Source organism: Cyprinodon tularosa, unplaced genomic scaffold (genome assembly GCF_016077235.1).
Source record: "Cyprinodon tularosa strain WSP-4 unplaced genomic scaffold, ASM1607723v1 ctg806, whole genome shotgun sequence".
NCBI classification, from domain to species: domain Eukaryota; kingdom Metazoa; phylum Chordata; class Actinopteri; order Cyprinodontiformes; family Cyprinodontidae; genus Cyprinodon; species Cyprinodon tularosa.
The window spans coordinates 39,898-100,845 of record NW_024039570.1 but is presented as its reverse complement, the minus strand read 5'-3'; the positions used below and the strand labels follow the sequence as shown (position 1 = coordinate 100,845).

Here is a 60,948-nt window from a genome sequence, read left to right as displayed (position 1 = left end):
CATGCACGATACTCGGGAAGTTAATGCAATCATTGAAATTGTCATTTTAATGAAGAAACAACACTGCATCAGTAAATGTGAGTGGAATTGTAATATTTGAAGGTGCTAGCTCTGCAGGCCTGGCTTTCCTCTTAGTTTAGAGATCAGCCTCTTTAACTTTCCTTTCTGCATCCAAACTGTTGCCAATAAGGGAGAGCAGAGGAACTCCTGACCCCAGTAGGGGGGGGGGGGGGGGGGGGGGGGGGGGCTTTATGTCTCTATGCTAGGGCCCTCTTCAGGAGTTGGTGCATTCTGGAGGATCTTCTGGTAGAACGGAGAGAAAACCAGCTTGTTGTAGTTGACCAGGCGGCTGAAGCGGACCGAGAGCTCTCCAAGTTCCCTGCTGACCGGAGCCAGACCTCCTGGGAGAGGAGGAGGTGTCTTGTGCTGACTGGATTCCAGGGCAGCCAGGAGATAGCTTTGAATCCGAGAGTCTAAAGAGGAAGACGAGGAAGGTTTTTCTTTAGTCGCTGCAACATGAAGGGATGTAAGGAAGGGGAACGAGTCTTACCCATTAGCTTTCGGACTGTGTTGTCTGGATGGATGGTGGCAGAGATCTGCCCCTTCAGAGTGCTCTTACGCTCAGCTGTGAGGGAAGGGAAGCCATGTTGGCTTAAACACTGGCTCAGCTCCACACACAGTTTCTCCCCAATGGTCGCTAAGGCCTCCTGCATGTTGAATGACCTGGGAAAAAAATGGATTTGGGGAAAAAGGATTTTTTTCCTCCTCATTCTTTCAGTAAAACACAGCTTTACATAAAATTATGTTTCATTTTTCCCTTTTGTTTTTAGCACTTAGGCTTCCCATTTGAGGTGTGCATTGAAAATGATTTAGTATTGCCAATGTTATTACCTCTATCTACATGGTTTAGAAACTGCTCTTTCTTTTATGGCCACAGCAGTGTTCATTTTATTGTGTTCACTTTTCATTTTAATGGTTCACTGTTTATTTTAATGGGCAGGACCGAACCAGTTTACAGGTCTTGTGCAGCATTCTTTGTAGATCACCTGCACACCCACTTATTGCACTACTAAACTTAGGGAATCTGACCATTCATGGCTGTGGTATCAGGGTTTGACATGACATATCATATATATGTCATATACTGGTGAAGAGATTACCAATCTCTTATCTGTAATCTGTGAAGATCAGATCCTAGATGTATAAAACTGGTAGGTACATGCAATTGTTAGTTATTTAGGAAATATTCCCTCCATTCCCCACAGTTTTTTCCTGCTCTACTTGCCTTGCAGTCAAGACCACACCCACCAAGACCAATGAGTGCTGAGACCAAGACCTCTAGAGATCAAGACTTTGTACGGTCTTGGTCTCGGCCTCTAAAGTCTTGTCTCAGTCTCTGTACTCCTTTGTCTCGGTCCGAGTGGTCTTGACTACAACACTCTGCTCTACCTCATAAAATATGTAAACTGCGTTGCTCCAAGTTTGCCATAGCATCACAAATGTCGAAAAGGTTTAACGTATTTTCACGACCATAAGGCGCACCGTACTAAAAGGCGCAGTCTCAGTTATGTGTGCCATTTCTGTATTTAACACACACATAAGGCGCACCGGACTATAGGGCGCGTTTTTTATATACAGGTACATGTCCTCTCAGGTGGATTTTCCCACTTAAAAACATATTAAAACTACTTTATTCCCACTGATCACAGCAAACAAAGCTGCAAGGTGTATTTATTACAAAGTATTATTCAAACCTGGGAACCGGCCGTGAGAGACACATCGCTGATGACACAGGGCTGTGATTACTCCTCTGATACAGTTTATTGACGCATAAATTAACTTAAAACATAGGCAGGATAATAATCTGGATGAACTGACTGCAATGATTAAATTTTCAGGTGGACTTTCTCACTTAAAAAGATTTAGATTATTTAGATGAAAAAACACCTGCCAGCTGCCGAGGTGAGCCCGGATGCGCCGCGGCCCAGAGGCTGCTGTCGAATTAAGCTTTCAGGTAGAAAAATAGAGCTGGAGCAAAACTGAGTATGATTGTGCTTTATTCAAGTATTTATTACAGAGTATTAATCAAACCCCTCAAAGTCCTCCTCCTCTGTTTCTGAATTAAACAGCTGCGCTAAATCCGACATGCCAGTTTCCCCTTCTTCTTCGCTGTCAGAGTCACTTTCCGTGCCGGGCGGCTCCTTGGAAATGATGCCGGCTTTTTCGAAAGCTCGAACAACAGTCCCAGCAGAAACGTTAGTCCAAGCATCTACAATCCATCCGCAAACGGTGGCGTAACTTGCCCGGCGCTGCCTTCCACTTTTAGTGAAACTGTGGTCTCCGTCTGTCATCCATCGCTCCCACGCCGCTCGCAGCCTTACTTTGAACGGCCGCTTCACACCGATGTCGAGCGGTTGAAGTTCCTTTGTCAGACCTCCCGGAATAACAGCAAGCACAGCGTTCATTTCTTTGACCTTTTTTTTAACATCGGATGTGAGATGGGCACGCATGGAGTCACAAATTAACAGAGATGGTGATGCGTGGAAAAAACCACCTGGTCTCCTTACATACACCTCCCTCAGCCAAGCTTTCATCATCTCCTCGTCCATCCAGCCTTTTTCATTCGCCTTAATAACAACTCCAGCTGGAAAAGTCTCTTTAGGCAAAGTCTTTCTTTTAAAAATCACCATAGGTTTCTGTCCATTTGCGTGGCAGCCAAGCACAACAGTAAACGACGCCTTTTCATACCCCGTTGTGTGTATCGCTACAGTGCTGGTCCCCTTCTTCTCCACGGTGTGATTCACCGGGATGTCGAAAGTGAGCGGCACCTCGTCCATGTTGGTGATGTGGCTTGGCTGGATGACTTTGTCAGCGATGTGTTTGCTGCAGAAAGAGTGGAAGCTCGCCAGCTTTTCATCATAATCCGCCGGACGTCGCTGAGCAACTGTAGTCCTGGTCCGGATGGAAAAATTGTTCTGTTCTTTTATACACAAGCCACGCCCACACTTCCCCCTTTAAGGTTCTCACATACTCATGGTGGTCTCAACAACGTCCGCAGATAGGGCGCACCGCACCATAGGGCGCACCCCACATTTTGAGGGGAAAAAAAGACGTTTAGGTGCGCCTTATAGTCGTGAAAATACGGTAATACTTTTGAGAGGTACTAGTTTTGTTTTCATTACAAATGTCCATAAAACTATGATGATATTCTGCTAATTCTGAAAAGGGAAATCTTCAGATTAAAGTTGTGGTATTTCCATAAAATAAATTGCAGGTAATAAACAGTATCTATTCATGTGATAATTCTTGAAAACACTTGAAAACAACATGGCAGCAGCAGATGTCAACACATACGATATATCCATATGTCAGCCAAGGCTCAAGAGTGATGACGCTCATTGTTGTATAATAAATGGGAAAAAAATGGTCTTGTCCTTTATCAAAATCTGCCGCACTCTCATCCTCCAACAACTTCCAGTCTTCTTTGTCTTTTTCCAAGGCAGTAGGGGCGCGTTTGAAATCACGTGACTCATATGATGCGAAAAAGTGTTTCCGTTGCAGCTTGTGCAAACTATAAGAATTTCTACTGATTTCTAAGATGAGTTTTTCAAAACTGCAATTTTGTTATTTAGAAAAAATTTGTCTTAGTAATTCAGTAATTTGATGGTAAATGTAAAGGCGGCTACTGTATCAGCTTGATTTTCAGAATAAGTGTCAATTACGTCAGATATCAGTCCCACTGGAATCCATGGCTTCTAATATGTTTGGTTACAGATGAGTTCATGGCTGCATGAAGATCTAATAACTGCTAAAACATTAAAACCAACTGGATACATAACAAATTGAGCATCAGAGTAGCTCAGGACTTATATATTTGTACTCACGGAACGTGCATTTCTGTGAGCATGACACTGACAGTGTTTTTAAGCGACTCCATCAGTCCTGGGAGGCCAGAGATGGCGTCTCCTGTGGTGGTGTAGACAACAAGGAGCACAGAGGAGAGCAGAACTAACCGCTCCACCTCCTGCTGCATCTCTAAGAACCGAACTTGATCCATCAGCACCGTCTGGGAGAAGGGAGAAAAGAATGTTCCGTCTTATGAGCAGGAAATAAATAAACCAAAAAAATGAAGGACGAGGACTGAGTATTTACCTCTGGGAAAGGGTCTGAAGCATGATCCCACCTGAGCAGGCGAAGATAAGCGTGATTATGAACATTTAATGGGAGGAGGGAAGGGGGGTCACTGGAAGCAGCAGCAGAACCGTCTGTTTCTCTCAGAGATTTCACCGTTTCCTCCAGCCACTTCTCTGTGTAGTCTAAGGCATCTGAAAGAAATGGACATGTTTATTCTTCACAGCAGCGGCAGGGAGTAGATCAGGGTAAAGTAGGGTTGTCAAAAGTATCGATACTGAAACGTTGTATCCGGATACAATACTAGTTTTTAAAAGTATCGATACAGAGCCACCACCAGTGGTACCTAAACAGTCATTTATCTAGAGTGCAGAATAGAGGACAATGCACTTTCAGAACACTGTGTGATTGAATAATTCTCCGCACTTTTCAGTTTCAGACTTTTTTTTTTGTAAGAGGTGCAGCTGCTGAGAATTATTTTTGTTTCTTAACCGGTTTGGCTAGTGTCATTGTTATGTGTGCAAAGCATAGCCAAGGAAGGAACACTTTATTTTAATTTTATAAGTTTTTTTTATCAAGCTTGCTTAATATTATGCACAGCATACAACCTTTATTGTATTTTATTTATGAATGAAAATATTTCTGTAGAATTTTGGAGTCTTTGTTTTTATCCTTGTGGTATCGAAAATGGTATCGAGAATCGAATATTTTCCTTAGTATCGGTATCGAGTTGAAAAGTTTAGTATCGTGACAACCCAAAAGACAGAGGAAAAACTCACAAACATGCATATTGTAAAGAATTAAATCCTCAACAGGTTTTATTTATTTTGTTAGTAAATGTCAGTGTTAATTTGCACAATTGGTCGGCTTTAAACAAAAAAGATGACACTGTTCTGGATAGTTCAGTTAATTTGGGCAAGGTTTTAAAAAAATCAGAACCATGGTGCAGAACAGATGATCAAACACTGGAAATGTGGGTCTAACTGAACAGAAAGTGGATTCTAGTGATGATCAACTAAACACAACTATCCAGCAAACACTTCGGTTAAAACTAGAGATGGAAACAAATTATAAATGATATTTAAATGTTTATTAGATTAGTATTTATGCTATCCAAATTATTTAACTGGTCAGGTCTGATTAGAAAAATGTTCTTTAAGTGTTGTAATGTTATAATCCACTAGAGGGCACTGATGTCAATTCTTAAGCAGAGCCGCTCTGTTATACACAAGAAAAGTAATGTCATTGGAATGAATGGGCAAATAGTCGGACAGTATGTCAGAGCAACATACCCTGACTATTAACCATAGTTTCAAATCTCTTTTTATTGGAAATCAGAAGGGTTTCACATATTTTATTCGTCTTTTATTATTCAGTAGGAGTGGTGCACAAAATATGTTTGAGATTCCCAGGGGATCTCCTCCTCCTATCCAAAGTAAACATTGCACAAATCTAAAAAAATATATACATCATTCTTTTTAGGACCAATGGGCCTCATGCAAGAAGCATTCACACAAAAAGATTTGTTCTTAAATCGTTTTTACGAGCAATTTAAGAGAAAATGTCACATTCACCATTTTTCTCCCATTTCTAATCTATCAGGTACAAATTTTACGAGCGCATCAGACTTGCTCAACGGAGTCTTGCTCAATCAGTCAGCTGAAATCCGAATCTATTCCTTCGCTAAGTGACCACATTGGTTCTTCTTAGAGGAAATTGTCCATTTTATTAGGCTACATCAGTATATAGTATGTAACTCCACTGTAATTAAATTACATTTGTATTGGGTGATGACAGAACTATCAGTCAGTACACCTGCAGCTGGCATGTTGGTGTTCAGGGGACACTGGTCAGTCAGGGAGTCCATGTGAGATCAAGCTCCTATTGAAATAACATCCAAAACAGGAAATAGATTCCTGCTACCTAGAGTTAATTCTGGATTTAAGGAATATAAACTCTTATTTCAGGCATCTATAAATCAAATGGTAAATAGAGAAAGCTGCATTCATTGATTTATTATTAACGTTACGCTCACTTGCTCATCAGTCAGGAATTGATACAACTGCATGACTTGTTTCCAGTTGTTTGGTCCTTTTTTTAAAAGCGTAGTGTGAACATAAACCAAACCAAATGAAGATCAAACATTTTGGGCGTATCATGCCCAGTGAATGGATCTGATTAACCTGGAGCTCAAAGGTCGGTGTACATTCAGCCAATTTACTTTCTGTTTTTAGTTATAGTTTGAAAATAAAACAAAGAACTGCTTTTTTTTCATCCTTCGGCAAGAAAAAACTAAACATTACCCCTGACTTGACACCACCATGTAGTAAAACACAAGGGGTTTTTGCAAAGGGGCCATTCTTTACTTGGTTGTTTCTCCAGAAACTCCTGGAACTTGTTCCTCTCATACTCAACCGACTGCTGCATGAGATGTGGCTTAATGCTCTTCACTGCAAAGTTAGCCATGTCCACCTTCATCAGGTCCAGCACAGAGAAAATGGACCTAAACAGAGGTAGAAAACAAGTAAAAAGTGTTTAACTTGTAAGTCACTGCTTAGCATCAAAGCGTGTGCATTTGTAAAATTTCTGTTTATCTATTTCAATAAGGACAACGCGCACTCATCAACATGAGTTAAGCATCAATGTAAATATGCAGCAATTAGCACAACAGCTAATTTGCATTTGCTGTCCTAAAGCAGGTAAAAACAGTAGATAATAAACAAGATGCTACAGGAGAGAACATAGTAATTACATACAGATAAGACACAAATAACGTAAAATCACAATAAGATTAGGTGAACAGACTCAAGGAAACGGATCATTTCCCCATGTGTTCACCAACGTTTCAAGGAGGTTTTACAACTTATGTAGGTGTCACAGCTCCTGGTGTGGGCTGGCAGTGCTAATATAAGATAAATATCTTTATGCTTTCTAAACTTCAGGGAAAACCGAGTTAAAATGTTGATAGTTTGATTAAAACTATCTACCATTTGTATTACAATTGATCAATTTATCTGTTCAAGTTCAGCCTACAGATGCTGTTGCAGGTGTTTAGGGATGAAAAGGTAAGATCTAGCTTTGGGAGAAATTATGATCAGAAAGACCTGATAGGAGATCAAGTCTTTAAAATTCCTTTAGACCTCGTTGGGAATATTAAAGGAACAGTACACCCAAAACATGATTAGCCTTCATTTTCTACTCACCCCCATGCTGAACAACACTCTGGAGTACTTTTTTGATATCTCAAATGCATCTGGAGATCTGGGAGGCTTCTTGCTGTCTGCTGACATTCAAATAATGGAGATCTATGGCGCCCGAGGCAGAAAGGTCCATAAAAGTCCACAAAAAACGTGTCAATATTCCTCCATACTGCTCGTCCAATGTATTCCAAGTGTCCTGAGTGGGTAGCGTCCATAATTTACCCGAAACGAAGTCATTTAGAATGTTTTTAGAGCATAAACAGTAGTCTATAGGATTTCCTAAAAGCGCGTTCACGAGTCTACGGAAACCGCGGCAGACCAAACCAGATGAAAGTGCGCATTCAGCGTCTGCTCTGCCGATAATGCAAGCGTAGAAGAAGAAATGTGCTGTTTACCTGTGCAAAGAAAGAAACAACGAAAGAAAAATGTCTGAGGACTTCAGTGTTGAGGAAGAGCATGAGTTCTTTGCCGAGCTGAATGCGCACTTTCGTCTGGTTTGGTCTGCCGCGGTTTCCGTAGACTCGTGAACGCGCTTTTAGGAAATCCTATAGACTACTGTTTATGCTCTAAAAACATTCTAAATGACTTCGTTTCGAGTAAATTATGGATGCTACCCACTCAGGACACTTGGAATACATTGGACGAGCAGTATGGAGGAATATTGACACGTTTTTTGTGGACTTTTATGGACCTTTCTGCCTCGGGCGCCATAGACCTCCATTATTTGAATGTCAGCAGACAGCAAGAAGCCTCCCAGATCTCCAGATGCATTTGAGATATCAAAAAAGTACTCCAGAGTGTTGTTCAGCATGGGGGTGAGTAGAAAATGAAGGCTAATCATGTTTTGGGTGTACTATTCCTTTAAATGGATTGCGGTTTGTGACCAGCTTGTTACTCTTGTTGGCCCATTAATGACCTGTGTTAAATTATACTCATCTGTCAGTTTAAAGTGCTGAGGACACAGTAGTGACATTTTCTAGTATTTTTTATTTTTTTTGCAGATCAAGAGGTTAATACCAATGATTAATGTAGTAATTTCAAGCATGTCTGGATAAACAGTTTTCATCAGGAAACCTCTGCCATTCAGAGGACTCTAGCGCCACTTAGTGGGAGAAAACTGGAATGACAAGGACTGAGAGCTGGATCAGTGGTTTTGTTATTGACAGCTGGAGTTTTAATGGGTTTAGTTACAGCTATGCCTTTGCAAAGGGGCGCAGCCTTTTGTCTCAGCCCCCATAAGAATTTAAGTTAAATTTAAGAATTTAAGTTTCCTAAGGATCCCCCAGCTGCTTTTAATATGGGTGAAGCAGGTTAAATGAGATTGTTCCCTCATGGTAAGAGTCGCTTTGCTGTTCAGTTAATATCTACGGTGAGCAGCTGTCAGCAGCCATATCTACGGTGTAAGAGCAAAATATTCATAAAAAAAAAACAGAGGCTGATGAGGAGCTTAGATCGCAGATTGCTGCCATCTCCGATAATGACCCAAAATTTACCGTTTTTATCTTCTGTTAACTCAGAGGCTAACTTTGTGGTAATAACGTGGTTCTGAGTTCTGCATCAGGTGTTTAATAGGTTTGTGGTTTAAACTGAAATTTCAGAGGAACTTATGCTGTATTTTTTATTTGGGGGATGGAAACGGGCACATCTGATTCCATTCAGAGCTTTCATTTATATTCTATAGACTAATGAGATGTTATGCTATCTGTAGCAGAGGTGTAGAAAGCCGTGTTCCGCAGACGTTTGTTTTCTGCTGCGGTCATATTACTGTCACCCTCAGAGTCTGACTCTGTAGGCTAGAGGTCCACTCTGGTTGGTTCTAACCTAGAAGGTGTGATGCCACCATATTCCTCAGCATCACTACCCTCTCCTGAGCTCAAACTAGTCCATGGTTCAACCACACAAACCATTTCCAGACATTCTGGAACATGTTTCCATCCATCTCCATTATAGAATGCTGAGCTAGCTCCACCAGTGTTCTCCCTGTGACGTCAGCAGATATGTATTTACTAGCTATAGATTAGAGTTCTGCTGTGGAGCTACTAAACGTAGAATATCTGTGGTAAAATAGGCCTGTTTGATTCCTAATAACCACCTGGTATGTGCTGCTGCATGATTTTAATGCTAAATTACATTAAATCAATATTGCGTCATCAACATTTGCCTTGTCCACTTTATTGTTCCAGTTGATGTTTATGTCACCCATGAAAATGATTTCCCTTAAAGAGCTGCATTCTTTCAAAATAGACTCCAGTTAAACTTAAAATATGTCTCTTGCAGATGAGGGGCAGTAGATACAGATCAGAGTAAGTGACACTGTGGTGAACAGTATTATGTTCAAACCAATACATTCAAGATCATTTTCTGCTGGCCAATCACATTTAAAGCTGCAGTCTGTAACATTGAGGAGAGAGCAGACTTCGACTGAAAATTTGAAGAAAAACAGGTTTCACGCCACTCCCCCACCCTCTCTGCTTCACTCATGCCGCACCTCCAAGCTCCACCCCTCTCACAGCATCTGCGCGGCTACCGCATGCGACCAGAAGGGGGGGTGGATTCAGCGTGTGTGAGCTGTGATTGACACTCCATCAGACGCTCCTCTGGCTGTGATTGGTTGTTTTGACTCGCCGAATTATTCTTTCCAGATTGAAATACAGGCAGTAGGCGGGACCAATTGAAGCAGTTTTTTTCACAGGTTACATATCACATGTACTGCTGTCTGAGCATAGGGACAGTTTTAGCCAATATGACAAAAAAGTGATTTTTAAAAACTTACAGACTTCAGCTTTAAGGTGATTTTTAACATAAACTAATAAACCGCCACCTCCCCCTGTCTCTCCATTTCTTCTGAAAACATTGTATTCTGGCAAATCCACAGCTGCAGATGGTGATTTTGCATTCGAGCAACTTATAGATATGCCTATTAAATTAATATTTGAGTCACCTAAAATATGTTCTGTTAATTCTGTTTTGTTCACAATACTATTAAATAAATTTTGCACCATTGAGGCTAAAAAATATATAATCTCCATGTTCCCATTTGGCCAAAGGAAGATCACTTAACAACAAGCTGACCTCTGCATGAAATGACAAAGGTCTAAAAATAAAACAGTGTTGGCTAACTGTAGCGCTAATAATGGTGTGTCTCTCACAGTAAGGCTTACTTCAGCAGAGGCACAAGGTCGGTGATCGGCTTCAGTTTCTTGATGTCCTCATCTCTGCATGGGGCGCATAGAGAACCCATCATTTCAATGATAAACTGGGACAGCTGGCCGATATCTAGAGCTCCGTTTTCAGCCTGCTGCTGGATTAGCGGCAGATCAAGAACCTCTTCGATGCGGGAATGAAGGCGTCCGTGGCCGGACAGCAAAAAAGACAGCAGCGTCTGGATGGGAGGTTGTAAAGGGAAAAGATACAAACGTTGATGCGGAGAGCAGCATTTATGTTTCACCATATTCAAAAGATTGTGTTTTATAGTTGAAATATGGAAGCACTACCTTCCATATTTACTTCCGTAAACACAGAGCAAGCTGGCCTGTGATGTCATTGCATCTTCTACTGCGCATGCGGGACACTTGCTTTGTATGATTGCAGCTCACACAGGAGATCACATACAAGTCGCATATATTTGAAAATGTGAACAGCAACACAAAAAAATCAGATTTCACAAAAATATCAGAATTGAGCATCAAGGCCTGCAGTGTGAACGCAGCCTAAATGACCATCTCTGAAACTCAGTTAAAAAACTGCATGATCTGTTTTTTCTGAAGACTTGATCCAATAAATGCTATTATATTACAACAGTGGAGACGAATAAAGAAGTTCCAGCTTTTCATCTTTTAAAACAAGATTTTAATAGCTTTAAATCATATTTTCTCAGACTGTGATAGTCTTTAAAGGTGTTTGCTTTGACTTTACCTTATTTTTGTAGAACCCCTGATGGGATTACTTGCAGTCTAGCGCTGAAACAATCAGATTAATCGTGATAAATTGATTATCAAAAATAATCGTAATATAGTAATCTATTGATCGTTAACTGAAGTGTAGAGACTGTAGAGCGTTTAGCTGCTTTTTCAGGCTTCTTTATTGCGATGTTCTGTTTGGTTCTTTTTCCCTCTGAAATAAAAATTGCGTCTTCAATCTCAAGGCCACATCATCATTTCCTGCACAGCTGATTGGCTGCTGGGTGGAATATTTTTTAGCATTCAGATCAATCCTGAAAGCTAGCCTGACCCGGAGCAGGATTGCGTTCAGAGTACGTCACCACGGTGACTAGCCTTGCTAAGAATGAATCCAGCTTCGTGTTACGGATGCATAGATGGACTGATAGGATGCAACTGATGTTTGACGAAGATAGTTGTGAATAAAGTCAGTAAATCTAAATAATCTTTTTTATACCATATTATGTTTATTTTATTACAACTACGCAGCCCTAAAACAAACATTTCAATCAACCATCACACCTGAGCAGGTTCCAGACTAACATTACATGTAGAGATCTCATCCAGAGAGCGATTTTTTTTAGTTTTTAAATCTACATGTTTGAAAATCAGTTATAAAAAAAATCTGAATCTGAATCTAATAAAAATCTTATATAAAAATTAAAAAGCAAAGTAAACTAATGGAGAAAATTGCTTTTTCATGAGATACAGAGGAACGTCTATAACGGGGTAAGCATCATCGGTCTGCCAGCTTCACCGACCTGCAGCTTTTGCATGCATCCCGTCTTCAACACACCTGACAAAAATGCTAAGGAGGCAATTTGGTCTTTTGTTTCAGATGTGCTGAAGCAGGGAGGCAAGCAAAAGCTGCAGGACAGTTGCACCCGAGGACTCGTGTTGCTCACCCCTGGTTTATACAGTCATGCTGAGATTTATCCAGATTAGAGTAACCATAGTGTCGTCTTTAACAGGTTATTACATTTGTTTAAATGTAGCTTCGTATGGACAATACTTATGAAAAACTTAAACCGTGGAGACCTTTAATCCAAGATCACATCGTAGATCTTAGACAACTTTTATTTAGCATACACAGAGTGTATACAAAATGAAAAATGAACATTTCCATTCCATAAATGTAAACAGCGTGGGAGAAAAAAAATACCTGAGCTGGGAGAGAGAAATAAAATATAAAGACAATTTACAGATCAGACAAAACTCTTGAGATATCTGATGAAAATATGATGAATTCTGAATATTTGCAGGAGAATCTAACTTGATTGCGAAAATATTTAGGACACTTTCAATACAACAACTAACACTTTATGACTGCATAAAAGACTTTAAACCAAATTCAAGTACAAGTTTAGAGTCGATTTTAGAATTTTGCCATTTTCTTATTAAGCATGTCATAAATGTGTTTTTGTGTTGTTCTAATTGTGTAAGAAGTCTCCCAACCGTTGTGTTTTTTTTAATAATTGAACTTTACAGATCTCACAATGGAGAAATTAACTCTAGATTTAACCCGCATCCTTGGGGAGCAGTTTCCGGCATTATTTAGTTATTTTTCCTTTTCAAGTCTCAACACATGTCAGTTCCTGCATTAAAGGAATAGTACACCCAAAACATGATTAGCCTTCATTTTCTACTCACCCCCATGCTGAACAACACTCTGGAGTACTTTTTTGATATCTCAAATGCATCTGGAGATCTGGGAGGCTTCTTGCTGTCTGCTGACATTCAAATAATGGAGGTCTATGGCGCCCGAGGCAGAAAGGTCCATAAAAGTCCACAAAAAACGTGTCAATATTCCTCCATACTGCTCGTCCAATGTATTCCAAGTGTCCTGAGTGGGTAGCATCCATAATTTACTCGAAACGAAGTCATTTAGAATGTTTTTAGAGCATAAACAGTAGTGTATAGGATTTCCTGAAAGCGCGTTCACGAGTCTACGCAAACCGCGGCAGACCAAACCAGATGAAAGTGCGCATTCAGCTCGGCAAAGAACTCATGCTCTTCCTCAACACTGAAGTCCTCAGACATTTTTCTTTCGTTGTTTCTTTCTTTGCACAGGTAAACAGCACATTTCTTCTTCTACGCTTGCATTATCGGCAGAGCAGACGCTGAATGCGCGCTTTCATCTGGTTTGGTCTGCCGGCTTCCGTAGCATCGTGAAAGCGCATGTGCGCGCTTTTAGGAAATCCTATACACTACTGTTTATGCTCTAAAAACATTCTAAATGACTTCGTTTCGAGTAAATTCTGGACGCTACCCACTCAGGACACTTGGAATACATTGGACGAGCAGTATGGAGGAATATTGACACGTTTTTTGTGGACTTTTATGGACCTTTCTGTCTCGGGCGCCATAGACCTCCATTATTTGAATGTCAGCAGACAGCAAGAAGCCTCCCAGATCTCCAGATGCCTTTGAGATATCAAAAAAGTACTCCAGAGTGTTGTTCAGCATGGGGGTGAGTAGAAAATGAAGGCTAATCATGTTTTGGGTGTACTATTCCTTTAAAAGGATGACCTGAATCACTGCTGTGGCTAAAATGGTGGCGCTGTGACGTCACAGCATGGAATTCTGAGAATGCTTTGGTTTCTCCACTTTCCCTGTAAGATGGCAAGCCGTTGTCATAGTACACGGAAAAGTTTTTTCATGTTGCCATAGCAGTGCAGTGCATTGCAGCGGACATCAGGCTAATTTTAAACGCTTAGCTGTGGTTTTAAACATCCAAAATTAGCTAAGTGATTAAAAACACACATTTATGTGGTTTGATAAACTGAAAACACATATTTATTGCGACTTTACATGGACTTTAAGAGCTTTTACATGATCTTAGTTAAAATATCCCTTTATTGAGCTAAATGGATCAATCCTCACCTCTTTAATCTCTCCCAGAAGTTTGATGGCATGTTGGTATGATGGAGGATCCTCTTTCAGCTGATCCTCCAAACAGTCCCAGAAGGCTTGGTGCATGGTCTCCTTCACCCGGCGCTCCAAACTGTGGCAGAACAAAGAAGATTGTCCAATTTTCTTCAGCAGTTAAATTCTTAAACAGTTGGAGAACTGCCAGGCTTTTGAATCAAACCCTCACCTTCTTTCAGGAAGCTCTGTTGGCTTGAACTGCAAGTCCTGATTGACAATGATTTCATGAGCTAAAGCCATGTTGGTCATCCCTTTAGCAGTCTCCATCAGCTCCTCCACAGAAACAAACCTGGGTGGGCTGGCTGTGAGAACACAGCATAGATTTATTACATTACAAACCACAACCTAAAAGACCTATAAATCCTGTTTATTGAGAACGAGGTGAAATAGCAATCTGCAGAGACTACATGTCAGATTTGACAGGAATTTAGAGTTTAAAATCATGGTTTCATGTATGCACCGTCACTGCGAATATTTATTTCCTCTAAACTTAAAATGAAAAGCAATTCAAAAGAACATAACTAAAGACATTTCAAATGTATCCGACTTCAATCAAACATTTATGTTTTAGATCTGAATTCTTAATTGCCTCATAAAATGTTTTTTCAGTCCAATGCAGTGATATGTTACTTTTTTATTATATGCAATAAATTAGAAAACGCTTTTCAATGAAGCTCGTTTCTCACATTAGAAGTACCTTTCCAAAAAAAAACAACAACCTTTAATTAGGGATTATATAGCGTTGCCATTTTTTGGCCCTGATACCGATACCCAATACCTGGCTGCGCAGTATTGGTTGATACCGATACCATCCGTTTGAAATTGATGAGTGTGTGTGTATATATGAAGAACTGCCTCCTCCTGGGATGTAAAATAATTGCCATCATGGTTTTGTCAAGCTGCTGCCTACTAGTGATGTTATGAGATGAGCCGAGGCTTCGAGGCGTGTGTCGAGTAATGGAGGGGGAGTTTCCAAGAGGCGCGTATCGAGGCTTGCTTCATTTGGGAGAGGAGTCAAAATAGATGACGTCCGAAGCCTCGCTACACCGCCATACCAAGTGACCGCTTTGGGAAGGGCTCCAGCTTGTCCGAAACTTCGGCAGGCATCTAACAGCCTCAGTATTCAGTAAAGATGTGGAAGTTTGTAGGAGAGTTGGATAGCGTTTGAATAGATTCTAACGATAGATTTGTTGGAAAAAACAACCAATCTAGTTGGTTAAATCTAGTTTGGTTTGATTAAACAATGTAATGATCAAAATCTGAGCGAGCCGCTGGTCACAGTTGAAGTTGATGGTACAAGACCCACCTCAGACATTTGAAAGTTTTTTTGTGGCTAATGTGACTAATTTGTATTGTTTGCCCTAGTACAAATATAGATTGCGTAAAAGCACTAACAAAGTTAGATTGGTTGGATTGACCAAAAGATTGGTTGAACACATAACTTCCAACCTGATTAAAACCAAAAACTCTTGAAAAACTATTATGTTTGAATAAAACGACTAACGTCTTTCATTTTGTTTATCTTTTCCCAATTTGCACAAGCACTTTCACTGTCTGCTGGAGCTTATTTCCCTAAAATGGCAGAAAACAGTGATTTTTCTCTTCTAAGAAATTTTACACATACAAATCTTACAAAAGATTTTATTATACAGACCAGTCATTAATTTCAAAGGAACTTATATGGGAAAAAAACAAGAAAAACAATTGCAAAAAAATCAGTTTACATTACTAACTGTAGTTCTGCACTCCACCAGTAGGTGGTGACATCTTCAAATGAAGCTTAATGGAGTGTGGGGATCGTTGAAGCAATTTGGCCAAACGGTTCAATGCCTCATGAGGCTTCATCTCAGCATCACTACTGCCTACCTTTGTGAAGCAGGAAAAAGACTGATCCAAAGTGAATCCAGTAGAACTTTTTATTGCCTAACTGGAACGGGTGACAATAGTTGAAAAAACTTTTGGCTCTCAAAATGGTATCGGCGTAGCCTGACAAACCAGGCTAAATGTGAGATTAAATGTGTAATTTAGTCTGGATGAATGAGACATCAGAAGATTGTTGATGAGAATAACCCGTTGTCTTTCAGACCATGTCTGTGCCTATTGGCCAACGCTCTGACCAATGAGCTCAACTGACTGTGACGTAGTAAGTCCTCTCAACTTTGGAAAATGTTTTAAATTACGTGTTAAATCGCTAAATGGAGCATATAGTGATGCTTTAGATTATAATATGCTCGCCTCAAATGATCTTAAAACGAACTTTTATTGAACAAAAGCGACAGAAAAGAGAACTTTTAACTTTCAATGGAGCGCTCCATTGAGAGCTGCTGCAGTGCATGATACTGTTCAATAGCTGTTGCCATCTTCCTTGTTTTGCTTTCTCCAGCGTCGCGCAGCTTTGTCGTCTCGCCCTCAAAACCCCGCCCGCTTTGGATCCAGAGATTCAAAAGACATCTCTGCGTTGTGATTGGCCAGCCACTTCTAAGGCCTGGGGCACAGATCAAGGCTAATCGGCTCACAGGCAAAAATGATTTTGGCTGCTGGTGGATGGGGCTAGATTACTAGGCTAGTATCAGTGCCCTATTTGTTGGTACTCTCCGATACTGATACCTCCATTTTAGTGCTAGATCTGGGCCCTGTCCGATACTTGTATCGGTGCAAAACTAGTATTCTGGGAAAAGAAGTCAGAATTCTGAGATTAAACTCAGAATCCTGAGAAAAAAGTCAGAATCCTGATATTAAATCAGCATTCTGAGAAAAAAGTCAGCATTCTGAGAGAAAAAGTCAGAACTATGAGATCAAACTCAGAATCCTGAGATCAAACTCAGAATCCTGAGAAAAAAGTCAGAATCCTGATATTAAATCAGCATTCTGAGAAAAAAGTCAGCATTCTGAGAGAAAAAGTCAGAACTATGAGATCAAACTCAGAATCCTGAGAAAAAAGTCAGCATTCTGAGAGAAAAAGTCAGAATCCTGAGAAGAAAAGTCAGAATTCTGAGATTGAAGTCAGAATCCTGAGAAAAAAGTCAGAATTCTGAGATTAAATCAGCATTCTGAGAAAAAAGTCAGCATTCTGAGAGAAAAAGTCAGAACTATGAGATCAAACTCAGAATCCTGAGATCAAACTCAGAATCCTGAGAAAAAAGTCAGAATCCTGAGAAAAAAAGTCAGAATTCTGAGATTGAAGTCAGAATCCTGAGAAAAAAGTCAGAATCCTGATATTAAATCAGCATTCTGAGAAAAAAGTCAGCATTCTGAGAGAAAAAGTCAGAACTATGAGATCAAACTCAGAATCCTGAGATCAAACTCAGAATCCTGAGAAAAAAGTCAGAATCCTGAGAAAAAAAGTCAGCTTTCTGAGAGAAAAAGTCAGAACTATGAGATCAAACTCAGAATCCTGAGATCAAACTCAGAATCCTGAGAAAAAAGTCAGCATTCTGAGAGAAAAAGTCAGAATTCTGAGATTGAAGTCAGAATCCTGAGAAAAAAGTCAGAATCCTGATATTAAGTCAGCATTCTGAGAAAAAAGTCAGCTTTCTGAGAGAAAAAGTCAGAACTATGAGATCAAACTCAGAATCCTGAGAAAAAAGTCAGAATCCTGATATTAAGTCAGCATTCTGAGAAAAAAGTCAGCATTCTGAGAGAAAAAGTCAGAATTCTGAGATTGAAGTCAGAATCCTGAGAAAAAAGTCAGAATCCTGAGAAAAAAAGTCAGAATTCTGAGATTGAAGTCAGAATCCTGAGAAAAAAGTCAGAATCCTGATATTAAGTCAGCATTCTGAGAAAAAAGTCAGAATCCTGAGAAAAAAAGTCAGAATTCTGAGATCAAACTCAGAATCCTGAGAAAAAAGTCAGAATCCTGAGAAAAAAGTCAGAATCCTGAGAAAAAAAGTCAGAATTCTGAGATTGAAGTCAGAATCCTGAGAAAAAAGTCAGAATCCTGATATTAAGTCAGCATTCTGAGAAAAAAGTCAGCATTCTGAGAGAAAAAGTCAGAACTATGAGATCAAACTCAGAATCCTGAGAAAAAAGTCAGAATCCTGATATTAAGTCAGCATTCTGAGAAAAAAGTCAGAATCCTGAGAAAAAAGTCAGAATCCTGAGAAAAAAGTCAGAATCCTGAGAAAAAAGTCAGAATCCTGATATTAAGTCAGCATTCTGAGAAAAAAGTCAGAATCCTGAGAAAAAAGTCAGAATCCTGAGAAAAAAGTCAGAATCCTGAGAAAAAAGTCAGAATCCTGATATTAAGTCAGCATTCTGAGAAAAAAGTCAGAATCCTGAGAAAAAAGTCAGAATCCTGAGAAAAAAGTCAGAATCCTGATATTAAGTCAGCATTCTGAGAAAAAAGTCAGCATTCTGAGAGAAAAAGTCAGAACTATGAGATCAAACTCAGAATCCTGAGAAAAAAAGTCAGAATTCTGAGATTAAATCAGCATTCTGAGAAAAAAGTCAGCATTCTGAGAGAAAAAGTCAGAACTATGAGATCAAACTCAGAATCCTGAGATCAAACTCAGAATCCTGAGAAAAAAGTCAGAATTCTGAGAATAAATTTAGAATCCTGAGAAGAAAGTAAGAATTCTGATATTAAAGTCAGCATTCTGAGAAAAAAAGTCAGAATTATGAGATTAAAGTCAGAATCCTGAGAAAAAAGTCAGAATTATGAGAAAAAAGTCAGAATTATTAGATTAAAGTCAGAATCCTGAGAAAAAAGTCAGAATTATGAGAAAAAAGTCTGAATTATGAGATTAAAGTCAGAATCCTGAGAAAAAAGTCAGAATTATGAGAAAAAAGTCAGAATTATTAGATTAAAGTCAGAATCCTGAGAAAAAAGTCAGAATTATGAGAAAAAAGTCAGAATTATTAGATTAAAGTCAGAATCCTGATATTAAATCAGCATTCTGAGAAAAAAGTCAGCATTCTGAGAGAAAAAGTCAGAACTATGAGATCAAACTCAGAATCCTGAGAAAAAAAGTCAGAATTATTAGATTAAAGTCAGAATCCTGAGAAAAAAGTCAGAATCCTGAGAAAAAAAGTCAGAATTCTGAGATTGAAGTCAGAATCCTGATATTAAATCAGTATTCTGAGAAAAAAGTCAGCATTCTGAGAGAAAAAGTCAGAACTATGAGATCAAACTCAGAATCCTGAGATCAAACTCAGAATCCTGAGAAAAAAGTCAGAATCCTGAGAAAAAAGTCAGAATCCTGAGAAAAAAGTCAGCATTCTGAGAGAAAAAGTCAGAACTATGAGATCAAACTCAGAATCCTGAGATCAAACTCAGAATCCTGAGAAAAAAGTCAGCATCCTGAGAAAAAAGTCAGAATTCTGAGATTGAAGTCAGAATCCTGAGAAAAAAGTCAGAATCCTGATATTAAGTCAGCATTCTGAGAAAAAAGTCAGCATTCTGAGAGAAAAAGTCAGAACTATGAGATCAACTCAGAATCCCTGAGATCAAACTCAGATCCTGAGAAAAAAGTCAGAAATCCTGATATTAAATCAGGCATTCTGAGAAAAAGGTCAGCATTCTGAGAGAAAAAAAAAGTCAGAAACTATGATATCAACTCAGAATCCAGAGAAAAAAGTCAGAATCCTGATATAAAAATTCAGCATTCTGAGAAAAAAGTCAGCATTTTCTGAGAAAAAAGTAGAAACTAGAGATCAAACTCAGAATCCTGAGATCAAAACTCAGAATCCTGAGAAAAAAGTCAGAATCCTGAGAAAAAAGTCAGCATTCTGAGAGAAAAAGTCAGCATTCTGAGAGAAAAAGTCAGAACTATGAGATCAAACTCAGAATCCTGAGATCAAACTCAGAATCCTGAGATCAAACTCAGAATCCTGAGATCAAACTCAGAATCCTGAGAAAAAAGTCAGAATCCTGAGAAAAAAGTCAGAATTCTGAGAATAAATTTAGAATCCTGAGAAGAAAGTAAGAATTCTGATATTAAAGTCAGCATTCTCAGAAAAAAAGTCAGAATTATGAGATTAAAGTCAGAATCCTGAAGAAAAAGTCAGAAATTATGTAGAAAAAAGTCAGAATATGAGATTTAATGTCGAGAATCCTGAGAAAAAAGCTCAGAATTATGAAAAAAGTCAGAATTAATAATTAAAGTCAGAATCCCAGAGAAAAACGTCAGAATTGATGAGAAAAAAGTCTGAATTAATGAGATTAAAGTCCACACAATCCTGAGAAAAAAGTCTGAATTCGAAATTAAATTCAAAATTCTGAGATTAAAGTCAGAAATCCTGAGAAAAAAGGTCAGATTATGAGAAAAAAGTCAGAATTATTAGATTAAAGTCAGAATCCTGGAGAAAAAAGTCAGAATTATGAGAAAAAAGTCAGAATTATTAGATTAAATTCAGAATCCTCTGAAGAAAAAAGGTCAGAATATGAGAAAAAAGTCTGAATTATGAGATTAAAGTCAGAATCTGTAGAAAAAAGTCCTGAATTCTGAATTTAAAGTCAAAATTCTGAGATTAAAGTCAGAATCCTGGAAAAACAGTAGAATTCTGAATTAAAATCAGCATCACTGAGAAAAAGCAGCATTTCTTAGAGAAAAAGTCAGAACTATGGAGGATCAAAGCTCCAGAATCCTGAGATCAAAACCTCATAATCCTGAAGAAAAAAGTCAGAATCCTGAGAAAAAAGTCAAATTTCTGAGAATAAATTTAGACTCCTGAGCAGAAAGTAAGAATTCCTGATATTAAAGTCAGCATTCGAGAGAAAAAGTCAGAATTCATGAGATTAAATCAGAATCCTGAAAAAAAGTCAAAATTAATGAGAAAATAGGTCAGAATTCTAGATTAAATCACATTCTGAGAAAAAAGTCAGCATTCTGAGAGAAAAAGTAGAACAATGAGATCAAACCACTCAGAATCCCTGCGTATCAAACCACAGAATCCAGAGAAAAAAGGTCAGAATCCTGAGAAAAAAGTCAGAATTCTGAGAATAAATTTAGAATCCTGAAAAGAAAGTAAGAATTCTGATATAAAGTCAAGCATTCTGAGAAGAAAAAGTTCAGAACTATGAGATTATAAGGTCAGAAATCCTGAGAAAAAAGTCAGATTCTGAGGAATGAAATTTAGAAATCCTGAAAGAAGAGAATTCTGATATTAAAGTCAGACATGTCTGAGAGAAAAAGTCAAACTATGAGATTAAAGGTCAGAAATCCTGAGAAAAAGTCCCAGAATTCTGAGAATAAATTTTAGAATCCTGAACAAGAAAGAAGAATTCTGATATTAAAGTCAGCATTCTGAGAAAAAAGTCGAATTAATGAGATTAACGTCGAATCCTGATATTAAATCCGCATTCCTGATAAAAAAGTCAGCATTCTGATAGAAAAAGTCATAACTATGAGAAACTCAGAATCCCGAGATCCAACTCAGAATCCTGAGAAAAAAGTCAGGAATCTGAGAGGAAAAAGTCAGACTCTGAAGAAAAAGTCAGAACTATGAGATCAAACCTCAGAATTCCTGAGAAAAAAGTCAGAAATCCTGATATTTAAGTCAGCATTCCTGAGAAAAAAGTCAAGCATCTGAGAGTAAAAAGTCAGAATTCTGAGATTGAAGCTCAGAAATCCTGAGAAAACAAGTCAGAATCCTGAGAAAAAAAGTCAGAATTTCTGAGATTAGAAGTCAGAATGCCGAGAAACATGTCAGAATCCTGATATTAAGTCAGCATTCTGAGAAAAAAGTCAGAATCCTGAGAAAAAAAGTCAGAATTCTGAGATCAAACTCAGAATCCTGAGAAAAAAGTCAGAATCCTGAGAAAAAAGTCAGAATTCTGAGATTGAAGTCAGAATCCTGAGAAAAAAGTCAGAATCCTGAGAAAAAAAGTCAGAATTCTGAGATTGAAGTCAGAATCCTGAGAAAAAAGTCAGAATTCTGGATAATAAGGGAGTCAGCATTCCTGAGAAAAAAGTCAGCATTCTAGAGAGAAAAATTCAAAACATGAGATCAACTCAGAATCCTGAAGATAAATCCAGAATCCTGATATTTAATGTCAAGCATTCTGAGAAAAAAGGTCAGACCTGAGAAAAAAGTCAGAATCCGAGAAAAAAGTCAGAATCCGGAGAAAAAAGTCAAATCTGATATTAAGTCAAGCATTCTGGAGAAAAAAGTCAGATCCAGAAGTAAAAAAGGTCAGAATCCTGAGAAAAAAAAGTCAGAATTTCTGAGATTGAAGTCAGAATCCCTGAGAAAAAAGTCAGAATTCCGATATTAAGTCAGCATTCTGAGAAAAAAGTCAGCCATTCTGAGAGAAAAAAGTCAGAACTATGAGATCAAACTCAAATCCTGAGAAAAAAGTCAGAATCCTGAGAAAAAAGTCAGAATCCTGAATTATGTCCCAGAAATCTAGAAAAAAGTCAGAATCCAGAGAAAAAAAGTCAGAATTCTGATATTGAAGTCATATCCAGAGAAAAAAGTCAGAAATACCTGATATTAAGTCGCATTCTGAGAAAAAAGTCAGCAATTCTGAGAGAAAAAGTCAGAACTCCTAGAAGATCAAAACTCAGAATCTGAGATCAATACTCAGAATCCTGAAAAAAAATTCAGAATTCTGAGAATAAATTTAGAATCCTTGAGAAAGTAAATAAGGAAATTCTGATATTAAAGTCAGCATTCTGAGAAAAAATTCAGAATTATAGATTAAAGTCAGAATCCTGAGAACAAAGTCAGAATTATGATAAAAAATCAGAATTATTAATAAAAGTCAGAATCCTGAGAAAAAGAGTCATAAAAAAATGAAATATGGAGAAAAAAGCTCTGAATATATGAGATTAAAGTCAGAATCCTGAGAAAAAATCAGAATTATGAGAAAAAAGTCAGAAATTATTAATTAAAGTCAGAATTCTGAGAAAAAGTCAGAATTAGAGAAAAAATCAGATTATTAGATTAAATCAGATCCTGATATTAAATCAGCATTCTGAAAAAAAGTCAGCATCTGAGAGAAAAAGTCAGAACTATGAGATCAAACTCAGAATCCTGAGAAAAAAAGTCAAGAATATTGATTAGAAGTTCAGAATCCTGAGAAAAAAGTCAGAATCCTGAGAAAAAAAAGTCAGAATTCTGAGATTGAAGTCAGATCCTGATATAAAATCAGTATTCTGAGAAAAAAGTCAGCATTCTGAGAGAACAAAATGTCAGAATCTATGAGATCAAAACTCAGAATCCGAGATCAACTCAGAATCCTGAGAAAAAAGTCAGAATCCCTCCTGAGAAAAAAGTCAGAATCCTGAGAAAAAAAGTCAGATCCTAGAAAAGTCAGCATTCCTCGAGAGAAAAAGTCCAGAACTATTGAGATCTAACTCAGAATCCTGAGATCAACTACAGAATCCCTTGAGAAAAAAGCAGCATCCTCGAGAAAAAAGTCAGAATTTCTGAGATTGAAAAGTCAGAATCCTGAGAAAAAAGTCAGAATCCTGATATAAGTCAGCATTCTGAGAAAAAAGTCAGCATTCTGAGAGAAAAGTCAGAAACCTGAGAAAAAAAGTCAGAATCCTGATATTAAGTCAGCATTTCCTGAGAAAAAAGTTCAGCATTCTGAGAGGAAAAAGGCAGAACTATGAGAATCAAACTCAAATCCTGAGGGAAATCAAACTCAGAATCCGAGAAAAAAAGTCAGACAACCTGATATTAAATCACATTCTGAGAAAAAAGTCAGCATTCTGAGAGAAAAAGTCAGAACTATGAGATCAAACTCAGAAATCCTGAGAAAAAAGTCAGAATCCTGATATTAAATCAGCATTCTGAGAAAAAAGTCAGCATTCAGAGAGAAAAAGTCCAGAACTATAGATCAAACTCAGAATCCTGAGATTGAAGTCAGAATCCTGAAGAAAAAAGTCAGAATCCTGATATTAAATCATCCATTCTGAGAAAAAAATCAGCATTCTGAGAGAAAAAGTCAGAACTATGAGATCAAACTCAGAATCCTGATATCCAACTCAGATCCTGGAGAAAAAGTCAGAATCCTGAGAAAAAAAGTCAGAATTCTGAGATTGAAGTCAGAATCCCTGAGAAAAAAGTCAGAATCTCTGATATTAAAATCAAGCATTCTCTGAGAAAAAAAAAGTCAGCATTCTGGAGAGAAAAAGAATCAGAACTAATGAGATCAAAAATAAAACTCAGAAATCCGAGACAAACTCAGAATCCTGGATCACAAACTCAGAATCTGAGATCAAACTCAGAATCCTGAGAAAAAGTCAGAATCCTGAGAAAAAAGTCAGATTCTGATAATAAATTTAGAATCCTAGAAGAAGTAAGAATTCTGTATATTAAAGTCAGCATTCCTCAGAAAAAGTCAGAAATATGAGATTCACAGTCAGAATCCTGAGAAAAAAAGTCAGAATTATGAGAAAAAGTCAAATTGAAGAGATTGAAAGTCAGAATCCTGAGAAAAAAGTCAGAATTATGAGAAAAAAGTCAGAATTATTAGATTAAAGTCAGAATCCTGAGAAAAAAGTCAGAATTATGAGAAAAAAGTCTGAATTATGAGATTAAAGTCAGAATCCTGAGAAAAAAGTCTGAATTCTGAGATTAAAGTCAAAATTCTGAGATTAAAGTCAGAATCCTGAGAAAAAAAGTCAGAATTCTGAGATTAAATCAGCATTCTGAGAAAAAAGTCAGCATTCTGAGAGAAAAAGTCAGAACTATGAGATCAAACTCAGAATCCAGAGAAAAAGTCCCAGCATTCTGAGAACAAGTCAGAATTCTGAGAAATAAAATTAGAATCCTGAGAAGAAAGTAAGAATTCTGATATTAAAGTCAGCATCTGAGAAAAAAAGCCAGAATTATGAATTAAAAGTCAGAATTCCTGAAAAAAAGAGTCAGAAATTATGAGAAAAAAGTCAGAATTATTAGATTTAATTCAGATCCTGAGAAAAAAGTCAGAATATGAGAAAAAATCTGAATTCTGAATATTAAAGTCAGAATCCTGAGATCATACTCCAGAATCCTGAGAAAAAAAGGTCAAGAATCCAGAGAAAAAAGTCAAATTTCTGAGAATAAAATTTAAATCCTTAGAAGAAAGGTAAGAATTCGATATTAAAGTCAGCATTCCTGAGAGAAAAATACAGAATATGAATATAAACTTCCAAATCCTGAAAAAAGTCAGAATATGAGAAAAAGAGTCAGAATTTCTGAGATTAAATCAGCATTCTGAGAAAAAAGTCATCATTCTGAGAGAAAAAGTCCATAACTAATGAGATCAACTCAGAATCCTGAGATCAAACTCAGAATCCCTTGGCTGAAAAAAAAGTCATAATCCTGAGAAAAAGTCAGAATTCTGAAGAATAAATTTAGAATCCTGAGAAGAAAGTAAGAATTCTGAAATTAAAATCAGCATTCTGAGAGAAAAAGTCAGAACAATAGATAAAGTCAAATCCTGAGCAAACAATGTCAGAATTTCAGAGAATAAATTTAGAATCCTGAGAAGAAAGTAAGAATTCTGATATTAAAGTCAGCATTCCTGAGTAAAAAAAAGTCAGAATATGAGATTACAAGTCAGAATCCGGAAAAAAAAAAAGTCAGAATTATGAGAAAAAATCAGAATTATTAATTAAAGTCAGAATCCTGATATTAAATCAGCATTCTGAGAAAAAAAGGTCAGCATTCTGAGAGAAAAAGTCGAACTATGAGATCAAACGCAGAAACCTGAGATCAAACGCAGAATCCTGAGAAAAAAGTCAGCATTCTGAAGAAAAAGTCAGATTCAGAATTGAATTCAGAATCCAGAAAAAAAGTCAGAATCCTAGAAAAAAAGTCAGAATCCTGAGAAAAAAGTCGAGAATCCTGATATTAAATCAGCATTTCTGAGAAAAAAGTCAGCAGTCTGATGAGAAAAAGTCAGAACTATGAGATCAAACTCAAATCCTGAGATCAAACTCAGACATCCTGAGAAAAAAAGGTTCAGAATTCTGAAGAATAAATTTAGAATCCCTGAAAAAAAAGTCAGAATCACTGAGAAAAAGTCAGAATCCTGAGAAGAAAAAGTCAGAATCCCTGAGAAAAAAGTCAGAATCCTGAGAAAAAAATCAGATATTCTGAGATTGAATGTCAGAATCCTGAGTAAAAAGTCAGAATTCTGGAGATTGAAGTCAGAATCCTCCTTGAGAAAAAGAGGGAAAAGGAGAGGGTCAGAATCCTGAGAAAAAAAAGTCAGAATTCTGAGTATTGAAGTCATAATCCTGAGAAAAAAAGATCAGAATTCTGTGATTGAAGTCAGAATCCTGAAAAAAAGTTCAGAATCCTGAAAAATAGTCAGAATTCTGGAGATAGAAGTCAAATCCTGAGAAAAAAGTCAGAATTCTGAGATTGAAGTCAGAATTCCTGAGAAAAAAGGAGTCAGAATCCTGAGAAAAAAGTCAGAATTCTGAGATTTGAAGTCAGAATCCTGAAGAAAAAAGGTCAGAAACCTGATATTAAAGTCAGCAATTCTGAAAAAAAGTCAAGCATTCAGAGAAGAAAAAGTTCAGAACAATGAGATCAACTCAGTTTCCTGAGATCAACTCAGAATCCTGAGAAAAAGTCCAGAGATCCCTGAGTCTTAAGTCAGCATTCTTAGAAAAAGTCAGACTAGAAGATCAATCATAATCCTGAGATCAGAAAACACCTCAGAATCCTGAGAAAAAAAAAAAAGTCAGCATTCTGAGAAAAAAGTCAGAATCCTGAGAAAAAAGTCAGCATTCTGAAAAAAAGTCACATTCTGAGATTGAAGTGGTTCAAATCCTGAGAAAAAGTCAGAATATAGATCAAAACTCAGATTCCCAGAGGATCAAACGCAGAATCTGAGAAAAAGTCAGCATTCTGATAGAAAAAGTCAGCATTCTGAGATTGAAAGTCAGATCCTGAGAAAAAAGAATTCAGAATTTTAAAGAAAAAAGTTCTGAATCCTGAGAAAAAAGTCAGCATTCTGAGAGAAAAAGTTCAGCATTCCTGAGATTGAAGTCAGAATCTGAGAAAAAAGTCAGAATTAATGAGAAAAAAGTCATAAATATTAGATTAAAGTCAGAATCCTTAGAAAACAGTCAGAATTATGAGAAAAAAGTCTGAATTATGAGATTAAAGTCAGAATCCTGAGAAAAAAGTCTGAATTCTGAGATTAAAGTCAAAATTCTGAGATTAAAGTCAGAATCCTGAGAAAAAAGTCAGGATTCTGAGATTACATATATACCTCTCATAAATGTCTGCAATGAAATATGTTTTTAATTAGTCAGATTCACTAATATAACCTGATGAACCAAAATGATTCCCATGATATTCTTTTGAACTGATGCTGAACCGTTTCTTCACCTTGTGGAGTGTTTCCTCTGTGGGGGCTCGGTGTGTTGGCCCTGCTCCTCTTCACTGCATTCCCCTCAGACACATCCTTTAACTCCTCATCTCCTCTGCCCTCAGAGCGGTCTCCCTCCTTAGGCATCCTGCAGAATAACAGGTGACAGCTGCAGAGGCTTTTATGAAACCATGTTGGAGGTGTAGGAAATAATGCCATCAACTGAGGAAGATGTTTAGGCTTGTTTTGATGATCTCATTCAAAAGGGAAGAGGAGGGGTAAGGGAGGAAGAGTCAGCGGGATGCTAGAGAGGTGAAAAACGACATAATAACAGCTTAAGTTCTTCCTGTTTCTACGATCTGTTCCCACATTTACCTTTATTTAAAAGCTGGGCGTTAAGAGATGCTCCGTATCTGTAGAGCTCAACTTCTTCACCGTTAGCAGGATGACTCTTAGCCCACAACAACAACAAATCCCACAGCTTCTCCTTCACAGCTCACACATGGCGCTGCGGTGACTCCTCTGATTTATTTACACCTTCCGATCAGCAGTGGAGAATCTCCGACAGAAGCAGTTCTGGGTTTTCCAAATGAAAAACTCGATTCTATTGACGTCGCAGCTCAAAAATTTCCATCAGCTCATCGCAGTGTCTGAGAAAACGGACACTTCCTGTTATGGGCGGAGCTAGTGCTACGTCACAGCCGAGCCCTCTTGCGCACGCAGACCCAAGTCAACTACGCAGACTGAAAGACTGATTAAAGTCAGAATCCTGAGAAAAAGTCGGAATTCTGAGAAAAATTCAGAATTCTTGAATTAAATTCAGAATTCTTTCCCATATTAAACTGAAATAATATTACAACATTAGTCAAGCTTTTTAAATTTTTTTCAGTGGGCCTAATCCTCTTCCGTACTTAGGATATATGGAGGACTAAAGATGAATAAATAGGCAAATATATGTTGAGATAAATAGAAAAAATGTTTTTAAATGAAATAGCCCACTCCATATAACCATTTACCATTAACTCGAGCAAAAATCTTCTCCTTCGCCATCTTTCTCTCCTTTGTAGCTATAGATCTGTTTCTCTGTCTTTTAAATACATTCTCCTTTTTTGTAATATTTTTTGCATTTCTACATTAAAATCTCGAGTTCCAGTGGGGTCAAATAGGCACTTCCTGTTGCCTGTTGTCATGGTGACTAGTTGAATCGGGGCTCCACTGGTAATGGCTTTTCATACTTCTTGTGCACGTGATTAACTCTGAGTGGACCTAGTTAAAATTGATTGATTGAACTAATTCATAGCAGCCTTTGTGAAAGCTAACATTGACAGTTCCCGGCTTTAGGCTAGATCAATTTATTATTGCAGATTTGAATCTGGATTTTTTAAACCTACTTCGTGAAACAGACCCCTGAAGTTAAGATATGAGAAACAGAGATTTCTCTTTTAAATTTCATAGTTGAGTTTTTCAGTCCATTATTATTTTGCATTTTCAAATCAGTGTTTCTTTGTGCAGTAAAATATTTTTTTTATTTTTTAATGATCAGATAGAAGAAACATGAAGGTTCCGGAAAGATCTTCCCTCAATTTTGTTTGTCCCTCAATTTGTTTGTCCCTCAATTTGTTTGTCCCTCAATTTTGATTTTATATATATATATATATATATATATATATATATATATATATATATATATATATATATATGTATGTGTTCTTAAAGGTTTATTAGTGACCTGAAACTAAAACACATTAAGTATTGGAGAAAAATCTTTCCTTGTACTGAAAGATTTGATGATGACCAAGAAAAACAAAACGATCAGTTATGATCTCCCGGCGCCATCTGCTGGAGAAAAATACACACAGCAGAGATAATCCTATTTTTTGAAAACATCACCTGATACTGCAGACTCAAAGCTTCACTGTGTTTGATAAAACAGATTTTGGTGACTGAGAACTAGTACATAATCAGACCTGGAAGACATCCTTACGGAAATCTCAGAATTCTGACTTTAATCTCAGAATTCCGACTTTTTTCTCAGAATTTTGACTTTAATCTCAGAATTCTGACTTTTTTCTCAGGATTCTGACTTTAATCTCAAAATTCTGATTTTAATCCCAGAATTCTGACTTTATTCTCAGAATTCTGATTTTAATTTCAGAATTTGACTTTTTTCTCAGAATTTTGACTTTCTGACTTTAATCTCAGAATTCTGACATTAATCTCAGAATTCTGAATTTCATCTCAGAATTTTGACTTTTTTCTCTGAATTCTTTTTTTCTCAGAATTCTGACTTTAATCTCAGAATTCTGACTTTTTTCTCAGAATTTTGACTTTTTTCTCGGAATTCTTTTTTTCTCAGAATTCTGACATTAATCTCAGAATTCTGACGTTAATCTCAGAATTCTGACTTCTTTTTCTCAGAATTCTGACTTTAATCTCAGAATTCTGACTTTAATCTCAGAATTCCGACTTTTTTCTCAGAATTTTGACTTTAATCTCAGAATTCTGACTTTTTACTCAGGATTCTGACTTTAATCTCAAAATTCTGATTTTAATCCCAGAATTCTGACTTTATTCTCAGAATTCTGATTTTAATTTCAGAATTTGACTTTTTTCTCAGAATTTTGACTTTCTGACTTTAATCTCAGAATTCTGACATTAATCTCAGAATTCTGAATTTCATCTCAGAATTTTGACTTTTTTCTCTGAATTCTTTTTTTCTCAGAATTCTGACTTTAATCTCAGAATTCTGACTTTTTTCTCAGAATTTTGACTTTTTTCTCGGAATTCTTTTTTTCTCAGAATTCTGACATTAATCTCAGAATTCTGACGTTAATCTCAGAATTCTGACTTCTTTTTCTCAGAATTCTGACTTTAATCTCAGAATTCTGACTTTAATCTCAGAATTCCGACTTTTTTCTCAGAATTTTGACTTTAATCTCAGAATTCTGACTTTTTAACTCAGATTCGACTTTAATAATTCTCACAATTCTGATTTTAATCCCAGAATTTCCTGACTCATTCCTCAGAATTCAGATTTTAAATTTCAGAATTTTTGAACTTTTTTCTCAGAATTTTTGACTTTCTGACTTTAATCTCAGAATTCTGACATAATCTCAGAATTTCTGAATTTCATCTCAGAATTTGACTTTTTTCTCTGATTCTTTTTTTTCTCAGAATTCTGACTTAATCTCATGAATTCAGACTTTTTTCTCAGAATTTTGACTTTTTTCTCGAATTCTTTTTTTCTCCAGAATTCTGACATAATCTCAGAATTCCGAACTTTTTTTCTCTCAGAATTTATGACTTAATCCTCAAATTCTGGACTTTTTAAAAATAACTCAGGATACAGACTTTAAATCTCAAATTTCCTGATTTTTAATCCCAGAATTCTGACTTTAATTCTCAGGAATTCTGATTTTAATTTCAGAATTTGACTTTTTTCTCAGAATTTTGGACTTTCTGACTTTAATCTCAGAATTCTGACATTAATCTCAGAATTCTGAATTTCATCTCAGAATTTTGACTTTTTTCTCTGAATTCTTTTTTTCTCAGAATTCTGACTTTAATCTCAGAATTCTGACTTTTTTCTCAGAATTTTGACTTTTTTCTCGGAATTCTTTTTTTCTCAGAATTCTGACATTAATCTCAGAATTCTGACGTTAATCTCAGAATTCTGACTTCTTTTTCTCAGAATTCTGACTTTAATCTCAGAATTCTGACTTTAATCTCAGAATTCCGACTTTTTTCTCAGAATTTTGACTTTAATCTCAGAATTCTGACTTTTTACTCAGGATTCTGACTTTAATCTCAAAATTCTGATTTTAATCCCAGAATTCTGACTTTATTCTCAGAATTCTGATTTTAATTTCAGAATTTGACTTTTTTCTCAGAATTTTGACTTTCTGACTTTAATCTCAGAATTCTGACATTAATCTCAGAATTCTGAATTTCATCTCAGAATTTTGACTTTTTTCTCTGAATTCTTTTTTTCTCAGAATTCTGACTTTAATCTCAGAATTCTGACTTTTTTCTCAGAATTTTGACTTTTTTCTCGGAATTCTTTTTTTCTCAGAATTCTGACATTAATCTCAGAATTCTGACGTTAATCTCAGAATTCTGACTTCTTTTTCTCAGAATTCTGACTTTAATCTCATAATTCTGATTTTAATTCCAGAATTCTGACTTTTTTCTCAGAATTTTGACTTTCTGACTTTAATCTCAGAATTCTGACTTTAATCTCAGAATTCAGACTTTTTTCTTCAGAATTCTGACTTTAAATTTTGAATCCTGACTTTTTTCTTATATTATACAGAAATAAAATTTAAAAATCAGTTAAATTTTTTTCATTTTTTCAGTGGCCCTAATCCTCTTCTGTGCATCCTACTGCAGAAGTTTGAATAAAAATGAGCAACCATTCAGAAATATAATGGAGACAGCTTTATTCAGATTGATCAGAACATCCTGGGATTAAATGAAAGTCGGTCTCATCAGATGAACAGCATTTATCGAAGAATAGAGACGTTGTTGAAGAAAATCCTCTTGAGTTTTTCAGAGACTCTAGCAACTTATTGGATGGTGATGTTTTTGCATTTAAACTCCTCACCGTTATTTTCTGCTGCATGTCTTTTTGGGTTTCATTGCTGATTTGACAAACGGTATCCACAGGTTTGAAGAGCATCTTTGATGTGTTTCTGTTCTTTGTGCTTCCCTTCTGTTTTAGTAGGGACATGCTCAGCACCATGGTGTAAGGTTCTGATGACTGAAACTTTGTGTTCCAGTGGGTGGTGTGAGTCAAAAAGAAGGTATTGGTCTGTGGGAGTGGATTTTCTATAGACTTTAATGTTGAGATTTCCATCTCCTTCCATGCTCACCAAACAGTCCAGGGAAGGTAGCTCGTTGTTGTTGGCATCCTCTCTGGTGAACTGGATGTTGTGGTCAACCGAGTTGATGTGTCTTATGAAAGCTTCCACTGCTTTTGGAAGTGGAAGTAAAATTCTGTCTTTAAAGATGTTTGTCTTTCTAAATATATTTGCTTAGTGTCGTGTTGAATGTGTAAAATTAGGTTAGAATAGTAAGAAAATAATTATTTCGGTCTGTTTTTATCAAGGATAAACAAGACAAATGAAAAAAAAAAAGGTTTTATTCCTCCTGTACAGTCCCACCGTTCAGCTGTGAAAATGCTCCAACAGCACCGCCTGCTGGAGGCAAACCAACACTGCAGATTGTTTGATATAAAGCTTGACAAACAGGTTTAAGAATCTGAAAGTATTTTCAGATGTTATTGAACTGAGCTGAGTCGCCATTACTGGGTGTTAGATCTCTGCTGGAAAACAAAAGAAATGTTTGGAGGATTTTACGAAAAAGCTGAAACTTTGTTGAGTCCTGCTGTTGAAATAATTTGTTAAAAAATGACTGAAAGAGTTTTGGAAAGTTTCCTGAGCTGCCATGTGTGTTCACAGACTTTCAGAGATCCTGTGTCCCTGAGCTGCAACCACAGCTTCTGTTCAAGCTGCCTGAAGAAATTCTGGGAACAAACTGGATACAAGAACTGTCCCGTCTGTAAAAGAAGATCTTCCAAGGATCACAAAGATGTCAATTTTGGTCTGAAGGAAGTGGCTGATTCATTTGCTGGAAGACAGAAATCTGGATCATCTGAGAGAGAAAGAGGAGAAAAGCAGCTGCTGGTGGTCTGCAGTAAACACCAAGAAGACCCTAAACTGTTCTGTAAAGACGAGCAGAGAGCTGTGTGTTCTGTCTGTGAGTTTTCTCTCCATCAGAGTCACAAAGTGGTTTTTATAGAACAAGCAGTCAGTGAGCTGAAGGAGCAGCTGAAATCTGACTTAAAGTCTCTGCAGGACAAGAGGAACAAACACAAACAGGTGGAGAAAACATACAATGATGTGATTCAACACTCTAAGAAGCAGCTGTTGTCCACAGAGAGACAGATCAGAGAAGAGTTCAACAAGCTCTGTCAGTTTCTGAGAGAGGAAGAGGAGTCCAGACTGGCAGCTCTGAGGGAGGAAGAGGAGCAGAAGGGGAAGACTATCAGCAGAGAGATGAAGAGGATTCAGGATCAGATCTCCTCTCTATCTCACAGTATCTCTGCTGTTGAAGAAGACCTGCAGAAAGACCAGGTGTCGTTCCTCAGCAGTTATAAAGCCACTCAGAGCAGAGCCAGAGCCCAGAGCTCACTGTCAGATCCACAGCTGCTCTCAGGAGCTCTGATAGATGTGGCCAAACACCTGGGCAACCTGTCCTTCAGAGTCTGGGAGAAGATGAAGGACAAGGTCCACTTCTGTCCTGTCATTCTGGACCCAAACACTGCTAGTGGATGGTTGTATCTGTCTGATGATCTGACCAGTGTGAGACATGGAGACACAAAGCAGCAGCTTCCTGATAATCCAGAGAGAAACACTTATTACACATCTGTTATTGGTTCTGAGGGCTTCAGCTCAGGGAAACACAGCTGGGAGGTGGAGGTTGGAGATCATCCTATGTGGAGTGTTGGTTTGGTCAAAGAGTTTGTTGACAGGAAGGGAGAGATAAAGACTTCACCAAAATATGGAATCTGGTGTTTGTGGCACGGTGATGGAAAATACACTAATGGTGCTGGTCAGACTCTCACAGTGAAGAAGAGTCTCCAGAGGATCAGAGTCCAGCTGGACTATGACAGGGGGGAGGTGTCCTTCTACGACCCTGAAGACATGTCCAACATCTACACTCACAGAGACACTTTCACTGAGAAACTTTTTCTTATTTTGGGTGTTGGAGATGCTGATGATGCTAAAACATCTGACATCAAAATCAGTTAATCTGAGGTTTCTTTGTTATTTTTGGACAAGTTAACTTTAAAGTGATGAAAGTTATTTGGTAAATACTTTTTTTCCATGTCAGGAAATTATTGTTCAACTTAAATTTGAATTTAAATTTATTTGATTATAAACCAAAATGTAAAGTCATCTTTCGTTTTGTCCGCAACCTCTGAGCAATGAGATTGTTTAGTTTTTTTAATTTTCTTGACTTCTTTATTAATTTTACATATTACAATGTTAAACTCATTTCAAGGTATTTTTTTTTTATTTTATTCTGTTGATTATTTCAGTTCAGTGTGAATCTTTAAAGTTTGTCACAATATACATTTCTATTATAAGATCTATTCCTGAAATACATGGAAATTGATTTAATAATTTCATTTATTTGAAAAAATATTTTCGTCTCATCGAATGTTTTTTGAATTGTTTCTACTGTTTAGTTTCTACTTAAAAAATAGATAAATATAAATAGTTTGTGCTATTATTGATCTTGGAAAATCTCAGGTTGTTTAATTCTATTTTTTATATTTCTATGTTTTCACTTTAGTTAAACTCACCTCACTGAAAACTTTTAAAGTTTTATAATGATACAAATAGATTCTATAATCCAGAATATTGATCGTCACATGGATCTGTTTATGTTGGTAAATGCACAATAAATCATAAATCAAAGCTGAAGAGGAAAATGTTCAATCTCTGATTGTTGATGCTCCAATCAGCTGTTCATTAAAGTAAAACAACAGAACTGCTGTTTTCTCTTTGGAAATGATCCAAAATGAAGCAGAACAATGAATTCAAACTGACAAGTCCTAATAAATAAGACCGATTATTATGAACATCTATGTTTCAAACAGCAGCATATCTTCATAGAGACAGGTGATTAATAGAGCATAGAGGTGCGGAACCTTCTCAGTTTGACTTGTTTTCAGACAGCAGTTCTCACATCTTTATCATGTCTTGGGCTCTGCTGTCTGTACAGATCTACTCCTGTGATTGGATGGAGACACAGATTTGATCAGTCACTTCATTTTAGACTCTGATTATTCTGTTTGTTTCTTGTTGAATTCAAACTTAGCAGGTATGGTAGGACAGCTGAAAATGGCTGCCATACTATACCTCTGAGTGAGTTGCTGGTCTGAATCTACCAAATATCACATTGATCCAGTCACACCTTTATCAGATTATGCACACTTTGTAATAAAGTGACATTGGTCTCTATTTTTTTGTTCATATTTATGAACTACATCAGAGCCAAACCAGGAATCTGATATAGGAAACATCCAGACGGCAAGGCGTGATAGGCCTCGACTGAAAAGTGGATTCATTTGATTCATTTTGTCTCTACTTCCTTCCTCACAAGATGTTGGAAATGATAAAAATAAATATTTAAAGATTTGCTGACCCAGCAGCAGGAGAACTTCTTCTTCTTCTGTATTGTGATTAAAGAAGTACAAAGCCTGAAGTTCACATTGGACGAAATGGAGGAGATGAATTCAACACAAACAAAATCTGAAGCTAAATTAAAAGATTGGGAGAATAAACTGGTTACAAACAGGAAGTGAAGGACATGTGTCCACAAAACTGGACCATACTGAGAATAAGCTGAGGAGGAAGAACATTATCATTTACTGCAAAAAACATCTAGACATAAGTAAAACATTTCTTAAATTAAGTGTATTTACCCTCAATTAAATAAGATTATTTGCCAATGCAATGAGTATTATTACTCCTAAAATAAGATAATTAAATAATAAACACTTGAATAAAGACAAAGCAGTTGTTTTTCTTATTTTAAATGTAAATTATCTTGTTCATTAGGCAAAGTGTCTCACTTACCTCCTCAATTCAAGAAAAAATGCACTTAATTTGAGCAAGAATTACTTATTTAGATTTCCATTTTTTGCAGTGTTGATGGCGTCTTGAATGAAAAAGATGAAAACTGGAAGAATTTGGAGCTAAAAGTTAATAAACTGTCTTCCAATAATCTTGGTTTTTATCCTAAAGGCATTTAAATTGAGAATGTCCAAAAGTTGGGAAGGTAGGTGGAAGGAGGAAAACCCAGAAGAGTTATGATTAGTCTGCTACGCCTAAAGATAAACATTAGTTTCCATCTTCTGCTAGAAAACCGAAGACCAGAATCTTCATATTTAGCTACGTTTACATGCACAAAATTTCCATGATCAGTTCTAAACCTTGGTTGATCAGAAATTAGAAATCTGTTTACATGGACACTAAATAAAATGATCAGAACATGATATTTGTTTACATTTACTACGTGTTCTATGAGATTAAATTATTTAAGCAAGACTGAAACTGTCTATCCGAATAACGTCACACTGACGTGGAGATAATTTCACTGCAAGGATCTGAATGGGTGCATACATTAACAAAAACAATCAAAAAGACGCAAAAGGACCCATATTATTCTACATTTGAAAATAAAAAATATTAACAATGAGGCCCCAAGAGTATATTTTTGTGCTGGAAAATTCCTCTCAGATTAGGTGGGCAGCACGAACCAAAAATCTCCTTATTTTACCCTCCTCTGGACGACCTTTTTTGGCTTTCCTTGCCCCTGTCCTGCTGCATGCTGCGCCCCCATAAGCCTCAACCATGACAACCAGTCAGAGTTCGTAAAGATAGCGGCTATGACCACGGAATAATACATTAGAAGAAGGCTGTATGAGGATTGGTGGATGTTGTTGTGGACCCATATGCAGAGTAGAGGAGGCAGATGTAGTTCTTGCAGTAGATGGTACAAAAACATAAATCCAGAAAAAAAAAGGCTGGGAACTCAAGAACCAAAAACTAGAAAAGTTCAGGAGAAAAATACAAGAAGAAATGAAGATAATCCAGCACTGGGTAACTGTAGAGAAGGAGTATATATGGGAGACACAACGAAGAGTAGAGTAATCAGTTGTGCACAGAAGCAGCTACAAAGGAGCTAAGGGAAAGGAGCACTAGGGGGCAACAAAGAGTAAATAGTGAAAACAAGGTTTAACTGTAACTAGAAAAGAAATAAAATAAGGCTGAAGGGGAATCAAACAAATTACAAAAAAATAAGAAATAACCAAGGGCAAAACTAAAGGTTAAGAAAAGGGACTGGAGATAAATGAAGCCATGGAAAACATAACCCAAGAAGAGAAAGAATAACTAACTAAAACTAGACCAAGGAATAAATAAGAGCAAAAATGCTGAAAAGAGATAATAAGCAAGAGTAAAACTAAGAACTCAAAAATGAATTAAATTTTGGCAACTCAGAATAACATAAAAATAAAGCATAACAGAGAGCCCGAAATGAAAACCTACAGGGGGGGGGGGGGGGGTCTGTCTGAAGCAAATACCAAAGGTGAGCAAAGGCAAATTCCCATAGAATTCCACGGAGGGGCCTTGGAGACGTGAAGCACCCACAAAGGGGCCTCGGAGATGAGGAGCCCCATGGATAATTCATAAATACATTTTAATCCTGGCTGCCTTTATCTTTTTTTTTTTTTTTTTTTTTTTTTTTTTTGCTTATATTGGTGTTATGAATATTGACCAGAGATGGCAAAAGTACTCAATTTCTGTACTTGAGTAAAAGTACAGATACTTGTGTTAAAAAATACTCTGGTAAAAGTGGAAGTACTGATTAAACTTCTTTACTCAAGTAAAAGTAACAAAGTACAGGCTTGTAAATTTACTTAAAGTATCAAAGTAAAAGTAGAAACCACTTTTTTCATGCCGTTGCCTACATTTTAAATGGATGTCTGCCAATAGGACTAGATCTCAGTTGTGTTCATTTTCAATCATCTCGTCGTCCATGCTACTATGCTAACGCCGCCGCCACCAAGCTGCAATGATTTGCCGCCAATGAATACCGCCGAATCTGTCGATTCATCTTGTAGTGGTGCGTCAAATGCAACGTAGATTCCCATCCAATTAGATTGGATTTGGTATTGATGATGTGAAAAATAATAACGGTAACTCCACTGAAATGATTCAAAACTAAAGTAACGAGCCAATTTTTTTAAATGTAAAGAGTAGAAAGTACAGATATTTGTGTAAAAATGTAAGGAGTAGAAGTAAAAAGTCGCCATAAAAATAAGTAGTAAAGTAAAGTAAAAATATCAGAAAAATCTACTTGAGTACAGTATTTGTACTTCGTTACTTCCCATCTCTGATATTGACCTACTCATGTTTAAAATGTGATGAACAGGGATGGAGTGGGTCCAGTCCTTCAGGTTTGCCTCTCCAACTCTGGACCCAGTTCACCACTAAGATCTGAGAGCAACGCTCTATGGAGTCTTTGTTTCTTCAACTGTACAGTTAAAATTTTATATGTAGTCTTTTGTTTCATTTTTTTCTTTTTTTATTATTCAGTCAGTCAGCGTGTACGTTTTTATGTGTTCTCTCTACTTGTTTTGCCACAGACACACCTGTATTACATGCTGTGGGAGGGTAAAGGCATTTTTTTTATCTTATCTGTTAACCTTGAAGAAACCTTCCATTGGTAGCTCACCCGCACTAATGGGTTGTCTGTTACTGCCTGCTGAAACTGTGAAATCTGTAGTGCTCCCAATTATGTAGGTCATTGTGCAACCATTCCCTCCTTATAATAAGACACTATCTCAAGTCTGTCTTTAAATACTTTGTTGGTTAAGAGCAAACCAACCTGATTTCTGACAATTATTACATTGATTTTCCTCGCAGACACCTGGCTGCAGCAAGAGTATTGTGCTTGTATAAATTATTTAATCATTGTTAATCAAAATTTCACATTCACAGAAACAGAGTGGAAGGGAGTAGTAGGAATCATCTTTAGGTCTAAGTTAATGATTAGTCCAGGCCAATTATGTTAACAATAAGGCCCTTGTTTTTCACATCCAAATTCTAAAGCATTAAAATGTCTGGTCAACAGGCAAGGCATAAACTTTATCTTAAGTTTACCACATCCATATATCATTAATGCCTAACTTATAGATGACAGGCTGTAACGTTGTAAAACATATTGAAAGAGCAACACATGCCCTTTTCTAAAGAAACCCACAAACATGTAAGAGAAAGTCATTACCTCCAATAATTTTTAAGGGTTTAATTTTTTGTCCATTCACTAGATGCCTATAGGGCCAATAGGGCCTTCTTAAGTTTATAGGAAGGAGGTTGTTGTAGTATTATTCTCTTGTCATTTGAAACGTTTTGGTTTAAATAAAAATGTTGTCCTCAGTACTGTGGATTCCAACACAGTCTTAAAGCTGATTGTTCTTGCCAAATACTTTTTACACAAATGCATTTTTTATGTTGCCACTAAGCTTATATGTGAGGAGTTTTTCTTATATTTTTTTTCAAAACATTAATGTGTCAATCATTAAAATGAACAATGCTGAAGGCTTGACCTGTTTGGTTTCGCCATGTGTCTGTTAGGTCTTTGTGTTTTTGCTTACTTACAGGATGGCAGGCTTGATGGGTTCCAGCTGTTACTCCTTGATGACAATCAGTGGGGGCCTTTATCAGAATCAGAATCAAGTTTATTGCCAAGTAGGTTTGCACTTACAAGGAATTTGACTTGATGTTGTTGGTGCAGACAAAAAACAAATTAAGATAGAATATATATATATATATATATATACACAGAAGCTATATACACACAGTAGACTGTGCGTTAATATAACGCAGGAATCCTGAATGGGGGAGAGAAACATTGTTCAGTGTCACGGGCGGCTCTTGGCCTTGTTAATAAGGCCGGCAGCAGATGGGAAAAAACTGTTTTTGTGACAGGAGGTTCTGATCCTGATGGACCGCAGCCTCCTGCCAGAAGGAAGTGACTGAAATAATCAGTGACTGGGGTGCGAGGGATCAGCCACAATCTTCCCTGCACGCCTCAGAGTCCTGGAGGCGTGCAGCTCCTGGAGAGATGGGAGGTTGCAGCCAATCACCTTCTCTGCAGACCGGATGACACGCTGCAGTCTGCTCTTGTCCTTAGCGGTGGCACCAGCGTACCAGATGGTGATGGAGGAAGTGAGGATGGACTCAATGATGGAGGAGTAGAACTGCACCATCATTGTCCTGGGCAGGTTGAATATCTTCAGCTGCCGCAGGAAGTACATCCTCTGCTGGGCTTTCTTGGTGAGGGAGTCGATGTTCAGCTGCCACTTTAGGTCCTGGGAGATGATAGTTCCCAGGAAGCGGAAAGACTCCACAGTGTCAATGGTGGAGTCACAGAGGGTGATGGGGGTAGCTGGGGCTACGCTCTTTCTGAAGTCCACAACCAACTCCACTGTTTTTAGAGCGTTGAGCTCCAGGTTGTTCTCCCTGCACCAGGTCACCAGATGGTCAGCCTCCCACCTGTAGGCGGACTCGTCACCATCGGAGATCAGTCCGATGAGAGTGGTGTCGTCTGCGAACTTCAGGAGCTTGACAGACTGATGACTGGAGGTGCAGCTGTTGGTGTACAGGGAGAAGAGCAGAGGAGAAAGAACAAAGCCCTGGGGGGAACCAGTGCTGATGAGCTGTGAGTCAGAGAACTGTGTTCCCAGCTTTACGTGCTGCTTCCTGTCCGACAGGAAGTCTGTGATCCACCTGCAGGTGGAGTCAGGCACATTCAGCTGGGAGAGCTTCTCCTGGAGCAGAGCTGGGATGATTGTGTTGAAGGCCGAGCTGAAGTCCACAAACAGGATCCTGGCGTAGGTTCCTGCGGAGTCCAGGTGCTGGAGAATGTGGTGAAGGGCCAGGTTGACAGCGTTATCTACAGACCTGTTGGCTCTGTAGGCAAACTGGAAGGGGTCCAGGAGGGGGTCCGTGATTTCTTTCAGGTGTGACAGCACAAGACGCTCGAAGGACTTCATGACCACAGAGGTCAGGGCGACGGGTCTAAAGTCATTAAGTCCTGTGGTCCTTGGCTTCTTGGGGACAGGGATGATGGTGGAGGATTTAAAGCAGGCTGGCACGTGACATGTCGGTAGTGAGGTGTTAAAAATGTCTGTGAACACTGGAGACAGCTGATCAGCACAGAGCTTCAAAGTGGATGGAGAGACAGAATCTGGTCCAGCAGCTTTCGGGGGTTCTGTTTTTGAAGAGTTTGTTTACATATTTCTCTTTTATGGAAAGAGTTGTCACTGAGGAGGAGGTGGAGGTGATCTGTTGGTTAACTGTCGGTTGTTCACGGAGTCGGGGGCCAGACATGGGCAATGTGGAGTCAACAAGTCATCTCCATGTCATGTATTTAATCTACCCAGCCAATTAACCAGGTGACTCCAATCTGCACAGGTTAATTCACGGGGAAGATTGGACTCACCTGCTTCAGTGGCTGGGTAGAACAAATACATGACATGGAGATGACTTGTTGACTCCACATTGCCCATGTCTGTCGGGGGCTTTAGGCTTGTAGTTTGTTATCTGCCTAAGCCCTTTCCAGACAGAAGCAGAGTCGCTGGCAGAAAAATGGTTTTGCAGCTTCTCAGAGTACAGTCGTTTAGCCTCTTTCACCTCCTTTCTAAACTTGTATTTTGCATCTTTGAAGCTGCATTTATCTCCGCTCCTGAAGGCCTCTTCCTTGTCCAGCCTAAGTCTTCTGAGTTTGCCAGTGAACCAGGGTTTGTCATTATTGTAATTCACCCTGGTTCGTGATGGAATACAGCAGTCCTCACAGAAGCTGATGTATGATGTCACAGCCTCTGTGAACTCATCCAGACTGTTGGTAGCAGCCCTGAAGACGTCCCAGTCAGTAGAACCCAAACACGCCTGAAGATCCTCCACAGCCTCACTGGTCCAATTCTTTGATTTCCTCACTACAGGTTTCCAGAGCTTTAGTTTCTGTCTGTATGCAGGAATCAGGTTGACCATGACGTGGTCGGATTGGCCAAGTGCAGCACGGGGGACAGCGTGATAAGCATCCCTGATGGTGGTGTAACAGTGATCCAGAATGTTATCCTCTCTGGTCGGGCATTTAATAAACTGTCTGTATTTAGGAAGATCATGACTGAGGTTACCTTTATTAAAGTCACCAAGGACAATAACTAAGGAGTCCGGGTTGCTCCGCTCCACACTCACTATCTGATCAGCGAGCGTGCGCTGTGCGTCCTGCACGTTTGCATGCGGCGTGATGTAAACACCGATCAGGATGACTGAAGCAAACTTGCGGGGTGAATAAAAAGGCTTACAGTTTATGATGAAATATTCCAGGTCTGTTGAACAGTGCTGCTGGATAACTGCCACATCGTTGCACCAGCCGCTGTTGATGTAAAAACAGATCCCTCCACCTTTCGCTTTGCCGGAGAGCTGTGCGTCTCTGTCCGCTCTGTGGAGTTGGAAGCCTGCCAGCTGCAGCGCAGAGTCTGGGGTTAATCCACACAGCCATGTTTCCGTGAAGCACAAAACAGCAGATGAGGAGAAGTCCCTGTTATATCCCAGCAGCAGTTGAAGTTCGTGCAGTTTGTTGGGAAGGGAACGCACGTTAGACAGGATCATGCCCGGTAGCGCTGAGCAGAGACCGCGCTTGCGGTGCCGCACGAACGCCCCAGCGCGTTTTCCTCTCCTCCGGCGTTTTGCTGCGTGAGCAAAGGTGAGCGCACCTTTGACCAGAATGTCCAAAATTTCCAGTGTAGGGAGAAGAAAAGTGGGGAATAAATCCTCTGGTGATGTTGCTCTGATGTTCATGAGCTCTTCTCTGGTGAAAGACCTCTGGGTAGCATCGCAAAAACCAGAGTTAAGTAGTAAAACAAAACAAAAAAGTGTGCACCAACACACCGTGGCTGCCGTCTGCGGCGCCATCAGGATTTATATTGGAGCAGTTTTCTGGAGCAAGCTGCCAGTTGGTTCTGGTCTCTCAGGGGTAAAACAGGTCAAGCTCTGTTAGTGAACTAAGCTCTCAGCATCTCCTCTAACCTCTCCTTGTTCTCGTCATCCACAGAACCAGATCGGATGCTCACCAGGATCAGGTCTGTTTCCTCCATCTCCTCGCTGCTCTGGAACTGTCTCTTCTCCGCTGAGTCCTTACATGAACCATCAGCCTGCCTGTCCACCCTCAATCCAACACAAGACCATCCTCTGGAAAAGGATCCAAACTCAGACTCCCTCTCCCTGAAATCTGTCTAAGTTGACTGAGCTGTTCTCCGTTTAACCAGGAAATAAACGGTTAAATCTGCCTCTGTGTCCGCAGTTGTCGCTTGCTTAAGAGTCTGGTCTAGCACCATGTCAGTGTCACTCTAAGTGAAAGCTATAAAGTCTGACAGCAAAGTGCTGTGTTTAGAATATTGGGAACCATCTATAGAGTTATTTGGGTTTTTTGTGCCACAGAACTGAACATATTGGTACCAATCTGAGCATGCAGTCAGACCCTTCTGCAGCATTTAATCTCACATGTGCTCAGTAAAAACATGTCAGGCGTGCTCAACTCTTACAAATGCTTCTCTACCACCGGTGCTCCTGCTCCATTCTATAACAATCCAAAAGTGCACAGGGCCATGACCTACAAAGCTGCAAAGGAAAGGGACAAAAGGTTTAGATTATAACCAAGTATTGTTTATAATTTACTGTACAGTCTACAGTACTGGTGAACTGTAAAGTGCCTTGGGATGACATGTGTTGTGACAAAGATTCTGTCATGATCTTGGCGCTGATGGCTGGTTGGTTGGTTGGTTTCTCATCACTGCTTATCTGGTTCACCTACACCAGCTTCTATTTAACCAGCCTTCAAGCCTTCTGTGTGGGTTTGCGACTGTCCGACGTGTAGTCAGGATTTTTTTGAGGCAGAGACAGATTTGAAGGTTGCAGAGCCTATGGATCAGAAGCATAAGTTGGCCTTCAGACTTAAACAACTTTATTGTACTTTTGTATTAACACCTAAGGCAGGGACCTCTGCGGGTGGAGACAGCAGGTTAGTGACAACGTCTTTCTGGAAGTGGATAAAAACAAACATGTTAGTCACTAACCTGGTATATGATAGTTGGGGCGCTGTTGAACCGTGAACCAAGATGGCAGCTTAAAGTAGATGCTCCGTGCAGCCTGCATCAAAACTTCAAAAACATCAAAAGCCCAGGATCAGAAGTAAGTCTTTCGGAAAACGTCTAAACCGACCACTCTCAAGGACTGGTATTTTCCCCAAAAAACATTCTAGAAAACCAGTTTAAACTGATACTCCAACAGATCAGGACAAAAAGCCAACCGCTAGCACTGATAGCATGTGTGGTCTTAGCGTGGTGCTAGCTGAACGGTCGTTGCATTCAGAGTTTGGTGGATTTGGAAACAAACTGGACAACATAGATAACCGTATAGCTGGAATGACAAGGTCCATTGATGCTTTGGAAAAAAATATGATGGAAGTGAAGCAAAATTTTGGAGCCAATACTACATGACTTCATGAAGCTAAATAACAGAATCATGTTGGCGGAGGAACTGCTAGAAACCAGTATCGCTGAACTTAAAGGGGTCATAGAATGATTATATAGGGTATTTGATGCTAGTCCTTAAGGTCTTAGTAGAATCAATAGGGTGTATAACATTGGTTGGGCTGAAAATGTCATATTTGCTGTTCTATGAGCCCTAATGCAAGCCTGGTTAAAAACCCTAGAGTGAAACGACAGGTTTTCTTCCTTTTATGGTACGATCATGAATATTTAGATGAGCTGTGGATGGATTGGTTGGTTTACAACGAGCAAAGCTGCTGAGCAAAGACCGGCGGACATGGGCAGGGAGCCGGCGGGGACGGAGTGACCGTACCGTGCTTCCCTGCATGGGAAGCATACCATCACCCAGGTCGGGTTCAGTCACTCCATCCCTGGCTGGCTCCCTGCCCCCCCGTCCACCGAGGTTACCGGACCAGCCCTGGAGCTGACGGCTCGGTTCAAATGCCCGGTCCGGTCAAGTCAACCCATAGATATGGTAGCATTGCTATCAACAGCTAAGCAACAGAATAATACTTACCGCTTGAAGTTGTGATGGTCTTACGGTCGGAACACCCCCTCGTTTCAGTAAAAGAAGTTTAGCAAATCCGGCTTTGAACTGTCACAGATTTTGAAAGCTGTCTTCGGTAAAATGCTTAGAGCAATTGAGCAGCCGAGCATCAAACTTTGCAGGGATCTTCTGATAGACAAAAATAATCCATGCCTGTTGAGTCTTCGGATCCTTGGGAAGACTGTGAAAAGGGTCCCCTTCCTCCATGCAGCCTGGAACACTGCATTTATGCCTGTGGTTCTGGCTCATTTTTTAATAGAGAAACTGCCTGCTTTTTAATTCTAAACCCAACTGTAGGCTAAACAGCTTAGCTGGTCTCTTAAATCTTCGCAACCTCTATTCATGTTCTTAGGCCAGTGAACCAGTAGGCTGGTCTTTTTTTCTCAATTTTGGGGCATGAAAAAAGTACAGGCCAGAACCAAATAAGGCAACATCCCTGAATTGACGTCAATTCAGGGCTTCGTTTGGATTCTCCCGTTTTATGGTGGAAGTTTAGAATTCTGAGATTTGCAGAGAAAGGAGGTTTCGATGGGGTTTGAACTTCTCTGTACGTCCATTTCACCCACTGAACTTTCGTTATTCATCTATGACAATGTAAAATTGGTTTTGCATTCTACTGTATGACCCTTTAACAACAGCATGAAATGAATCTCTAACTTGGAAGCCAAGACCGACGACTTAGAGAACTTAGGCCGAATGAAACACCTGCGCCTAGTTGGCCGCCGGGAGGGCGCCTAGGGACAGCATTCGTTGCTGGAGTTTATACGAGAGATACTGCTGCGCTGGCTGGGGACCGATAGATTCTTCACCACTGAAAGAGCTCACCGTGCTCTGGCACCTCCAAAATCGAACAAGCACAGAGCCGTCCGGATTTGTTCCCTGCATTTCCAAGATTGGGAATTTGTTTTCCATTCTACAAAACAGTGCAACGTTGACCACGCCGGAAACAATCTGTCTTTCACACAGGATCTCTCGGTGGAGATCATCCGACAGTGAGCAGAGTTTGACAATATCAGGAAAGTGTTCGCCAAAAAAGGAACTTTTCATGGGTTTCAATGTAATCCGTGCAAAATTAAGATCCTTTACAGTGGTAAGATACTACTGTTTTCATCGCCAGAGGAAGCAGAGGATTTCCTTGATGGAATGTCCGGACAGGACTGATTGTATTGATGAGCCGTTCAGTTCCTGAGCTACATGATCAACTGCCAATTATTGATAGTTACTCTTCTATGCTTTAGCTAACATAATAGTCAGTTTATTTCTGACTTATTATTTTATGAGACAAGCAGCTGGGGAGAGTCTCTTTTTCTCTTTGCTCCTGTTATATAAAATATCTCCATATGCTCGTAAAACGCTGCTATAAAGATTTGACTACACAGCGGATGTATCATGCGTCACATTGATATGGATTACCTTGGTTAAGCATTCGCTCGCTAAAGCCAGAATTTATGGCTGTATATGGTTTTGTTATGTTTGTGTTTCAGTATGGTGTATGCACCGTTGAATCACACCACTGTAGCTTTTGCAGTTTAGTTTGAGAGTTCAGCTATTCCCCTTATTAGTGGATTAACATAAACCCCAATTTATTAGTCTGAGTAAAGGAGGGATGGATTTTAAGTTTTAATTGTCATTTTCAAGCACAGGTGTAACTTTCTGAAGGACTGGTGTGGACATATCCCCACTAACTTTGGCCTGGTGGGGACAGTCCCCACCAAGAATTTCCCCTTTTTACTCATTTACTTTAGCCAAAGATAACAGAGGTTGGGTGCAGCTAACTGTGTTCAGAACATTGTTAGTCAGTGTTTTTTTCCTCTCTCCCTCTGCTCCCGTGTTCCGCCTCTTGATGTAACATCATCGGATCTGTTGCTTTGAGACATCTGATTTGCGGTCGCATTTCACTGCGTACAGAGTAGCTACGTGGTTGGAGGCTGTTAAGGAAGAAAATATTCTAAATAGTTAACTTTGGAAAAAGGTTGGGTGTTTCTCTTCCTCTCCCAGGTGCGCTCAGCGAGCTGCGTATGGCCCCCAAGGAAAACCAGCAAGATATGCGAACGTCACAGAATCACAGAATTTAATCCAACAAAAAACAGCTTATGAATTAACAACAAAACTGCAGAACAACAGAGACATACATTCCATTACCTGACATAGGAGGAAAGAAAGCAAAGAGTACAGAGACATCTTTGGAGAGTTGCAAGGGCAAATCTGATCTGTAACTTCTATTTAGAAAGCTTTATCCTCTTGTATCTAATCCATTCAAAAAGGGCTGGCCCTCGGTCCTCCAACCAAAAGCCATCTCTGACACTGCCTAAAACTTTACCTAATTTACTGCAAACATCTGGGGTCATTTGCTTCTTTGTTTTAACAAGAAACAAGGGACCCGCCTCCGGTCAGCGAATCTGCGATTCTGTTCAGCAGTGTCTTGGAGAGCTTGTATGGTCTGGGTCCAAAAGTGTTTGCAACGGTTGATGTGGTCCTGGACGGAAGGCACAGCGATCAGCCTAATGTTGTCGGGTAGAAGTGGGGGCTGATAACCAAGGGAGATCTCAAAGGGGGAGTGACCGGTAGCAGTGGAGATGTGACTGTTATGGGCATACTCAATCCAGGGGAGGTACTTGTTCCAGTCCGTGGGGTTCTTGGAGGTGAGGCAACGGAGGGCGGTCTCCAGCTCCTGGTTCATCTGCTCTGTCTGACCGTTGGTCTGCGGTTGGTAGCCGGAGGTCAGAGTGTACCGGGCACCAAGGGCCACAGCAAACTCCTTCCACACCCGCGAGATGAACTGGGGACCACGGTCAGACAGAATCTCTTGTGGGATACTATGGAGGCGGAAAACATGTTTCACCAGGAGCTGGGCCGTGAGGAAAGCAGAGGGGAGTTTCCGGAGGGGAATGAGGTGACAGGCCTTGGAAAACCGATCGACAACTGTGAGGATTACTGTCATACCTTGTGAGGAAGGGAGACCGGTGATAAAATCCAGGGCTATATGGGACCAGGGACGTTCAGGGGTGGGCAGGGGCTGGAGGAGGCCGGATGGTGGTCTGTTGGAGGGTTTATTTTGAGCACAAATAGGACAAGAGAGAACGAACTGTTTGATGTCCTGGGACATAGTGGGCTACCAGAAACTGCGGGTGAGGAGCGTTCGGGTGCGATGAATGCCAGGGTGTGCGGAAAACTTCTCGGCATGAGCCCATTGGATAACACAGGATCTGACTGAGGAGGGCACATAGGTGCGATTAGGAGGACCGGTTCCGGGGTCAGGGTCAGATGGGAGTGCTTGGGTAATGAGGTCCTGTACCTCCCACTGGAGAGCGCCGAGCACACAGGAGGGGGGCAGGATTGCGACCGGTTCCTTCATGGAGTCGGGGGGAGAGTAGAGATGGGACAAGGCGTCGGGCTTCAGGTTCTTAGAACCAGGGCGGTAGGAGATTGTCAGGTTGAACCGGGAGAAGAAGCGGGACCAGCTGGCCTGCCGGGGGTTTAGCCGCTTAGCAATCTGGATGTAGGCCAAGTTCTTATGGTCGGTCCAAATAAGAACTGGTTGCTCAGACCCCTCTAGCCACTCCTCCAAAGCGAGCTTGATGGCTAACAGCTCCCGGTCTCCGACGTCATAGTTTCTTTCGGCAGGAGTCAGACGCCTGGAGAAGAAGGCGCACGGGTGAAGCTTCTGATCCTGATCCAATACTTGGGACAAAACGGCTCCCACACCAGTGTCGGAGGCATCGATCTCAACAATGAATTGCTTCAGTGGGTCGTGGTAGATCAGGATGGGTGCCTGGGAGAAACGGGACTTGAGATCGGCGAACGCCGAGTCGGCCTTGGAGTTCCAGGAGAAGGTGACCTTGACAGAGGTGAGAGCGTGGAGGGGGGCGGCGATCTGACTAACCCCTAATAAAGCGTCTGTAAAAATTGGCGAACCCCAAGAAGCGCTGAAGCTCCTTTCGGGTCTCGGGTACAGGCCAGTCGAGCACTGCCTTGATCTTATCGGGGTCAGATCATACCCTACCCCCTTCCAGGATGAGTCCCAGGAAGGCAATGGAGGGCTTGTGAAACTCACACTTCTCAGCCTTGACGTAAAGCTTATTTTCCAACAGGCGTTGGAGGACCAGTCGGACATGCTTGTAGTGTTCAGTTGGGTTTCGTGAGTAGATAAGGATATCGTCAATGTAGACAAACACAAAGATGTTGAGGTAGTCACGTAAGACGTCATTTACCTGAGCTTGGAAGACAGCCGGGGCATTGCACAGACCGAAAGGCATTACCTGGCACTCAAAATGCCCGAGGGGAGTCTTGAAGGCTGTCTTCCACTCATCTCCCCGGCGGATCCGCACTAAGTGGTAAGCGTTACGTAAGTCCAGCTTAGTGAAGATAGTGGCTGACTGAACCGGCTCAGAGGCGGAGGAGATTAGTGGGAGGGGGTACTTGTCTTTAACAGTGATAGCGTTTAAGCCCCGATAATCAATACAGGGACGGAGGGAACCGTCCTTCTTAGACACGAAAAAGAACCCTGTCCCAAGTGGTGAGGATGACGTGCGAATTAACCCCGCAGAAAGTGACTCCCTAATATATTTCTCTAGGGCTTGACGTTCTCCCAGAGAAATATTGTAAAGGCGACTGGACGCAACGGGGCACCCGGAAGGAGGTCTATAGCGCAGTCGTTAGGGCGATGTGGAGGGAGCGAGCTAGCCTGCGCCAGTTTCAGAACATCGGGATCTACCCGAGTGCCAGGCGCGGGGGGGGCCTGAGAGGAGGGAACAGCCGATTGAAGGCAGTTGGCATGGCAACTGGACGACCAAGCTTCCACCCGTCGGTCAGCTCAGTCAATGTGAGGGTTGTGGCACTGTAACCATGATAAACCAAGTACTAGAGGAGCCTGCTTAACGGGAAAAACGAAAAAGGAGAAAAGCTCTCTGTGATTACCTGAAACAACAAGTTCCAGGGGAACCGTTCTGTGGGTGATGCGGGGGAGTTCTCCCCCGTCCAGGGCCGAAACCTGGAGGGGAGAATCTAACGGAACCGTCTCAATTTTAATTTGGAGAACTAAGGAGCGATCGATCAGGTTAAAATCACACCCAGAATCAACTAGAGCGGACAGTTGGAACGTGTCCCGACCAGAGACAATAGCTGCAGGTAAGCAGAGTCGCGGAGGAGAAGAAAAAGGAAACTTAGGTTGGTCCGTCAATCTCTCCGCTAAAACCGACGGACCTGGTCTTTTGGGCGCTCAGGGCAATCCCTGATGAAATACGCAGGAGAAGCACAATAGATGCAGAGCCTAGAGCTCATGCGTTGCTGTCGTTCATCCAGAGTCAGCCTAATTGCATGGGCTCTGGGGGAGAAGGAGGTGCTGCAGCGGGTCTAGCCGGTAGCCGCTCGGAAGGAGCTGGCCGAAAAACAGGTGGCCTATCGGAGCGACTCTTACCCCGTGCCCGTAAGCGGTTATCTAAGCGCACAGCTAGCGCGATGAGTTCGTCTAGCGTGACCGGCTGTTCAAGGCGAGCCAGTTTGTCCTTAAGGGACTCATCTAAAGACTACAGGAAAACAGATCTTAAAGCTCGCTGTTCCCAGCCAGCCGCCGCCGCCACCGTACGAAACTCGATAGCGTAGTCAGCTACCCGTCTGCCCCGCTGTCGTAAGAAGAGAAGCCGCATAGAGTCCTGAGCCTCATCAGACTCAGCAGCAAAAACCATCTTAAACTCAGAAATAAATTCATTAAACGTACAGCCGAAATGCTGACAATCAGGGAAACGAGATTAAGCCCATTTAAGGGCTCGGCCCGATAAAAGCCGTAAAATAAAAGAGATCCTGGCATGATCAAGGGCAAAGGTTCGAGGGGACCGATTAAACACTAGAGAACACTGAAATAAGAAACCTCCACAATCTCCAGCCTCACCGGAGAATTTCTCAGGAGTTGGGGAGGAGTTCTCGGGGACGTCCGGTGACGTCATGACTGACGCGGCCTCGGGGGAGGGGTCAGGGGACGCGGAAGCTGCTGGCTGCAGACCAGCATTAAACATGCTAACAAACTGGCTCATCTGGGCTGCTAAACCCTGTAACTGATCCTGTAAACCAAAAACAGAAGCTTCTAAACCTCGAATCTGATCCTGTTGAGCTGTTACAGCGTTTCCGAGTGGACTCGCTGGGTCTGACTGGCCTGAGTGTTCTTCTGTCATGTTTGGCTTGACGTGTTTGGCCCACATGCTGAATACACTCGGAAACAGGCAGATCTTTGAGGGTTTTATTTGAAAAAACAGAACGAAAGGGGATTCTGCAACCGCAGACCGAAGCTCAGCACAGGGAGCCGGAACCAAGGAACGTCTAAGGGAATGAGAAGGGCGGTTAACCAGGGACAGAGCAGAGAGGAATGTACAGCTGGACGAACGCTTACCTCAGAGCGGGGAAAGCCGAACCGGGGAGATGGCGGGTTGGACTCTAAGCTTGCCTGGAGGAGGAGAAGGCGATCGTCCAGGTGACCAGAGAGCTGAAGCCAGAGAGGGTCCGAGCAGCACCAGGGAGATCCAGGGAACCAGAACAGCGGGGGAAACCTGAAGGAGGTCCGTGAGGGTGGGGGGACCAGTGAGGGGAACCGACTCGGAAGGAACCGGGGGAACCACTCAAAGGAATCCACCATGAGAGGGATCAGAACACAAGGGGGTACCTGGGAGACACAGAGGTAAGACAGGTTACACAAGAGCTTGTGAAGGCTAGAGACCGTGGTAGTTTTAGCATACCACTATGGTAACACTCAGGCGTCCTCCCGTTGTCTGAACGCAGTTCTTATAGAGCACCCCGGTGGTGCAGAAACAACCTGCTGGTGTGCGAGCACCAATCAGTCAACCAGGAACACCTGTGGAGAAGGCAGAGGCAGCAGAGTCCTGACACCATATACAGTATATACTATATATGTATTTATTCCACATTTAGTATGTATTGACAAACTGGGTTTTGTTCACATATGTATTAGTGATGTCCTTTAGAGTAATGCCCACTTATTTGTGTTTTGATTTGTGAATAAATGGAAATGGAATAAATGTAGGGATTTGACATTAATCACAGACTGGAATTGTGAACAAAAGGAGTGGTCTAAGACTAAGAGACGAGCCCTTCCTAGATTAGCGTCATGTACAGATGTGTTCTTTACTGACCAAAGTATAATTTGCCTCTGTACCAGCAGCAAAATGTTTCTCTTTACATTGACTCTTGGGCTGTTGTTTATCCCAAAAGGCAAGTTCTTTACATTTCTTATATTAACATTAATCCTATTTTGTTTTATTTAGTGCAGTTTTGTTAAATTTCGCTAAAAATAATAAAAATAAATAAAAAAATAATAAAATAAATTTTGCTTTCCAGTGGTTATTCTTGTACAAACCAAAATAACTGATCTCAGTTCTATTAATGTTTAAAAGCTTTTTATTGTTACTAATTCTCTTCCTTTCTACTGAGTCAGCCATTTTGTTGCTTTTCAAGAACTTTGATATTTAGAAATAATGTAATAACATTGTTTACTTCAAACATTTTGATCAGTTAAAGTGCATTTCCTCCTTGCCTGAATTAGCTGACACCCTGACATGTCATGAGTGTGTACGGGACGGTTTCTCTAACGGCTGTACTGAACAGGGAACAGCAGCATGTTCCACACAGAACCATCACTGTATAGCAGGCAGAGTATACACATTCTATGGTACATCATTTTATAGTTTTTGTTGTTTTGGGTTCCTCATTTGGCACCACAATGCTTGAAATATTTGTTCTTTTTTGTAGATTTTGGGGTACTTGCTAATATCCCATACAGAGGTTGCTCTCTGCCGGAAGAATGTTTTGAGGGGACCCTCAACTTTGGACATACCAAAGGTGTGCTAAACAGCACATGCTGCTCTACAGAGCTCTGTAACAACCAATATCCTGGTAAGTTATTTCACAATGGTCATTTTTATCTATTTTTAAATATTTGCAGTACTGTGAATACAAATTGCAAGCTTTTAATAATTAAATTTAGATCACTTTAGGTAATGTATGTAGAAATGTGTAAGACCAAGTTAATGTCACAGAAATTATATGTCTATATGTTGTAATTCTGTAATTCTTGTTTGAATGTGTCTTAGATGCTGTTTACAACGCCATTCCAAATGGCAAAAAGTGCTTTACCTGTGATTCACACACTTGCAATAAAACACTTACTTGTAATGGGGATGAAGACTACTGTGCTGAATCAAAAGGTAAGAGGCAAACAGGTTTTTACTTCATAATTATCTTCAGCAGATTGTTGCAAACAGATTCAAGCATATTCCTCACGTGATCAATGCATATTCTTTTTTTCAGTAGGTGATAGTGGACCAAGTTCAACACTGAAGGGCTGTGTGTCCAAGGTGCTGTGCTCTGATAAATCAATTTTACTGGTAGAACAGTTAACAGGATTAAAGATTAGCTGCTGTCAGGGGGACTTCTGCAACAGCGCCAACAGTGGAAGTCCCATCGTGCTGCTCTTGTTGGTGCCACTGTTGTCTTCCATTTCAATTTAACTTACAGAAACAGTGTCATTGCTGCCAAGTTTTCCTTTTCACCAAAAAGTTTAATTCATTTGACAAATCTATTACCCTCCCTTTAGGTAATTTATTAGAAATATTAAGTTTGGTCTTTCTAAATAAAATTATTTAAAAAAATCTTTCTGTGTATCATCTGTTTAATCTTAATAAAAAAAAGTTTAAACGGCAAAAATGTCCTTATATCATTTAAAAATGTGGAATGAACATCCAATCATCTATTTTCTTTCTCTACACTATTTTGTATTTCTATGCTTGTCCATCAGAATTGCAGGGGGGTCAGGCTGTTCTGTAGTCTTGAGGCAAACCGTACGGCACATTCACACCTGAAGGCGAATAAGAGATGGTGTAAGAGACAAAGAGAGCCATGCAGAAAGATTGCAGGCCCATGTAATAGGAAATTGAACGCAATTTCAACCAAACCGAGGCTGCTAGAGTTACAATTTTAGACATTTTGAGACAAGTTTCCAAAGTCCCCAAGAGACAGACAGACACAAATACATATATTCAGGGATTAAATTGATTTGACATTGTCCTGGAGAAAATGTGTTCTTCTTATTATTGTCATTTGTTTAAATAACATAAACCTTTTATAGCATTTAGGATGATGATTGAAATGATTGAAATGTCTGCTTTTGAGTATCTGAAAATCATCATTAATACAAACTAACTTCACCATGGTGGATCCCCTTGGCCTAAATAGAAGTCTAACATTGGCATTCACTGTGGCTCCAATGCTGGCTCCCAGCTTCATTTCAATTTCTACTGATACTACTATGGGGGTATTTTCAGTATAATTTAAAAACATTTATTGTCTCAGTCAGGCGCTTTTTTTCCAATCAGAACCTGAGAATTATGATCACTTGTGTTTCAATCAATCTCTTTAACACAATAGACCATTTTCTATTCATACAGACCATAATTTCATTATTCTCTATCATACCCTCTTATATTTACCAGTATGGGCTATATTTTATTGAAAAACATTTAAACACATTAACATTGATTTAACAATACAGTGATTTCCCTTTGAAAATAATTGACTGCAGGTACAGACCCAACAGCAGTTAGAGCTGTTGTCCTATTTTAGTTGTAACGACTGCCCCGTATTTTCTGAATGAAAATGGCAAAACTAGACAGCCCTCCCCTAGTGTCTTTTTTGGAGGTATCCATTTCGGGGATCATTTAATTCTTTAATATAATTATTCTGACAGGTTGCATGTGAGGGAAAAGGGTATGTTCTATAAAGAAATCACTGATTAGCAGAGACAACCTGAACAATATTTTTTTCTATCTTCTGAGTGTTTGTGCTTGTGCGTATTTGTTGTTAATGCTAACTATTTCGGATCATTTTTGATATATTTACTAACCCTAGGAGGACCAACAGGCCCTAGGGGGGGCAAAGGCTGGTCCTAATGTGCAGGAATATGTTACATTTTGGGGACTCATAGGTACTTGGGGGGACCCGTGACTGTCCCCATGAGGAAAGGTTCTTCTCTTGCGGTGGGGTTTAGGTTTAGGACAAATGTGTGAATAGAGGCTAGGTTAGAGTTAACACAATGACCTACCCCTGCCACCCCATGGCTTCCCCAGAGTTGGATGAAGATCAAAGGAATACACACTCAACTCGAGATCACCACCAATCATTAGTAGCATTCTCTTGCCGTGTAAAGGCTTTGGGGTGGATTAGGTTTTAGTTCTAGGTGTCTGGCTGTTGGTTACATCTTGAAGTGTGTGTTAAATGGAGGGGAGGGTTAAGGTTTGGCAATGTTGTGGGAATATGGTTTTAGATTTAGAGCTCTATATGGGAATATGTGGGGTAATCTGTGACCTTAGGTTAAGTTAAAGGGGTTAGGGTAGGTGCTAAATTGTGGGAGTTGGTCTACAGGGAGTTTTAAAAGATTTAAGGTTTAGGGCATTAGGGTAATTTAAAATGGGTCAGGGTAAAAGGTATACAAAAAAGGACAATTAAAGGGGTGTGGTTTAGGTTTAAGCTAGTGAGGGAGGAAATAATGTTATGTGACCTTATGGTGTGACAGTAGCACAGTTAAAGAGGTCAGGGTAGGTGTTAGATAATGGGAGTTGGTGTACAGGGAATTTTTAAAGAGGTTTAGGGTTAGGGCACTGTGTAAAGTGAAAGTATGGTGCCCTGTGGTTAAAAGGGTTCAGGTAGGAGGTATACAATAGGAATTGGATAAAAGGATGATTAAGGATATGGAGCTTCGTTTTAGGATTAGGTTGGGTTGAACTAATGTTTCTTGTGATCTTAGGGCAAATTATAACCCAGAAGACCCAGATTGAGGTATCAATAATCGGTAGGATCAAAGACTACCTGACAAACAGACCACAGTTTGGTGGACTGAAGGGTCAGCTGTCTAGTAGTCAGTAGGAGAATCACAGGGGACTATATTCTTACTATTTCTTTTTCATATGCCCCTGACTTCCAGTACCAGACAGGGTCAGGTCAATTGCAGAAATATAAAAATGGTAAATGGCATGTACTTGTATAGGACTTTTTGAAGTCAGAAGACTTGACCAAAGCGCTTTACACTACATTCAGTCATTCCCTGGGACTCATTGACAGAAGCGAGGCTGCTGTACACTGGCGCCAACAGGCCTTCTGACCACCATCAGTAGGCAATGCACTTGAAGTGTCTTGCCCAATGACACAACGACACTGCAAGCCGGAGCCAGGGCTCGAATCGACAACTCTCCGATTGAAGGGCAAACTCCTGCATGAGACAACACTGTTGCCCTGACATGACTGCAGTAGTTGGGCACATTAGAGATGGACAAGAAGCTGAGTACTGGGAGCTGGTGAAACAATCTGTGGCATGGTGTGGAAACAATCATCTGATTCTGAATGTCAACAAAGCAAGGGAGATGTTTGTAGATTTTAGAAGAAACTGGAAAAAGCTGAATCCTGTTAGCATCATGGGAAAAGAAGTGGAGGTGGTATGGGAGTATAAATATCTTGGTAGGTCATATAGCATGATGCTACATATCTTCTATTAGTCGGTTGTGGAGACTGTAATCTCTTCTGCCATCATCCGCTGGGGTTACAGCATCAGGGCAAATTACCTACGGTAAAAAAAAAAAGCTCAACAAGCTGATAAAAGAGGCATTCTCTGTTCTAGGAACTCCTCTAGAACCGCTAGAGATGATTTCACAAAGAAGAATTCTTCATAAAGTGAAGAAGATCATGGACAACACTGAATATCCTCTTCAAGGGATTTTTAAACAACAAAGTGTCTTCTGTCAAAAGCTTCTCCAGATTCGGTGCAGACAGACCACTACAGAAGGTCCTTTCTGCAATGATATTTAATATTTTTTGGGAGTGAAATTTTAATTTTGGGGCGTGCTTTGGTAGCGCAGTGGTTAGCGCATACAACCCAAGCATGGATACCTTCTTAGTCCTTGAAGCGTGCGACCAGGGTTCAAATCAAACCTGTGGTCCTTTCCTGCACCTCTCTCCCCTTCTCATACCCACTTTCCGGTCAGTCTACTGTCCATTAAAAACAAGCCACTGCTGTAAAAACACGCACAAAAAAATAATTCTTTGAAATGAATGATTTGAATTATTAACTCCACATAATTTTTTTCTCTCTGCAAGGTGTTCTGTTTTCTACTATGGTACAGACTCAATTAATTTGATCTTATTGTTCTTTTCACAATCTCACCATTATGGTAACTTATTTTTGTCCTGTGTCTGGGGTGGGTGTGGTTGCAGCTAGTTAAAAACAGGAAAGTGTCCCTAATAAAGATGATTGTGCAAGAGACTTGGATGTTATTGGTTGCTGAGGAGGCTTCGAGAGCAGGAAAAGATTCCTAGAGCTAGATCCAGACGACGTGGCAGTCTGGATGTGCAGGTAAGGCTTAGCAGAGTCTTTCAGATTGAAAAAAAACCTGCACTCCGTTTCTGATCTTTTAGCTGACGTTCAACTCTGTTATCAGACACCTTCTTTAGGTCAACCAATCTGTGGCATTGTCGAGAACTGTGTACTATGAAATCAACAGCATTCATGTGAAAGTCATCACCCATTTGTTCTGTTCCTATGATAAAATATTTCCATTAGCCATAAGAAAAACTAACCCAAAATTAGTAGAAATCAATGTTTGAAATATATCAGTCACTGGTAATGAGAAAAAATGTTGAGTACTATTAGAAAGCCAATGGTGCTACAAGAGCAGCAATATTTTTAATTAAGATAAAGGAGCTGGTTTTGATATTGTACTTAAAGAATACAACTCAAAGATAAGGTTTCTGTTTATTCAGATGTAAAGGAAAGCATTATCAGATAAGGGATGTAATATCTCTTTGGTAAGCATTATCAAGACTGCAATAAGGGTCTTAAGGAAGATGATTATTCCTTCCTGCAGTCTAGGAGTCTGTTGTTAGACCCACACAGCGAGTACAGTCTGATACTCCTCACATCCTCTTTTCAAAATATGGAAAATATGCTACATTCTGACCTATAGTACAGAGAGCCCAGTGGCAAACTTGGGGTGACAGTGGCAGGGATGAATTCGCTTCAAACTCCAGCTCTGAACTTCGGCACCACACTCTACCGGCATTGCCTATGGATGGTGGGCAGAAGAACCAGTGTTGACTTTGTATGGAAGCCTCGCTTCTGTTAGTGTGCCCCAGGGCAGCTATGGCTAACTTACTGACATTAGTGTGTGAATGCTGAATAAAATGCTTTGGAGTTCTCTGACTGGAAAAGGTGCTTTATAAGCAGAGACTGAACCTAAAAGGTTAAAATATGAATTTTTATCTACCTCCATCAGATAAATAGATAAAAAACAGCATATAGCATGTGAATGTATGAAGGCTTTTTTATGTTTTGGTTTGATTTGTTTATTGTTTGTTGGAATAAAAGTGGGCTTGTTTATTTTATGTGATTCAATGGGAATTACATAGATGTAATGTCATTTTTTTTTCATGGAAGCAGTTTCATATGTTTTCTTTTAGAACTTGGAAGCCAAGACTAATTTCCCCTAAATAGATAAAAAAGTATAGCCAAATCTTGCCAATATCATTAAGAGATATTAATGTTCCAAGCTGTCATTGCCACAAAATAAATATATAATAAATAGTATTAGTAATAGTAACACATAGTAAACACTTAAAAGGAGACTCTAGTTATCCACTAAAAAGCACATTCTGTTAACCCTTTTCAAAAAGATCTTTCTCAGTTAACAGGTAGAAAAGAACTTCCTGGCTCAGAACAGCTGCAACCACTGTGACACAATAAAAGGGTGTATTTCTTATCTTATTTTTCAGTTTTTATGCTTGGATGCAATGCTCTGTTATCAGAGATCCTTTTGTAGCTCACAGTCTCTGTATTAATAACTATCATATAAAAAGGATTAAATCAGCAGTGTTCCCAATGTAAAGGTCATACTGTTCTATCTAGTCTCAGAATAGGAAAGGACTCTGGGAAGACAGTGAAATGAAAGTACAAAATGTTTTATTGTTATTATTCCTATATAAACCAATGTGAGTTCCATAAAGTTAAATTATTATCAATTATTTTTAAACACTCAGGCAAGGAGTGACTAGTGAATCTCTCTTTATAAGCAGGAGAGAGATTATCCGATCCTGCTGCTGGAGTGGAGCAGGAGGTGGAAAAGGTAATCAGCCAGAGAGCTGGCAACTTCAGGACACACCTTGGTTACGCAGGACGTGTAACCAACCACAATGAACAACATCAGATCCTAACACATATTCCAAGGATCCTATTCCTATAAAACTCTCTGGATTGCTTAATGACATAATCAAATACTTCACTCACTGGGAATATATATATATATAATTACATAATGTGAATTAGATATTAGAAATTATACCTATCTCAGCTAGTAAACAATAGCTGAGATAGATCTTTTTTTAGCTATAAGGAAAAATCCAACATTCAAACAAAGACTTGTGATTGGACCTACAGTGCCTTGCAAACATATTCTTTTGAACCTTTTGCCATATTTCAGGCTTTAAACTTAAAGTTCTAAAACTGTAATTTGTTGTGAAGACTTAAGAAGAAGTGGAGCGAAATGTATTGAATATTTTTAACTTTTTTATAAATAACGAATAATTAATGCAGCAATACATAGACATAAAATTTGAATGTGGATGTCAAGCTTTATTTTTTAAACTTTGATTAAGTGATCAAATACTACCTAAAACTTCACTTTTGTATTAAAGTGTCCTTATTTTATACATGTAATTTTTCTGTTCAAAAGATTAGGTTATTCTTAGATTTGTTGTATGATAAAAAAAAAAAAACTAACCTTATTTTTGTAAGCTTCCAGAAAGCTAAAGTCAGGTCTATCCTTTTCAGTTAATAAACTATGCATAGCTGTTTCTGTAATGTACTAGATAGGAATGAAAAAAAAATACCTATATTGAAGTTAAATCCTCTCAAATGACAGTTTGTAAAACGGATAACTGCAGCAGCTTTCTTTTTTAGCATTTTTAGGACCAAAGCTCCCCTCTGCAAACAAAAGAAAGTTGTTTGTGCTGGCTAATAATGTACCAGGAGGGGACAGATGACTAAACCTTTTCAGGTTGGTAGAGGGCTATTGACTTTGTTCTTTATGTTTCGTTTCATTGGAAGAGAAAACTGGTTGCTCTCAGAATTTTAACCCTACTTCATGCTGTCACAAAAGTTGTATAGAAATTATTTGAATATTACACAAGTTAGGAAATAATCATATATGGGTGTGGCAAGTTAGAAAAAAAAGATTAGAACATTGTAAAAAGGAACTCTACCGCAGGTATTTCGTCCTTGTCGCCATCAGACTTTACAATGCCACTGCACACAGCAAAATGTTTTGTTATTGTCTCCTTTCTATCTCTTCTTTCTTTCATCTTTTGTCCTTTTTTTCTTTTTTTCCCCCCTTTCTTCTTCTGTTTTTCTGCTCTATTTACATTGCAGTGTCCATATGAGCTGTAAAACTCCCTGCATAATTATAATAAAGCAGTTTATATGCATGAAACAAGTGGAGCAATATGTCAATTGCCGTACTGCTCCACTTGTGAAAGTAAAATCTGTTGGGCTCTTTTTGGCATCAAGACAATTATTCTTATTGCCACATTGCCAGACAGGACACTGTTTAAAAAAATTAAAAAAATACAATGCCACTGCACTATAACCTGGTGTAATAACACTGCAATAACTTATACTATTTATCTATTTAACAAACCAGAAACTGCACTTT

General features: G+C 39.4%; 3 protein-coding genes across 4 annotated transcripts; 2 read left to right on the top strand and 1 right to left on the bottom strand.

Annotated features, from left to right (window-relative positions):
* Positions 1-231: 231 nt before the first annotated feature.
* tcp11l1 (t-complex 11, testis-specific-like 1) lies at positions 232-28,147 on the bottom strand. Its single transcript, XM_038271693.1, has 10 exons — positions 27,834-28,147; positions 27,479-27,606; positions 14,367-14,499; positions 14,153-14,273; positions 10,493-10,713; positions 6,498-6,634; positions 4,153-4,325; positions 3,885-4,066; positions 551-723; positions 232-473 (listed from the first exon to the last, which is right to left on the bottom strand). The coding sequence occupies exons 2-10, from the start codon at positions 27,603-27,605 to the stop codon at positions 250-252; spliced, it is 1,491 nt and encodes a 496-aa protein (XP_038127621.1). The 5' UTR covers position 27,606; positions 27,834-28,147; the 3' UTR covers positions 232-249.
* Positions 28,148-32,761: 4,614 nt separating this feature from the next.
* On the top strand, positions 32,762-35,083 carry LOC119774263 (nuclear factor 7, brain-like). Its single transcript, XM_038271694.1, has one exon. The coding sequence runs from the start codon at positions 32,867-32,869 to the stop codon at positions 34,268-34,270; it is 1,404 nt and encodes a 467-aa protein (XP_038127622.1). The 5' UTR covers positions 32,762-32,866; the 3' UTR covers positions 34,271-35,083.
* Positions 35,084-52,277: 17,194 nt separating this feature from the next.
* Positions 52,278-53,882, top strand: LOC119774261 (urokinase plasminogen activator surface receptor-like). 2 transcript variants are annotated; one of them, XM_038271692.1, is made up of 5 exons: positions 52,278-52,414; positions 52,746-52,871; positions 52,952-53,095; positions 53,293-53,406; positions 53,513-53,882. In XM_038271692.1, exons 1-5 carry the CDS (start codon positions 52,369-52,371, stop codon positions 53,707-53,709), a joined length of 627 nt encoding a protein of 208 aa, XP_038127620.1. In that variant the 5' UTR covers positions 52,278-52,368; the 3' UTR covers positions 53,710-53,882. The 2 variants fall into 2 exon arrangements, with proteins under 2 accessions (XP_038127620.1, XP_038127619.1); XM_038271691.1 differs by having other exon boundaries at positions 53,510-53,880.
* Positions 53,883-60,948: the final 7,066 nt, after the last annotated feature.

Bases quoted from the DNA above. Each gene is read 5' to 3' on its own strand.
- tcp11l1 (XM_038271693.1), bottom strand. From the start codon at position 27,605: ATGCCTAAGGAGGGAGACCGCTCTGAGGGCAGAGGAGATGAGGAGTTA. The intron at 6,635-10,492 runs GTAAGCCTTACT...ACCTCTGTTTAG, and splicing joins GACCTTGTGCCTCTGCTGAA to GTCCATTTTCTCTGTGCTGG. The intron at 724-3,884 runs GTGAGTACAAAT...TTTTTTTCCCAG, and splicing joins CTCACAGAAATGCACGTTCC to GTCATTCAACATGCAGGAGG.
- LOC119774263 (XM_038271694.1), top strand. From the start codon at position 32,867: ATGACTGAAAGAGTTTTGGAAAGTTTCCTGAGCTGCCATGTGTGTTCA.
- LOC119774261 (XM_038271691.1), top strand. From the start codon at position 52,369: ATGTTTCTCTTTACATTGACTCTTGGGCTGTTGTTTATCCCAAAAG. The intron at 52,872-52,951 runs GTACATCATTTT...TCTTTTTTGTAG, and splicing joins CAGAGTATACACATTCTATG to ATTTTGGGGTACTTGCTAAT. The intron at 53,407-53,509 runs GTAAGAGGCAAA...TCTTTTTTTCAG, and splicing joins CTACTGTGCTGAATCAAAAG to TAGGTGATAGTGGACCAAGT.